At 40.6% G+C, this 72,089-nt stretch overlaps 2 protein-coding genes and 1 long non-coding RNA gene across 4 annotated transcripts; 2 read left to right on the forward strand and 1 right to left on the reverse strand.

Annotated features, from left to right (window-relative positions):
- The first annotated feature begins 1,401 nt into the window (after positions 1 to 1,401).
- Positions 1,402 to 3,595, forward strand: LOC104671081. Its single transcript, XR_749238.2, has 3 exons — positions 1,402 to 1,572; positions 2,087 to 2,410; positions 3,331 to 3,595. It is a non-coding gene; the product is annotated as an uncharacterized LOC104671081 (long non-coding RNA).
- A 5,998-nt stretch (positions 3,596 to 9,593) lies between these two features.
- LOC104671082 (RNA-binding motif protein, X chromosome-like) lies at positions 9,594 to 11,573 on the forward strand. The gene has a single exon (XM_030922399.1). The coding sequence runs from the start codon at positions 9,756 to 9,758 to the stop codon at positions 10,461 to 10,463; it is 708 nt and encodes a 235-aa protein (XP_030778259.1). The 5' UTR covers positions 9,594 to 9,755; the 3' UTR covers positions 10,464 to 11,573.
- Positions 11,574 to 27,909: 16,336 nt separating this feature from the next.
- FAM216B (family with sequence similarity 216 member B) lies at positions 27,910 to 35,579 on the reverse strand. 2 transcript variants are annotated; one of them, XM_010374490.2, is made up of 4 exons: positions 35,468 to 35,579; positions 32,964 to 33,076; positions 29,917 to 30,037; positions 27,910 to 28,208 (listed from the first exon to the last, which is right to left on the reverse strand). In XM_010374490.2, the coding sequence occupies exons 2-4, from the start codon at positions 33,066 to 33,068 to the stop codon at positions 28,009 to 28,011; spliced, it is 426 nt and encodes a 141-aa protein (XP_010372792.2). In that variant the 5' UTR covers positions 33,069 to 33,076; positions 35,468 to 35,579; the 3' UTR covers positions 27,910 to 28,008. The 2 variants fall into 2 exon arrangements, with proteins under 2 accessions (XP_010372792.2, XP_010372791.2); XM_010374489.2 differs by having other exon boundaries at positions 32,964 to 33,082; positions 35,468 to 35,576.
- Positions 35,580 to 72,089: the final 36,510 nt, after the last annotated feature.

Here is a 72,089-nt window from a genome sequence, read left to right on the forward strand (position 1 = left end):
GACTTTCCAGATAACCTTGTTGTTTTAGCATTAAGGGGAGTTTCCTGACTTTTCTGACCTCTGATATTCAGTATTTTTCCACTCCTCAGCTGTGCTTGCACTTCTTAATGAGCTGATTTGTTTCCAAAATTTGTTTTAGGTAATGTATTAGTCTGTTCTCACGCTGCTATAAAGAACTACCCAAGACTGGGTAATTTATAAAGAAAAGAGGTTTGATTGACTCACAGTTCCACAGGCTGTACAGGAGGCATGGCTGGGGAAGCCTCAAGAAATTTACAATCATGGCGGAAGGCAAAGGGGAAGCCAGCACGCCTTCCCAGTTCCTCCTGGCAGGAGCAGGAGGAAGAGAGAGCAGGAGGAGGTGCTGCACATTTCAAAATGCCAGATCTCATGAGAACTCACTCATTCTCATGAGAACAGCAAAGGGGAAGTCCACCCCCATGATCCAGTCACCTCCCACAGGCCCCTCCTCCAACACTGGGATTACAATTTGACATGTGATTTGGGTGGGGACACAGGGTCAAGCCATATCAGGTAACAAAACTTCCAGTCTCAAATTGATAAGTCAATTTTACTGGTATTATAATTCTTAAAACTGTTGTTGATGATGACGATTGTCAGGCCTCTGAGCCCAAGCCAAGCCATTGCATCCCCTGTGACTTGCACGTATACGCCCAGATGGCCTGAAGTAACTGAAGAATCACAAAAGAAGTGCAAATGCCCTGCCCCGCCTTAACTGATGACATTCCACCGCAAAAGAAGTGAAAATGGCCGGTCCTTGCCTTAAGCAATGACATTATCTTATGAAATTCCTTTTCCTGGCTCATCCCGGCTCAAAAAGCCCCCCCACTGAGCATCTTGTGAACTCCCACTCCTGCCCGCCAGAGAACAACCCCCCTTTGATTGTAATTTTCCTTTACCTACCCAAATCCTATCAAACAGCCCCACCCTTATGCCCCTTCGCTGACTCTCTTTTCGGACTCAGCCTGCCTGCACCCAGGTGATTAAAAAGCTTTATTGCTCACACAAAGCCTGTTTGGTGGTCTCTTCACACGGATGCACATGTCATTTTCGCATGTCAATGATGATGATAGCAGTTATTTGTACAGTAACACGCCCAAGGCAAATCCAAGAGAGGAACACAAACAAAATCAAATGGAGAGATTTGACTTTGCCCAAGTTCTTCTCAACTAGAAATTTCTAAAGGTGTTTTGTGTGGAATGCCATGCTATGTGCACTTTTCAGCTATTCAACCACAAGGACATCAAACTGTTGGAAGAGATTCAAAGAAGGATAATCAAACTTGGATGGAGCTGACTTACAGAAATGGGCTAACCTCCAGAAAGAATGCCATTGAATCCAGAGAGAGGTGTGTTGGATCAGCCCTTGCTGACGAAGCCTCTTCACTGTACTGCTCAGACCTCTCCATCCTGGTGGCAAGGGCTTAGGCCATTATTCATGGTCTGACTGGTCTTGACGTGGCCATCTTGCCTTTGAAAAAGGGCAGACACAGAGCATGTTCAGAGCATGGAGCCATACTGTGTGATTTCTTCAAAGAGAGCTTAACCGTAGGTTTGTCAAGGATTCCTCTTGCTCCTTCCTTCCAATTTAGTCCTTAAATGTGGTCCAGTTACAACAGGAGGAAAGTCTCACAATCTAGAATATTGGGAGTTTTATCACTATTCATTTTATTCCAAATTTGTTATACTTGAAATTGCTAATAAAAAAAATGAATTTAGGGCTGAGGTGGGGGGATCATTTGAGGCCAGGAGTTCAAGACCAGTCTGGACATCATAGTGAGACCCTGTCCCTAAAAACACTGAAAAAACAGTTAGCTGGGTATGGTGGCAGGTGTAGTCCCAGCTACTCAGGAGGCTGAGGCAGGAGGATCACTTGAGCCCAGGAGTTGGAGACTGCAGTGAGCTATAATTGTGCCTCTGCACTCCAGCTTGGGTGACAGAGCAAGACCCTGTGTCTAAAACAAATATATTTAATTGAAAATAATCATGTGATAATCCTGCTTTGACTAAGACAATGGAACTATGACTTTTTAAAAAAAGTATTTTAGCACCATATTGTCTTTCAGAATTTGGATTAATAAATGACGTAACTGCTTCAGGGCAACAGACCCTCACTGCAGCTGCTTAGCCCAGGAAGCAGCAAGGTCAGTACAAGGAGAGCCACAGGCCTGGGGAGATGCATGCCTTCCTTCCTGGCCAGCTGGATCGCACTACATAGCCCAGATCGCCTGCAAGAAGGACAAAGTCAAGCACTTCACAACCCTGTCAGTTGTAGTCCTGAAGAAGGTGGCCAGGAGCTCTAGAAGGATTCAAAGCCCCAGGGATTTTTGGTTTTCATGTACACACTTCTCTTTACATATTTGTTCTTCGACATCCAATCAGCCTTGCAGGTTTGTTGCTGCTCCTAGCATTCAGAAACACTTAAGAGCAGGGTGGGTCAAAACTGCCCACCACATACACACACAGCAGGGGGAAAGAAACTGCCCTGTAGGACAGCTCCAGGCTCACGGCCATCCCTCCTCACATGCATGCCTCCTCCTCTTCCACCAAACCACAACAAACTCCTTCATGTAGCATTTACACCCTCCTCTTGTGGCCTCCAGCTGCCATCCCACACCGATCCCTCTTTATGTCCCCACAGGTACCCAGGAGTCTCCCCTAACTAAATTCCCCACTGCTTCTCCAAATCACTCCAATCCTACTTCCCACTGAAACTAACAAGAAGGGAAGGGAGGTGTTAACAAATGAAGTCTTTGAAGGAAGTCACCCCAAGAATCTGGGCCTACTAGTCATTCCCTAAGGCTCAGCTCTTGGCATTTGCTTCGTTCCCTGGGCCATTATTTTCAGACTGTCAAGAAATTTCACCCTAGTCCCATTTTGGAGAGCAAGTGTAGGTACAGTGCTGGGTAAAGATCAGCACTGTCCTGGTAAAGACCAGCACTGGTAAAGACCAGCACTGTCCTGGTCCCTGGCCCAGAGCAGGGGATATGAAGGGAACCCCCACTCACTGTGTGCTCCCTCATTGACACCTCAAAGGAATTCCAGGAAGGGTGCTTTAGTGACCCTTTGGCTCACGGAGTTTGACCCACCCAAGGCCACCCAGAGAATGAAGGGTGGGGCTGAGATCACACCTGGGCCGACCTGGCTTCCAGGCCTTTTGCTGTTTTCATTATTCCACATTTCTTTCCAAGGATACAGAAAGTAGGGATAGGGAGTGCTATGGAAACAAGCAAAAGCCTTATCCGTACTTAGTATCCAAAAAGTACTGTACCTTCTCTGACCCCTGCTTTATTTATTTGTTTATTTTTAGGGAGGATATAATAGCCAGAAAAATAAGCAAACAGAAGATTCCAGGTTCTACTTTATGCCAATTTTGCTCAAATATCTCAGTCACTAGAAAAAGATCTATTTGAAAATCTTTCTCTGAGCAGTTTCTGTCTTGAGCCCCATTGTTTGAGGAGCCTGTTGGATTTTTAAATTTATTAGTGTTTCCATACTTCATTCCTTGACATATATGTATATTCTCTATACTTTACAATTACAAGTAAACTCTTGATAATAAAAAGTAACTGTCATTCCGTGGAGCTCTTTAGCGCACCCAACGATAATTTCAGGGGGCAATTGGCAGTCTAAGTCCTTGCTTTGTCTCATTTTAAAGGGGAACCAAGTCAAGTTAGAGTGAATTTGTTCAAATGTGGGTAAGATTCAACAGACACTTCAGCTGCCCAGGGTACTTTTCCATGTCTCTCCAACGAACCCCACCCAAATACTTAGGATTGGCATTTTCTGTGAGCACAGGGATAGAGAATGAGGACTGAGTCAGGTCCTCAGATATTTGAGGTTAGAATTCCATCTTAACCTTGCCCATGATGCCCTATGTGGAGAGGTGCTACAGCAGAGATCACTTGAGAATTATCCTGCGGCTCACACTGCCATAATCAGTTATCTGTTCAGCACCTCTTAACTAATCAGAACAATGGCACATACAGAAGTAAAAGGAGATGAGACAAGACAAGAATACAGCAATTGAATAATAAAATGGGTGAATCAGTTAGCAGAGCAAAAGACAGCACAGTCATAGGCTGGCAAAGGTTATAATTTTTGCTTTTTATTTTTTAAATGGAGCAAGACAGTCTTGCTCTGTCACCCAGGCATAAGTGCAGTGGCATGATTTCTGCTCACTGCAACCTCCACCTCCTGGGTTCGAGCAATTCTCATGCTTCAACCTCCTCAGTAGTTGGGATTACAGGTGCATGCACAACCACGCCTGGCTAATTTTTGAATTTTTAGTAGAGACAGGGTTTCACCATGTTGACCGGCCTGGTCTCGAACTTCTGACCTCAAGTGATCCACCCACCTCGACCTCCGAAAGTGCTGGGATTACAGGCATGAGCCACCACACCTGGCTACTTTATTATTAAGCCCTGTCAGCACACACAAAGAAAAGTACTGGGATGGCACAGACAGTGGAGACAGTGACAAAGAGCAAGGTTAAGGCTGGAGTTATGTGGACAAAGACAATGGAATGAGGCCAAGCAATTGGGGATGAAGAATAAAAAGCAGAACCAGTGACAGCAGGGAGCAGAGATCAGAAGGAACAAGAAGATACTCTGGAAGAATGCAACCAAACAAGAAAAAGAATGAATTGTATGTGAACATTGAGTTTAGGGGCAAGCTGACTGTCTTAGCCAGTTCAGGCTGCTGTAAAAAAACACCATAAACTGGGTAGCTTTTAAAACAGAAATGTATTGCTCACAGTTCTGGGGGCTGGGAAGTTTAAGATGAAGCTACCAGCACATTCAGCATCTGTTGAAACCTGGTTCACTGATGGCGCCTTCTAACTGTGTCCTCCCATAGTGAAAGGGGGTGAATGAACTCCACTGGACCTCTTTTATAAGGACAGTAATCCCACTCATGAGGGCTCATAACCTCATCACCTCCCCCAAAGCCCTATCTCCTAATACCATCGCTTGGGGATTGAGGATTTCAACATGTGAATTTTGGGAAGGACACAAACATTTAGACCGTAGCACCAGCTTACAAATCTCCATGGCTCCTGAGGTTGGCATCACGGGATTATAGAAGAGTACCATAAACGAGGCTTAGCATGATGAGGCTGAGTCATAAAGAGCATTTTAAGTCATGAATGTATTATATATGGAAGACCACAGAGATGTGTCATAAGTTTTAGATGGATTTTGATACAGTATAGTTGAAATTTAGATTTTATCAGTAAAAGTCTAAGCATTGAGCTATTTGCAAGGATAGCCAGTTTCCAACCATCCCAGATAACTAAAGGATAGTCAAAAGATCGCTATCCAAAGTCTATTGTTGTTTCCAAAGGCACAGAGATGTAAAAGTGGGACCACCTTAAGAGAAAGACATGGATTCCTATTACTGGATCAGAGGGTCCATGAGGAGGGGTGGAGGTGGTGTGGAATTGCAAAGCTCTGGAGACACTGAATGCATTGAAACAAAGGTGTGTCATGAGCTACTTACATTTTAGAAATACAATACTGACGGGATACTATAGGAGATTGCATTGGGAGAAAAATTGGTAGCAGGGCCAAGACTAAATTAAGGCAAGTGAGGTACTCATCTCTGATGTAAAATTTAAGGAAGTGCCAAAACCCCAAGTTATTAATATTAAATACTCTTTTAATGCAATATTTTTAGAAATAAAAATGTGTGCACAAAATACATGATGAACAAAATATCAAAAAAAAATTTTTTAGTAAAATATCAAAAATTTAAATCAAGACAGACTCAGCAGTGACAAAGGCAATATCCAGGAGAGGGTGGATGCCTCAGAGAGATGTTTAGGAGGAAGGATTAAGTAACTGATCAAATGTTGCCGAAACAGTGAAACCAGGGAGTCATGGGAATCCAGGACAAAGCCCAAGTTTATGACTCAGGGGGACCTGCCAGTCACAAGCGTAGGGCAGTCAGAGAAGAGGTAGATTTAGAGAAGGATGCAGGTGAGATCTGCCGTGAGTTTTGTCACATTTGAGATGTGCATGGGATATCAAAGGGGAGGCAATCTAGCCAGTGACTGGGAATATGGACCTAGCACTCAGTAGAGAAGTCTGGGCTGGCTATGGAGGGTGGGACTTTCTCACATGTAGGTGCTGCTGGGAGCCGTGTGTGTAGGTGAGCCTGACCGAAGAGCAGGTGTATACAGAGAAAAGACAGCGCTACCAAACATAATAACAAGTAGTAATAACATTGATTGAGGCTTACGCTGCAGTAGCCATTCTGACCAAACATAATAACAAGTAGTAATAACATTGATTGAGGCTTACTCTGCAGTAGCCATTCTGCTGAGTAGTTTATAAACTTTATCTAGTGATCCTCACAACAACTTAAAAGGTCTGTGTTATCATTAGCCTCATTTTCCAGATGAGGAAATGGGCAGTTAGAGAGGTTAAGTAAGCCAGGATTTGAGCTCAGCAAATAAATGACAAAACCAAGCTACACACTCGAAGCCTGAAGACAGGAGGGAGGCAGCCGGGCTCTGGAGAGTGAGACCCAGGGTGTGGATTGTAGCTTCGTGGTTTATGGGGTATGTGGTCTTGGCCAGCACTCGTGTTCTCCTGGAGCCTCTGTGTCTTCATCTGTAAGATGAGGAGAAGATACAAATCTTACAGGATTGTTGTGAGGGTGAGATGGGGAAGGTGAAGTGTCTGATGCATGGTAGGTGCTCAAGATGAGCTGGTACCTAGCGCAATCATTAGGAACACCCCAGCGTCATACAGACGTTTAAAGGGCCTGAGTGAAGAGGACACTGGGAAAGAGAATATGATGGAGAGGTAAGAGGAGACCCTCTCTGAGAGATGGAATCAAAGGAAGGAAGGGGGGGTGGGCACAACAGTTTGGTTTCGTTGCCAGCTAGTGATGTCCTTAGCAGAAGCACAGGAAGTGCAGTGGAGCAGTGGGGCATGAACTGATGGTTACGAAGGAGAGCTAATGAATGCTAACAATGCTTCCCAAAAGCTTGACTCAGAAGGGAAAGAAAGAGAGGGATATTGCTTGAGGGAGACACAAAGGTCAGGCAGAGCTCTCTCTTCACCCACAAATGCTCCAAGATGGGAGAACTTAAAACACTTTTTCTCCCTGAGAGAAGTTCATGGAGTGTGAAAAAAAAAAAAAAAAAAACCACACCTGATTTAAAAATAATGACTTGTGCTTAAAATAATTTAACATATTTAAAAGTACTTTTGCATCTAATGTGACATGGAGCCTTCAGAACAATCATAGAGTAGACTAGGCAGGTAGCATCCCCAATTCATAGATATTGAAATGAAGACTCAGGAGAAGATTAGAGATTCAAAGATGATCAATGTGGAAAGATTAAGAGTTCCCTCCTCACTGCAGCTGGCGTGCAGAGTCGAGGTAATGGGCAGATTTCAGAATAGCCATGAAGGGGCTGTGTCTGCAAGAAAGAGTTACTAGCGGAGGAAACGGCAGGCTGCCTGTAGGTTAGAATGTGTGGGAGGAAGTGAGTGGGACAGAGAAGAGACTTTGACTCCTCCCTGCCAAAGTCTAAACCATGACAGAGATGTCTGAAAAGGGTTTTAAAGTTTAACTTTGTATTATGAATATATGAAGACTTTTGAAATTTCTTAAAACATTGAGATAAGAGTGGGAATGCTTGCAGTGTTTTGGCTTTTCAGAAGCCCTGGGCATATGGGTGTATTAGCATTCTACAAAGAGACAGAACCAATAGGATATATAGAGAGACACATGAGAGGGGATTTGTTAGGGGAATTGGCTCACATAATTATGGAGGCTGAGAAGTCCCATGGCAAGCCATCTGCAAGCTGGAGACTCTGGGATGCCGATAGCATGGTCAGTCCATGTTCAAAATCCTCAGAACTGTGGAGGCCGGTGGTGTAATTCTCAGGCTGAGTTCACAGACCTGAGAAGCTGAGAAAGCAAAGGTGGGGAGGGGGACAACTGTGTAAGTCCTGGATTCCCACAGCCATAAAGCCTGAAGTCTTGATGTCAGGAAGAGAAGAATGTACATTTCCCAGTTCCAGTAGAAAGTGAAGGGAAATCCTTTTCTCTCCTTTGTAATTCTCTCTGGGACCTCAGCCTGACTACATTGAAGGCAGATCTTTCCCCACTTAGTCCACTCAGGCTCACACACTAATTGCCTCTGGAAACAGCCTCATAGACCCACCCCAAAATAATGCTTTACCGGTTCTCTCGGTATTCTTTAATCCAGTCAAATTGACGTCTAAAATTAGCCATCACATGGGCATGGTGATATTTGGATTATATGTGGCTGGCAGTTGGGTAGCACCAGATATATCCGAGGTCTTCGGATGCAGAATCATCACCCTATCCACCAACCACCTTGCTTTTGTCTGCAAGTAGAACTTTTGCTTTCCAGAAGTGGAGTAAAAAAGAAATTTTTTTTGGTTTTCATTGTGAGGATTCCAATCTTAACTCCACTGAGGTTCATGAACAATGCTTCCAGAGAGACAAAAGATTAGGGATAATTTGCATAATGCTAGTTAGTTCAGTTTCATTAGATATATTTAATAATCATTGAAGGCTGGATGTCATGCAGAACGTAGAGGGGATTGTGCAGAGAAATTAAAAGCAGGCTAAACTTAAATTGTTCATCAAGGTCCCAAACCTGAAGCTATTAATGCTAGAACAGAATTAGATTCACCAGCATGTACCTGACATGCCCTTTGGAAAACATGTTAACAATTTTATGTAAGAAGTGGCATTTCATCCAGGTTTACTCATTTGCATACTTGTGATTTCATTTGCATATATTTTACTGTGCAGTGCTCTGGAAATATATTCACTTATTTTATTCCCTCCTTTAAATTCCTTACACCCTCTACAGTACCAAAGGACTTACATGACCAAATATTGAGGAAAATATTATTGTTAGAAAGGATGACAACTATGGAGCTTCCCTATCCAATCTGCCATCAAAACTCTCTTTTATTCTTTTAAGTATCTAGTGGGTATGTTTCCCTGTTTTCTATTTCCACTGCATCATCCTAGAACAGGACTTACTTACCTCCTAAATGGCTTTCTGGCTTCCAGCCAAAACCATCCAATTCAATCTGTCTCCTGCTTTCTGCATACTTTCCCTAAAACACCACTTACCTAATACTCAGTGGCCTTCATAACAATCTAATGGCATTTTTATATTAGGTTCATCACATTTCAAATTCTTAACTTCTGCCATGGTCACACTTTCAACAATTTATAGCTGTTAGTATTTATGGCCATCTTCACTTTACCATTAAAGAGGAGTAAGTCTTTTCTGACTTTGCTTTTCCCCTTCTTACATCCTCTAAGAAGGATTGTGTCCTTGCCAGCTCAGTTCTTCATTGGGGCAATGAGGAAAGAAAAGCAGAAAAGTATGAATAACTGCATCAGAAGGGCTGGAAATTTCCTTTTCTTTCCTTAGTTTTTGGAACAGAAGAAATAATAGAGGTGGAAAGAAAAGGGGAGGGACTGGAAAGATGAGGGCTTTAAGAAAGGGTGAGATTTCGAGGAAAGAGAGTTTACAAAGAGTGGTTGAAAGTGAAACTTCTGGTTCGCCCTCGTTGCGCAGTAGTGCTAGCGACTTCGCGGTTTGGTCCTCCGACCTGGCAGCCGCCACTGGTGCTGAGCTGCTAGGAGGCCTGTGTTGGCGAGCTCGTTGGAGCTTGAACCCATTGTCACCCCTCCGACTCACCGGCAAAAAAAAAAAAAAAAAAAAAAATGATTGAAGCAGATCGTCCAGGAAAGCTCTTCATTGGTGGGCTTAATACGGAAACAAATGGGAAAGCTCTTGAAGCAGTATTTGGCAAACATGGACGAATAGTGGAAGTACTCTTGATGAAAGACCGGGAAACCAACAAATCAAGAGGATTTGCTTTTGTCACCTTTGAAAGCCCAGCAGATGCTAAGGATGCAGCCAGAGACATGAATGGAAAGTCATTAGATGGAAAAGCCATCAAAGTGGAGCAAGCCACCAAACCATCATTTGAAAGTGGACCGCCTCCACCTCCAAGAGGTAGAGGCCCTCCAAGAGGTCTTAGAGGTGGAAGAGGAGGAAGTGGAGGAACCAGGGGACCTCCCTCACGGGGAGGACACATGGATGACGGTGGATATTCCATGAATTTTAACATGAGTTCTTCCAGGGGACCACTCCCAGTAAAAAGAGGACCACCACCAAGAAGTGGGGGTCCTCCTCCCAAGAGATCTGCACCTTCAGGACCAGTTCGCAGTAGCAGTGGAATGGGAGGGAGAGCTCCTGTATCACGTGGAAGAGATAGTTACGGAGGTCCACCTCGAAGGGAGCCACTGCCCTCTCCTAGAGATGTTTATTTGTCCCCAAGAGATGATGGGTATTCTACTAAAGACAGCTATTCAAGCAGAGATTACCCAAGTTCTCGTGATACTAGAGATTATGCACCACCACCATGAGATTATACTTACCGTGATTATGGTCATTCCAGTTCACGTGATGACTATCCATCAAGAGGCTATAGCGATAGAGATGGATATGGTCGTGATCGTGACTATTCAGATCATCCAAGTGGAGGTTCCTACAGAGATTCATATGAGAGTTATGGTAACTCACGTAGTGCTCCACCTACACAAGGGCCCCCGCCATCTTATGGTGGAAGCAGTCGCTATGATGATTACAGCAGCTCACGTGACGGATATGCTGGAAGTCGAGACAGTTACTCAAGCAGCCGAAGTGATCTCTACTCAAGTGGTCGTGATCGGGTTGGCAGACAAGAAAGAGGGCTTCCCCCTTCTATGGAAAGGGGGTACCCTCCTCCACGTGATTCCTACAGCAGTTCAAGCCGCGGAGCACCAAGAGGTGGTGGCCGTGGAGGAAGCCGATCTGATAGAGGGGGAGGCAGAAGCAGATACTAGAAACAAACAAAAGTTTGGACCAAAATCCCAGTTCAAAGAAACAAAAAGTGGAAACTATTCTGTCATAACTACCCAAGGACTACTAAAAGGAAAAATTGTGTTACATTGTTTAAATTCCCTGTTAAGTTCCCCTCCATAATTTTTATGTTCTTGTGAGGCAAAAAGTAAAACATGTTTAATTTTATTTGACTTTATGACATTGCTTTTCAACAAGCAAATGTTAAATGTGTTAAGACATGTACTAGTGTTGCAACTTTCCAAGTAAAAGTATCCCTAAAGGCCACTTCCTATCTTGATTTTTCCCAGTAAATGAGGCAAGCAATTCTAAGATCTTCCACAAAACATCTAGCCATCTAAAATGGAGAGATGAATCATTCTACCTATACAAACAAGATAGCTACTAGAGGGTGGTTGGGGTGTGCTACTTATAAGATTTCAGGGTGTCTTCCAACTGAAATCTCAATGTTCTCAGTATGAAAAACCTGAAATCACATGCCTATGTAAGGAAAGTGCTATTCACCCAGTAAACCCAAAAAAGCAAATGGATAATGCTGGCCATTTTGCCTTTCTCACATTTCCTTGGGAATCTGCAAGAACCTCCCCTTTCCCCTCCCCCAGTAAGACCATTTAAGTGTGTGTTAAACAACTACAGAATACTAAATAAAAAGTTTGGCTAAAAAAAAAAAAAAAAAAAAAAAAAAGTGAAACTTCTGCGTAGCTCTCTAACTTGAGATAAGACAAAAAGTAGAGCTCTGCTGAGGTCAGATACAGGGAGAGGACATCTGAATATTAAAGGAAAAACAAGACATGGAGAGAGAAGTTACGGAAAAGTTAGAATATTGGTTTGGCCATTGTAACAATTATTGAAATCCTAGTAGTATAAAAGAGATAAAAGTTTTATTTCTCTTACAAAAACGTCTGGGTTGAGGGTAGTCCAGGAGGTTAAGAGTGCTCTGTGAAACTGAAAAAGGTGCCCAGGTTTCTTCTATCTTGTTGCTCTTGAAGGCATTGTCCTTGTCTATATGATCAGAGTTGGTCATCCCCTCCACATCCATATTCCAACCCAAAGAGGGAGGAGAGCGGAAGTAGAGCACATTCTTCTTTTAAGGGCAGAAACTCTGAATTGCACACATCACTCTGTTGATGTTCTGTTTGCCTGAACATCCTCAGATGGTGAAACCTACTTGCAAGGGAGGCAGGGCAGGATATTCTCTGGGTGGGCAGTTCAGTGCCAGGCAAAACTCAGGGGAGTACATTACTAAAAGAAATCAGGGAAGACTAAACAGAGGAACAATTAGCAGCCTCTGCACTTATAGTTAGATAAACAAAAGAGCCTAAATCTCAATAAGCTTGAGTTGGCTGCAGGGAGTTTGAAAGCTAATCTGGGTTCAGATTGCAGAGGGGTGTGTGTGTGTTGGTTTTACAGGGGAGCAAGGCAGTAGAAAAGGAAAGCTTATAGAGTAAATCTGTATACTTAGTGTAATTGACATTGTACTATAGCAGGACACACTCAGGTCCATGACTCTAGCTCGTAAGTATGTCTTCAGGGGTGAGTCAACATTTTCTGTGAAGGGACAAATAATGAATATTTCAGCATTTGTGCGCCATGCAATCTCTGTTAAATATATTCAAGTTTGCCATTGAATTACAAAGGCAGCCTAAACAATATGGAAGCAAATAGGCATGGTTATTTTCCAAGAAAGTATTATTTATGAAAACAGGCAGTGGTTCAGATTTGACCTGTGGGCCTTAGTTTGCTGCCCCCTGCTTTAGTCTATTGCTTCTGAATCTAGTATCTGTCCCCATCTAATATAAACCTGCCATCTACTATTTACTTATCAATTTATTTAACTGAGGTTGCATTCTATGCTAGGCCCTGAGATACAAAAGTGAGACATAGTACCTGAAAACAGGGAGGTTATTGTCCAGAAAGGAGATATACAAGGAAGTAAATTCAAAGCACCCTGGTAATTTCTACAGTAGACGTATGGGCCAGAATTTGTAGGAACATGAGGGAAAGTATGCCAAAGCTTGCCTGAGTGTCAGGGAATGCTTCTCAGAGATAAGGTACACAGGGACCTGAAGACAAATGGAAGTAGCCCTTGGTGACCAAGCAGGAAAGAAATTTAAGGGGAAGAAATGGCATGTGTGTGAAAATGAAGAGTTTGGCATGTTTCTAGCACCACAAGCTTTCAAGGAGCAGAGGTGAAGGCCTAGGAGTTCAGACTATAAAGGTCATTTACGATCATTCTAAAGAATTTTGTTTTTTATTGTAGATAATGGGGATTATTGAGAAAACATTCAATCAGGCAGTAATGGTTTCACATCTGAGTGTTAGAGAGATGCCTCCTGAAGGAGTGTGTGCCATGGATGGAAGGGGAGGAAGACTAGAGCAGGGATGCCATTGAGGGTTAGCATGTGTTTAGGAGAAAGAGGGCAGGGGGCTGAAACTAGTGGCCAGCAATAGGCAGGTATATTAGTCCATTCTCACATTGCTATAAAGAGCTACCTGAGACTGGGTAATTTATAAAGAAATTATAAAGAAATTTATAAAGAAAATAGGTTTAATTGACTCACAGTTCTACAGGTTGTACAGGAGGCATGGCTAGGGAGGCCTTAGGAAACTTAATCATGGTGGAAGGGCAAAGGGGAAGCAGGCATGTCTTCACATGGTGGCAGGAGAGAGAGAGTGAAGGGGGAAGTGCTACACACTTTCTAACGACCCGGTCTTGTGAGAATTCACTCACTATCACGAGAACAGCAAGGGGGAAACCACCACCATCATGTAATCACCTCCCATCAAGTCCCTCCCCCAACATTGAGAATTACAATTCAACATAAGATTTGGTGGGGACACAGAGCCAAACCCTATCAGCAGGGAAATTTAAAAAATTGATTCAAGAGATTTTTGGGAGTTTGAGGTGATATAAACTCTTGCAAATTGTAAAGGGAGAAGAAAAATCAAGAATGACACCCAGAATACTGACTTGAGTAACCAAGTGCATGGTGGCACTTATCAAGACAGAGTAGGGGACACAGGAAGACTACGTTTTGGGAATTTGATATGTATTTAATATGCTTATGCAAAATCCAGGTGGAGTCTATCATGCAGTTGTCAGTTCCTTGGGAGACTAGAACTACAGACTTAATCAACTAAGATGCTTCAGTTTGGAGGTGGGGAAATGTAATTACTTACACTCCATTACATTCTGGAAAATGCAACTTAAACAATCAAAATGAGCAAATACAGAAGTCCAGGGAAAATCAAAATGTGGTTATAAGATATAAAATCAAACCAAAGTCTGCCTATGCTTATAATAGACTTCAAATTTTGCACTAAAATTCCTTATAGCCAATGCAAAAAATGAGGCAGTTGCTTGAATCACTGTATCTGTAGGACAAACACCAGTTATTTAGGGGAAGCCAGTTGGTCTTGGTACTGAGACTTTCCAACGTGATGTGGCGAGAAAATTCTCCAACCATATCCTCATAGAAAATAAAATGTTTCATTGGACTTTATCTTCGGTTCTCAAAAGGGAACAACTAAAGCAAAGCTGTAGCAGGTCAGTTTTATAGGGGTTCAGTCATTCTCAATTCATTCATCTTCATAAAGTGCCTAGGTCAATAACCCTTCCAGGGTGTTGTGACAGAGGGAGAACAGAACCAGGTGGAATCCATATGACCTTCTGGTTCCCAGCATGGCAATATCAAGAAAACAATATAGTCTTACAGACCATTGTCTTAAAGAGGACAGTTTTATTCTCTCATCTTAGGGATTTTGCTTAACTGTATTTCTTTATATTTATACATTTAAATTGTTTATCTGAAGAAGATCAACATTACAGGGCAGATATTTTCAAAGTCACTAGTTTTAGGTCAGAATAACTTTTCTTGTTTAAAATGTTACAAATGGATCAGTAGAATAACTATTGCTATGAGCCATTATCTGGAACATGGGAATGGACCGGTACTGAATCACTATTATCCAGCACTTTTTCCTGTTTCTGTAAAAAGGTTAGCTGGGTAAACTTAGAGTCTGAAATAGAAGGGGAGCAGATTATCTAAATTAGAACATGTGTTCATCACTTTTCTCCTCAAAAAAGAGCATCTCTCAACAATATGATTCATCATCTCTACTATCCAGGTTTTGTTCTTTCCATCTAAACAGAATCAGATCCCTCATGTACACTATGAGAATATCCTTAGTGCTTGTTGCAGTAATCTCCATTTATTTATAATTATCCTTCAACCTTTTATGATCGGAAGATGTTGGGAATTGAGTTGAAGACATACAGAGAAATATGTGGAAAAATGGGGCATATGGATATAACAAAGAGATTTACTCCACTTACTTCTAGCTTAGATTTCTGATACCTTTCCTCATAAACTGTTTATTCTCATTTTAAAAATTATAAACTTACATCTGGAATTAAAGACTTTTTGTAAACTACAATATATGAAAAGAAAATGATCAAAGTGTAAATACACAGCATTAAAAATTGTTATGTGTAAATACTCAGGTAGCTATCATACAGACCAAGAAATATGATTTTGGCAGAATTCCAGAAATATCTCCCGCCACACCCACATGTCTCTTCCCATCATCAGTTCCTCCATTCCACAGTAATCATGACTCACTTTTATGATCATCACTATGCATGCCTAAATACTGGCTTTTTGAACTTTCTGTAAATGGAATCATTGAATATATATCTTTTGTGTCTGATTTCTTTTATTCAGTCTTATGTTTTTAGAATTTATCCATGGTGTGGTGTGCTATGATGCATTCATTTTCCATTCATTTTCATTGCTGTGTTAAATTTCACTGTTTGAATAAATCCCAATTACTTATTCATTTTATTATTTATGGACATTTGAGTAGTTTCCAGTTTGGATCTCCCCTGCCCCTCACTTCTTCAGTCAGTCTTGTTGCTCTTTGGTAATGCAATTTCCACAATAAAAAAGGGTTGGAAAGAGGACATGAGGAGTTTTAGTTACTGTCAGCCATTATAAACGTTTTCTGGAAAACTATCTTCTATGAAGTCATTTGACCACGCTTACCTTTTAAAAAATATATAATTTTAACTTTTATTTTAGATTCAAAGGGTACATGTGCAGGTTTGTTACATGAGTATATTGTGTAATGGTTTAGAGTACGATTGATCCTGTCACCCAAATAGTGAGTATGGTATTCAATAGTCAGCTTTTCAACCCTTGTCCCCCTCCTACTCTCCATCCATCTCCCCTCTAGGACTCCTCAGTGTCTGTTGTTCCCATCTTTATGTCCATGTGTACCCAATGTTTAGCTCCCACTTATAAGTCAGAACATGCAGTATTTGGTTTTCTGTTCCTGTGTTAATTTGCTTAGGATAAAGGCCTCCAGCGGCATTCATGTCGCTGCAAAAGACATGACTTAATTCTTTTTAATGGCCATATAGTATTCCATGGTATATATGTACCACGTTTTCTTTATCCAGGCCTTACCTTTTGATCATATGTGATACATAAAAAAGTGTCATGCAAAATGGCGAAACACTGAACATACTGAGTATCAGTTATTCTGTTATCACAATTTTTACACTTTTAAAACTAAGATTAATTAGTTAGTGAGCATTAATGAATGTGTACAATATCAGGTATTGTGTGCTAATCCTCCCAAAGCTCTACAAAGTAGAAACTATAATTATCCCCATTTTACAGATGAGAAACTGAGGCACAGAGGTGGAATCACTTACATGCAATCACACAGCTATTAAATACAGCATTTACTGCATCTAGAATTCAGCCTAATCAGATTTCATATTGTTTTCTTTTTTTTATTATTATTATACTTTAAGTTCTAGGGTACATGTGCATAACGTGCAGGTTTGTTACATATGTATACTTGTGCCATGTTGGTGTGCTGCACCCATCAACTCATCAGCACCCATCAACTCGTCATTTACATCAGGTATAACTCCCAATGCAATCCCTTCCCCCTCCCCGCTCCCCATAATAGGCCCCGGTGTGTGATGTTCCCCTTCCCGAGTCCAAGTGATCTCATTGTTCAGTTCCCACCTATGAGTGAGAACATGCGGTGTTTGGTTTTCTGTTCTTGCGATAGTTTGCTGAGAATGATGGTTTCCAGCTGCATCTATGTCCCTACAAAGGACACAAACTCATCCTTTTTTATGGCTGCATAGTATTCCATGGTGTATATGTGCCACAATTTACTACTGCACTAAGTACCCTAACTAAGAACAAGCATGAGGAGAAAAGGTAGAACTTATACTTCTGATCAGCTTACATTTGTAAGATCATATGATACTTAGTTCTTTCTTTTTTTTTTCTTTCTTTCTTTTTTTTTTTTTTGAGACGGTCTCGCTCTGTTGCCCAGGCTGGAGTGCAGTGGTACAGTCTCAGCTCACTGCAAACTCTGCCTCTCAGGTTCAAGTGATCCTCCCACCTCAGCCTCCTGAGTAGCTGGGATTACAGGTGTGCACCACCACGCCCAGATAATTTGTGTATTTTTATTAGGGATAGGGTTTTGCTATGTTGGCCGGGCTGATCTTGAACTCTTGGGCTCAAGTGATCCACCAGCCTTGGCCTCCTAAAGTGCTGGGATTACAGGTGTGAGCCACTGTGCCCAGCCAGATGCTTAGTTCTGATTTAGAAACAAAACAATACAAAACAAATCAACTTCACAACTATACAACCACAATGACCTATGTTAGGGCAGAAGAAGGATTTGTAGGTTGGGTCCCCTGCAGCTTGTTAGGACTTCATTTTTCTCTCCCACCAGATCGAGTCCTGCAAACATAGAAGGTCTCAAGAGAACCACCTCATTAGTACTCACACAGGAGCAGATCCTATCATCTACAGCCATAGCTTCCCAGCACTGGTGGAAAAGGTCAGCTTGCAATCAGTCGCAGCCCATAGTCAGGTAGTCTGGGCCACAATATTATAAGGTAAACAGCAATGACAACCTAAGCAGAGGCATTTCATTCCACACAAAATCTGCAATGCCTTCCATAGGACCTGCCTGCTCATCAGCACTCAATAAATGTCTGGTGAATAAGCTAGAATTAAAAGATATAAAACTGGCTTGACTGATTTTATGAAACTGAATCCTTTTGCTGTTATTGAGAATCATTAGAATGTCATTCTGAGCAAAGCTCTGAGCTCCATCTTTCCTCCTCTTTGAAAATCAGTTATTCTTTGGGACCTGCTGTGGGCGTGCTCATAAACAGTGCCGTACATAGTGCTTTCTGGCAAAGCGTTTGTTTGCGGGTGTGTAGACACAGCCATAAATGTGTGGCATTGTCTTCTGGCATCCAAAAGCAAAAGCAGTGAATTAAAATCCCAATTTATTTATATATCTCCTCTCTTCAGTTGAATATCTTGTTCAGAAGAGTTATATTAATATGATTTATCACAATAAACAGCATGGTTCCTGCTTTAATTGATTTATCTTTTTCTTCATATAAAAATTCCCTATATCTCTGTTCTGCACCAACTTTAAATGTCTTTTTCACCTCATAGATCTTTGTTGGCACTGATAATTTCTACAGAGATCAGATTTTTTTAAAATACACTCTGCATCTTAAATCATTCATTTTCTCATTTTCTAAGTGCTGACTATAGTCATCCTTACATTTACTGAAATTAGCATGAGTTTTAAACAATTAATCACAAAAGAAGTGGAGTGGGTTTTTGCTTTTTAAAAAAGCCTTTGCTGTTCTTTATGGATGAAACAGTTGATATTTTGTTAAGAGATTTTTATCTGAGTTCAATTCCCTAGCTTTAATGTATTCTTAACTGTTCTAAATGAAATGGTTTGTCTTATATGAAAGTGTATCTATGGTAGCATAGCTATATCTAGTCTTTAAAATGGATCATTTCATTTCATACATGCTATAGAATCTTGAATTTCACCTTTACTCAGCTCAATTTCTTTACTAAAAATGACTCTGTTGCTCCAAATTCCTATATCAATAGATTGGCTATATCAAATCCAAGCAGTAATTGTTCATAAGCACATATTTTATAACATGTGCTAATAGAGTAATAAAATATATTGCAATAACAATATGCTCTGCCTGATAGAATTTCATCATGAGACTCCATTAACACATTCAGCTGGTATCAGCTTGTGAAAATGCCTTCCATTGTGGTGGAAAGGAAATACTCTGTATGAGTGAATGGAGAAAATGGGCTTGAGAGAGGAATTTCTAGAAAGCCTAGGTAGAATGAAAGAATCAGAACCATGAATGGATGCTGAGCAAACATCTTGGACATGCATTGTGCTGCGCCTGCACTTTCCTACCCCTTAATCCTCACCCTTCACAGTCCAGAGGCTGCCCTCAAACCTGAATAGAGCTGCTCTCCTAAGCTCACTAACCAAGCTCCTACCCACAATGGCCTTAACTTACTCTATCCTATTTTCCGCATGCAAGCATGAACCCTTCCTTCTTTCATTTTCCTCTTCCCTTGACCTCTGTGAGGGTAGCTCTCCTCCTACTTTTCTAAACCTTCACTCTGGCTCCTCTTGGGCTCCATGCTGCAACCCTGCCTGTACCCAGGTCCTGTCCCTGGTTCTGTTCTCCCCGCTATCTGCTCTCCTTCCCTAGTTTGTTTCCCTCCGTTCACCGCAACACCACTCCCAGGCCTTACCTCTCTCCTGTGTTGTGGCACCCATGTCAGTGCCTGTGAAATGCAGGAACCTTCAACTCAACTTGCCCCAAACCAGATGATGTTTCACTGTCCTCCACATCAGCCTTTCTTCTGAGGGCCGTTTTCCCTGTGCTTTTTACTCTGGTCTCCTGTGATCCGCTTGGTCTGTTTTAGTAGGAGTTTGGCCTCAGAACATGTCAGGGTGTTTCACCTACTCGAGTTGGGTTCTTCTGGCACCAGGCCTTTGGCTTGTTTTCCCTGTATTTCATTTCCAAGTTCAGTCCTCCTCATCTCAGCGCCTGGAATGTTGGGGTACACCCCTGAAATGTTTCCCTGATTTCTTTCTTCTTTTAAAATCTGACTTATCCTGCCCAGTATTGGAAATCAGTCCTCATAACATGTTCTCAGGCCAACCTCCTACTAAAAACAACTCCAGTGACTCCCTATTTTCTGCCAACTAAAGTTAGTGCAGTATCTCCATGACCAAGCCATAATGTCTTCCTAGACTTGTTTCCCACTACTTTCGTATGTATGTTCTCTGTACTTCAGCAAAACTTAATCGCTTGTAAACATCATAGTTAATGAACATTATTCCTGCTGTCTCTCAGGTTTTGCAAATATTTAAACATATAAATGACCAAACAACATAAGAAGAACCACATAATATATACCATTTCGCCATGAGATACTTAATCATAAACTTATAATTTTGAAAAAAAATTAACTTTTGTATTTGTTACTTTTTTTAATTACGTAGATTCTTTCAAGAATTATGCTAAATTCTAAAATGACTTTCTTGTTCTGCGTATTCTCTTCTTTTTGTGGAAAAGAACTTGATGGCTTGAACCTTGAAGCCTAACTCTTCCATGAATTAAAAGCTGTTTAATTTGCATGGATTATACACATATTCTTTTGATCTTAATTCCTTGACTGCATTTTCAGCTCTCTAGTCCTTCAGTTAGAAAATGAAGTCACATTTGACACCTGCTCAATGCCTTTTACACACCATCTGACCCCTCAGCATGCCTCCAAGCCCTCAAACAGCCCCAGCCCCTTCCTCCCTCCCTGACCTTACCTTTTGTGTTTCAAAGACACCTCCTGAAACATGGAGCTTTGCCTTCTGATCTTTACTTTCTTACATAAATGCACAATGCAACACATATTGGCTTACTGAATTCAAATAAGTTATATATTTACAAGAATGTGATTTTTTTCTTAAAGAGCGCTAGACTTCTGAAATAGCACTGACTTTCAATGACACCTCGTCAAGTCATTTTGATTGTCCTTCTAGAAAATCAAATATCCAAATATCCTTCATTACATTATTATTATTATTATTAATTATTATTGTGAGATGCAGTCTCACTCTGTTGCCTGGGCTGGAGTGCAGTGGCATAATCATGACCTCAGCTCAGTACAACTTCCACCTCCCGGGTTCAAGCAGTTCTTGTGCCTCAGCCTCCCAAGTAGCTGGAACTACAGGTGTGAGTCACCACGCCCAGCTAATTTTTGCATATTTAGTAGAGATGGGGTTTCACCATGTTGGCCAGACTGGTCTCAAACTCCTGACCTTTTCCCACCTCGACTTTACAAAGTGTTGGGATTACAAGCTTGAGCCACCACACCCAGCTCATTACATTATTCTTAAAGTGGGAGATTTCTTTCTCTAGGACTCTTCATTTACAACCAGGTACTTGGCTGCCCTCAGGTCTCCCATGATCTATGAGCCAGGAGGATGCTAAGGAGCTCACACCACATAACATCTGAGTTTTTGATTCCATTGCAAATGGGTAATTGCCTCTGACCCTGCACCTAATCTGTGGTTTTCAATAGCCACAGGCATTGCTTCTACTTCTGGCTTGGCTGAATCCATTGTGTAACTGGCGTGGTGTGATAGCTCTAATACGGAGAAAAATGAGCGACAATTCTCTAGAGGCAGACACAGGATTGATTTTCAATACAGGAATTGATTACATTTCAGGCAACTGACTGTAATTTAGTGGGGAAAAGCAGAGTCAATGAGGCTGATATAATGGTTTCCTCTGTAAGCACTGATGCAATTAGCAACTCATTTTAATTGAAAAGGTACAGCAACTCTTGCACACATTCCTATGGCCTTCATCACAAAACACAGACTGCCAGGAAAAGCCAAGGATTCATTTGGTAACACTGTAATGCATATTTAGTAATCCCAAGGAAAAGGAAACCATTTGAGTAGGTTCAGGTATGCTTTAAAATATATCATCAGTTCAACCAGCTTTTAAGTGAGAATAATAAGTAGTTTATCTCATGAGATATTGAGGGTTATCAAGGAGATATTTCCCCTACCCAAAAAAGACTCTCTAATCACACAGCTCTTGTCCCTAAATTTTTGCCAGATTTTCCAAATAGAAATTCAGTTTTTTAGGGTTAAGGCATATGACTAACGAAGTCACTCCGTAATGCAAATGGCCATTATGTTTTAATAAACTTAAGTCACCAGTGATGCTATCTCTCAGATTCCGATCCTGATTCACTGGGTCTAGAATGGGACCCAGGAGTGGAATTTGCATTTTCATTAAGTATCCTCAGTGAGTTGGGTATGTAGAAGGTATTCTAATAAATACTGCTCTAAATATATAGATTATGTAGGAATTAGGTATTAATTATTAAATATTTAGACTTATTTCATATCGTTTTTCCCCAAGAGCATACTGGAAAATTGGAACAAAAAACAACTAAGATTCAGGAGAGGGTCATGGAGAAAAGAAAATGCACACCATGGAACAGTTGCCTGAGAAGACAGGCTCAGGCTAGTGTCTCTGCAGGGAGCACAAATTGGGTAGGCAGAAAACAGAATAGGTGTGTTAGGTGCATGTGGCAGGCAGCAGGGTCAGGACCAGGGTGAGGCGAATGAGGTATCTGGTGGGATTCATTCTCAGGGCTGTGCTAGAATAAGTGTTACCTTCAATTTTATACCCCTGGCATGTCACTCACTTCACCCTAGTCCTGGCTTTGGTAGACACTTCTGAAATGGCTCCCAGTAAGCCCACCTTCTGTATTCATACCTTTGACTACCTTCCTTTGTGTGGGACTGGACCTAGTGACTTGTTTCTATTGAAAAGAACTTAGTGAAACTGATAGGTTAAGTTATAAAAGATCGTGACTTCCACATTACACAGACTCTCTGGTTTTCTAACTCTGATGAAGCAAGTTGCCATTGATGAGATGCCCTGTTCAGTGGCCTATGTGGCAGGGCCTATGAGAGCAGCCTCCAGCCAACAGCCAGTAAGGAACTGAGGCCCTGAGTCCACCAGGCCCCAGGGAACTGAATTCTGCCAACAATTACCAGAGTGAGCTTGGAAGTAGAGCCTTTGCTGTTTGAATCTTCAAATGAGACCACAGCCTCAGTGGACACTTTGATTTCAGCCTTGTGTAGGACCATGAGCCAGCAGCCTCAGCTAAGCCATGCCTAGAAGCCTGACTACAGAAACTGCGAGGTAGTAAATATTGTTGTTTTAAGACATGAAACTTTGGAGTAATTTATTATGCAGCAATCAATAACTAATACAGTGCATAAGGATTTTGGTAGTGGTGATAGGGTGTTGATTTCTGAACCTGAAGAACAATACAAACAAGGAAAGGTAAGAAGTTAATGAGTACACACTGAATTCATACCACAGTTTTTTCCAGGGATGGTCCTTCCCGCAGGGGTTACTTCTTTTACCTTTTCCTCACTTCCTCTAATCCCTGTCTTTCTTCCCTAAAAATAAACTGAAGAGTTATCTTATCAGGGTTCACTGCTAAACTTAGAAATTTCTTCTGTTAAATCTCTAAGATTATCAGTATTATCACCCCCATATCTATCATGATCCTCTTTCCTGAAATTTATCACAGTTACCAGTAAGAGGGTAACTGTAACTAGTAGCTGCAATGCTTGTATTTTCCACATACACAAATTCTCCTCTACCCAGCAGCCACAGTCACTAGAACACAAAAATTAAAATGTTGGACATTGTAAGAATGTGGTGCAATTAGGGCTTTTATTCATTGCTAGTGAGAGTGCAAAATGGTGCAACCACTTTGGAAAGCACTATGGCAGTATCTTGTAAAATTAAGCCTAAATCTGCCATGTGACTTAGTAATTATGCTCCTAGGAAACCATCCAGGAGAAATAAAAACTTATGTTCATGCAAAGGCCTACATTTAAAATTTATAGAAGTTTTATGCCTAATAGTCCAAAAACTCCAAATGCTCATCAACCAGTGACTGGATAAGCAAATTGTGGTGTATCCATACAATGGAATGTAACTCAGCAAAGAAAAGGAACAAACCGCTGACAAATGCAACATGAGGACCCTCAATAGCGTCATGCTAGTGAGAGAAACCAGGTGTAAAACACTATACTCTGACTCCAATTATGCAAAATTCTAGAGAAGGCAAAACTAGAGTGATAGAGAATAGCTCAGTGGTTTCCATGGGGCCAGACTTTAGGGGAGGAGATTGATTGCAAAAGGATAGGGTAACATTTGGGTAGTGAAAACGTTCTATGTCAATTGTGGTGGTTACGTGAGTGTATGCATTTGTCAAGATTCATTTAACTTTTAACCTCTATGGAAAACAGTATGGAGATTTCTCAAAGAAATAAAAATAGAGCTACTAGTCCACCTAGCAATGCTACAGTTGGGCATCTACCCAAAGGAAAAGAAATTGTTTTCTCAAAAGGACATCTGCATTCATATGTTTATCATACCACTATTCACAATAGCAAAGTCATAGTATCAACCTAAGTGTCCATCAACAGTGGATTGGATTTTTAAAATGTAATGCATACACACACACACACACACACACACACACACACACACACACACCCCATGGAATACTACGCAGCCATAAAAAGGAATAAAACATGTCCTTTGCAGCAACATGAATGCAGCTGGAGGCCATTATCCAAAATCAATTAATGCAGAAACAGAAAATCAAATACCACATATTCCCACTTATAAGTGAAAAGTAAACAAAGGGTACATTTGGATATAAAAATGGAAACAGTAGATACTGATGACTCCAACAGAGAGAGAGGGATGGGGGCAAGGGTCAAAAAGTGACCTATTGGGTACTATGTTTACTATTTGGGTGATGGGTTCTATAGAAATCCAAACCCCAGCATTATGAAAAATACCCATGTAACACACCTGCATGTGTACCCACTGAATCTATTTTTTTTTTAAAGAGGGAATACATATACAAGCAAAAATAGACTATAAAAGCTGATTACAAAAAAGATATAACAAAATTACATAGATCTTGAAATTAAAATATAGTAATTGAAATGAAGAAAAATTCATTGAACTTCGAGTGCATTTATTGTATATAAATGATGCATAAAAATTGTTTTAGAAACTCTAAACTGCCACATAGAATCAAAAATTGAAGTATTTCAGGTTATGTTTCTTGTCTTTACAATCATGGCACAATCATTGTTCATTTCAAATCTATCATTTAAATGCAAGAGTGTATAGTACTACAGGGGCTAGAGACACATGAGCTGATACTGTGTGTACTGAGAGCTGACCATATAGCAGGAAGTTCTCTGAATTACTTTCCATGTGGAGTAAAATGGTTATTGAAGAAAAGCAATACAAATGTACTACTTTGAAGCTTACATATATGTATTATTTAAAACTCAACAGTAACCTCAGAAATTGTTTAGAACCTAGTCCAATAAAAGATTTTGGGGGATGAATATTTTATCACTGATATTATTTAGAAATGCTGGCTCATGGTGGTAATAACAAATAGTTCAACTTGTAGTCAGCTTTATTATTGTTTTAAAATTCTTTCCAGTGTACCCTCTATTGCCTGCCCCTTGTGGGGCAGACTTGTTGTCTCACACCTGTCCTTGATATTCTACTGCTACTCCTCATTAACAATTGTGAGTTCCTGGGACCCTAGAACAATATCGCAAAGCCAGAGGCCAGTCTGACTTGCAGAATCTTTGAAAACCTCATTATTATTCAAAGAGTATTATAGATTGCCTACCGCAACCAGGGGCCATTCTAGGTGCTAGCAATTTCAGGTAAAACAGTCTCTGATCTCCAGGACTTAAGTTCTGATAATGTATATTGACATTGTGAGTTCTAGCAATAGCATTTTCTCAAACAGTTAAAAGTAGTAGCCTTTTCTAAAAGTTACAGGTTGTCCTCTCTTCCTTCCCCTTTGTTTATCTTTCTCGGTGTCCTCCCAGGTGCACCCCTTTCTCCCAGCACCATAACCAATCACATTTCTTTAAGTTTCAAGTAAGGTACTCAAGTGCAGGGGCACATTATCTTCTTAGAAGGGAGAACCAACAAATGGAAACTTTTGTACCAACTTAGATCTATTTGTCCTTCTTATGGACCTGTGACATTCACCTGTCACTCTGCTCTTAAAAGCCTCTATCGGATGCAAGGTGCTTCTGAGATTTTTGATACAGGGATGCAGCTTAGAATTGTAAGTGGCCTCCTTGATATTCTGCACCACTAGGTACGGCTTACACAGCAAATACCTATGCCCATCAAAAAGTAGTCTAAGATAAAAGTGCAGGCAAACAGATCAGAGGGTATAAAAGGCCCATTGTCAAAACAATGGGAAGGTTAGCATAGGCCAAGTTAGGTCTCCCACCAACCTCTCTGCTTTATGAGGCTATCATGCAGCTCATCCCAGTCCCACTGGAGTCTTTTCTTCTTTTAAGTCTATGTAACAGTTTCTAACTTAGAACTGTAAAGGTATTTAGAATACATGTCAGGGCCAGAATTTGCAGAGGTCAAGAAGCGTCTTTATGATTAAGTGAATGATCCCAGCAAGGTCAGTATTAGTTTCCTCAAGACTTCTTATCAGACTAGTGGGCCAACCACGCTTTCCATTCCCCCCAAAGAAAAGTCAGACAGGAGCTCAGAAGTAGTGCTGGACCTCAATACTAGTTTTCAGAATCTCATGACAAATTTTATATGTTATATGTTCATGATTGCAAAGAGAAGATAATTTTTTTCTGATAATAATGCAGCATATTCCTTTCAGATCAATGTTAGCACATCTCTTGTCAATCAAGTTTGTATTCCACCTCAACCAATTCCTTTCATAGGCATTAGCTGATTTGAATGGGGTGATGTATTTTAAAATGATGAGGAAGAAGCATTTTTTTTTTGTTTGTTTTGACTTTACTTGAGAACTGGTGACTGATTTTTAACACACACACACAGACACACACACACAAATACATACACACACACATACACAAAATCTCTGGTGATGAAAATAACCATTAAATATAACTAATGCAACACTATGCCATTTATATGATGAACTGACTCACTGCTATCTCACTTTTTGCTTAGTATAGTTTTGTGTACTTTGCTTAAAATATTTGAGGCCACAGAAAGGTTGGACTTGAAATCAAGTCTTCAGGGCTATTTCACATTCTTTTAAGAGTGTTTCTTCAGCTGCCAGGGAAAGATGTGTGCATGAATTCTCTTATCCATGTCAAGGCCAGTTACAGCTGCGTAAAATCAATTCAGCTGTGGTAGACTGATAAGTGCACGTTTCAAGATGACACAAAGTGATCAAACCAGGTGAGAACTAAAAGAGCTTTGGGACCATATTAAATGCCATTGCGTGATGGGGAAGAGGAGAAGAAGGAAATGTACAGGCCAGTTGTTGCTGGGATGACATATTTTGGAGGCCCTCTATGATCAGTGTTAACCCCGTGTTCTTATGTATATTTTCAAAATGTATACACGATAGTTTGCAAGAAATGGTCACCCAGTGACAGAGGACCTGGCTCCTTCTGGTCACTTGTCCCCTTTCACTGTTTTGAGGACTTCTCTGGGAGGTTCTAATTCAAAGGAAACTTTTACTTTGAAAGGTTTAAAAGTCCTTTTACTCTACAGATGTTATGTGGAAAGGCTTGCTTACTCTCGGCTCCATTGCTCTTAAACCTCTTGGTCTTGCTGGCAACATTTTTATGAATCAGAGATTATTTTTAGGTCTGGGGTTTATATTAGAAATTATTCACTGTCAGCTGGGCGTGGTGGCTCAAGCCTGTAATCCCAGCACTTTGGGAGGCCGAGACGGGCGGATCACGAGGTCAGGAGATCGAGACCATCCTGGCGAACACGGTGAAACCCCGTTTCTACTAAAAAAATACAAAAAACTAGCCAGGCGAGGTGGTGGGCGCCTGTAGTCCCAGCTACTGGGGAGGCTGAGGCAGGAGAATGGCGTGAACCCGGGAGGCGGAGCTTGCAGTGAGCTGAGATCCGGCCACTGCACTCCAGCCTGGGCCACAGAGCGAGACTCCGTCTCAAAAAAAAGAAAAAGAAATTATTCACTGTCATTCAACAAATATGCACTAAGCACCCACTAGATACCAGGGATACATGGGCAAACTTCCTATCTCGGAAAATGCTGCCAAGTCTCAGTTCCTGAGCGTTTGGCCCTTTTTACTTTGGGCCCTAGGTAGAACCACAGATACAGGTAGTATTGATGGACATCTTCTTGTCATGGCTGAAGTTTTCTGGGAAATGGTTCTTTGAGGAGCTACCTTGGCTGAGGCTCTCTTGGTTGAATCTCTAAGCACAAGAGCATAAGACAAGGCTTCCCATTGAGTAATATAGCCTAAGGGAAAGAAATGAGAGAAACTTCAAAATCAACAATTTTACAAAGCAAATGAGAAAACAAAACAGCAAATATTTACTTATGTGTACACAACTTTTTCTACTCTTGTGGTGAGCATGCCCAGATTATATGATCTTTGAAGACTGGAAGTGTATTTTTCTTCTTTTGCATTTCTCATTCAATAAGTTAATAAACAGTCATTGATTAACACGTCAAATTATTTGGAAAGGGACTTGAGCCATGATATCTTCGATATCAAAACTTTCTTCAAACCAGAAGGATAGATTTGATCTCTCTCGGTGTTTCTCAACATGTAGTCTGCAGACCACCAACTGGTGAATCACTGGGCTGAGGCCACATGCTTTTTCAAAATGCTAATTAAAAATGCAGATTTATGACTCTACTCTAAAGACCTTCTGAATCAGAAACTCTGAGGGTTAAGCTTGGAAATCTGCATTTTGATAAGGTACCTGGTGGATTTTATATACACTAAGCATTGAATACTTCTGCTTCTGGATTCATGGGCTTCTATGCAATTTTGCTATAAAAACAAAGCTACTAGATGATGCTTCTAGTGACACTTCAGACAATCATGGGGACCAGACTGAATCCCGGCTTCTCTGTTTACTATTCAATAGTTGCATGACCCTGGTCAAGCTATTTAACTTGTCCATGTTTTAGTTTTCTCTTCTGTAAACTGTAGGTCATAAAGACACCTACCACATAGAGGTGTTTGAGTGTTAAATACAATACGTGCAAGGTTCTTAGAAGAGCACCTGACACATAGGAAGCCCTCAATAAAAGGTACCTATTGTTATTATTTTTATTAAATCAATTGCAAAAACCATGCCTTCCGTTTGTGTAAATACAAAAACAACAGCATAAAGTAGATGTGCTAAAGCCAAGTGAGTAGATTTTTGTTTAAAAAGCACTCTAGTGGAGTTAGGAGAACAGTATGATGAAGGGCAGCCAGCAACTGAAAGCATTTCCTGCCAAGAAAAGGGACTTTACAACAATTATGCCTTTTGGTAAGTTGATACTTACAATTTGTGAAGGTCTTTCACAACCATTATTTCATTTGTGCTTCATAAAATCTAAAGAGGTTGAAAGAAGAAGAGAGATGGCAGAGGATGGGGCTGAAAATGTATAAACTTCGGGAGGTGACAGCTCTGGCTTGAAGTCCTAACTAACATTTATTACCTGTGTGTGATCCTGATCAAGTTACATGACATGCCTGAGCTTCCATTTTCTATGCCATAAATTGGAGATAAAATGAGATATCGTATGTAAAGCTCTTGGCACAATGTCTGGAACGTGGTCAATGAGCAATAAATGTAACTATTACTGTCGTGAGTAAACCAAGCCTCTGAGTTTGCACACAGCAAGGAGCTGAGCTGTGCTTTGAGCCTCCCCTGGTTTTCTAAGCCCAGACCCATTGATTTACTTAAGTTCCCACAAATCTCAGAGAGTTGACATTTTATCACAATCCATACTTGAATTTCTTTAAGCCCTAGTAATTTACCCATAAAACCTTGCTTTCCATTGTCAAGAATAAGCACTTTGAAACTTGGTTAACCAACTACTATGTTGATAAAATAGCACGCCAGTAGATGCCATTGTACTTGAATTATTTATCTGGAAACGACTTCTGGCTACAGCACAAGTTGATTCCTTAGGTGCTTAGTTTGGATCACGTAGTTAAACTTACCAAGCAGCTGTTGGTGCTGAAGGCTGTGAATGTAGCGGGTCTGCAGGGCCTCCCACTGGGGCCTGGAGTTGTAAATCCTCATAATGCTGTAAAAGTAGCGCTGTTGCCCTTGGTTGAGGGCCTGTCGGAACAGAACAGGTGATTTTGATGAGTCTGTGGCGTTCCACAGCTTTCAAATTGTGATGTATTCAAAGCTAACTTTTATGGAAATAAGAGGCTTCTCTTGCTAAACATATATTATTTTTTTAATGTGCAACAATTGGAAAATAACAATTGGGGCGTTTTCTCTCTTCATTTGCTTAAACAGCCTTCTGCTAATCTGTATGATCATGAAAATATGTGAGTAAAAAATTCTAGGTAATTGTCTTGAACTGAGGGACATCTAAGGATTTACAGGATCTTATAATTTCATTAATCTTTACTGAGGAAAGTAGGTTGTGATAAACTACACAGGGCTGAAGTATGCTAGGCCTCTGGACTGGTAGAAAATTTCCCACTGAAAGTTCTCAATAAGCAAGGGAAATAGATGGATGAATAATGTGGTAAGGGTTCATTATATCATTAGTAAAAAGGTGCCGTGAAAACAAAGAATGTAAACAAGCTCCCTAAACAGTCAAGGAAGGTTTCCTAAATGAGATGATCATCTTATCTGAGTCTTAGATGAGGAGTTTCCTTAAGGGACTAGAATACTGGTTCTCAAATGGCATGCACAGCACCTGGAAACCTGTTAGAAAGTCTAACTTTTTTTTTTTTTTTTTTTTTAGTTCAAAGGGAACATAGAGTCTGATTGTGAAAAGACTGTTAGCAGAAGATGATGGAAACCTTTTAGCTATGTTAAGAGTTTAAGGTTTAACTATCCTATGAGGAGCCATCAAAGATCTTTAAGGCAGTGGCTTTCAGCAGGGATGATTTTGACCCCCAGGGGACATTTGGCAATGCCTGCAAAATGTTTTTGATTGTCCTAATTGGTGGGAGGAGGAGGGGGTGCTCCTTACATTCAGTGAGTAGAGGCCTGGGATTTGCTCAGCATCTTGCAAAGCACAGGACAGCTTCCCACGCCTTTCCAACAAATGATCCCACCCAAAACACCATACTCTCAACTGACCAGATTTGCATTTAAAAAAATGGCCCTGCATTGGAGAATGGGCTCAAGGAAAGAGATCATTGGTAGAGAGACCATTTAGAAGGCTACTTTCTTAAAGGTAGAAAGAAATAAGAAGGGTCAAGACTTCAATTACTATTACATACCTAAGATATCTTAAGTGTTCATTATATACTGTGCTCAGCATTTTGTCTTCACATTTGCATGTATTTTGCATGCATAATCTCTTAATTTTCAATAATCTGAGGAGATGAACAATTTATTCTGTTCACTTTACAGATAGGGAAACAGATAGTGGCATCAACATTCTAGAAAAATCAAGATAAAATAAGTTCACCATAGGCCAAAAAATTCAAAACAATAATAGAGTTTTCAAAATGAGTTAATGGCCGGGCGCGGTGGCTCAAGCCTGTAATCCCAGCACTTTGGGAGGCCGAGACGGGCGGATCATGAGGTCAGGAGATCGAGACCATCCTGGCTAACACGGTGAAACCCCGTCTCTACTAAAACATACAAAAAAATTAGCCGGGCGAGGTGGTGGGCGCCTGTAGTCCCAGCTACTCGGGAGGCTGAGGCAGGAGAATGGCGTGAACCCGGGAGGCGGAGCTTGCAGTGAGCTGAGATCCGGCCACAGCACTCCAGCCTGGGCGGCAGAGCGAGACTCCGTCTCAAAAAAACAAACAAACAAACAAACAAACAAACAAAAAACAAACAAAAAACAAAATGAGTTAGTAACTATGCAATAAAAACTAAACTTAAGATAATTATATGTAAAGGTAGAGTAAGGTGACTTTTACCTGTTAGACATTTTGTGTGGGCCTGAAATTTGTGAGTTAGCATTTTGTTTTGTTTTTATTTTTTTGGCCTTAAACTTAATATCAAAAATCTATCTGGAGTGAAAGTAGCAAAGCCAAGTGCCTCATAATTTGAGACACTATTTCAGCTTTAGTTTCTGAAGTAGATATTTTAAAGGATAATATATTTGAAGAGAATGAATTCCACTCCTGAATAACTAATTTTGCCTTTTAAAATGATTGAGAACAAGATAATATGAAAATTGGAAGCCAATTTCAAGAGCAGAACTCCAAAGTGCAATGGGAGTTCACATAGAAGATAAAAATCTTAAAAGTGATGATTTTATTTTACAAAGCAAAAAATGTCTACTTCTTTTCCTTAGTAAAACCCTAAACTTCCTAAATGAGAAGTAGCAGGTAACATTACTAATATTTTTATCCTGTTGTTGATCCTTCCTTGAGGTTTTAGGAGAGAACTGAAATTTTTACAGCCTATTTATGAGAATGGCTTTAACTAACTTTGACTAAAAGGAGCTCTTCAAAAGGCAGCCACAGTGTGGCCAATTAGTAAGTTTCCCATCGCTGACAGTGGGTCAGCCATGAAGAGGTGACCATCTACCAGAGCTCCTGAAATGGGGCGGGTGTAGGAGGTTACCCAAGTGCTCATTCATTCACTCATACATGACCTTCAACATTCAGCAAGGGCTTATTTTGGGACAAATATTCTTCCTAATGCTAGGTAAACAAAGACAGCAGAAAAAGTCCTGAGACCTTGAAGGACAGACAGGCCACTATCTGAGAAGAAAAGAAAAGAAAAGAAAAGAGAAGAGAAGGGGAAGAGAGGGAAGAGAAAGGGAAGGGAAGAGAAAGGGAAGGGAAGAGAAAGGGAAGGGAAGAGAAAGGGAAGGGAAGAGAAAGGGAAGGGAAGGGAAGGGAAGGGAAGGGAGGGGGGAAGGGAAGGGAAGGGAGGGGGGGAGGGGAGGGGAGGGGAGGGGAGGGGAGGGGAGGAGGGAGGGAGGGAGGGGAGGGAAGGGGGAAGGGAAGGGAAGGGAAGGGAAGGGAAGGGAAGGGAAGGGAAGAAGGAAGGAAGGAAAGAAAGAAAGGAAAGAAAGGAAGAAAGAAAGAAAAACAGAAAGGAAGGCAGGCCATACCTTTAGTAAGGAAGTGTCATAGATGGAGTGAGGAACTCGAACTCGAATGAAAGGAAGCTGTGGAACATTCCAGAGCTTTTGTTGTCTATTCCACTTTTGTCCCATCGTTTATCCTGTACCTCCAAGAAACAACAAAGCATAGCATAAAATTTCTTTTAGCTCAACCATTTTTGGGGACATACTTAAGTAAATAAGTAGCAAGTGAATGAATTTTTAAAAATGTAATTTGTTTTAAGGGATAGGAACATTTGCTCACATTTCCAAGTAATTGGACATCACCACACTACTTAATTCCACACCTTTTCTTAGTCTCACCCTTTATTTATGAAAATAATTATTAATTATTTATGAAGTTAAGGAATAATTCAGAGTCCTTGTCTTTCTGTTTAACTGTTTGGAACAGGTGGGTTGTAGAGCATACTATTTTTATAATAGTAATGTTTTTGATAATTTTATATACTATCGATTATCATATCTGATTCTAAAAGTAATATATATTGTTTTGGAAGATTTGGAAGAATTTAAAAATTGAAGAAGAAAATAAGATTACTCATACAAGTTGAGCATCCCAAATCTAAAAGTCCAACATCTGAAATGCTCCAAATCCAAAACTTTTAGTGCCCACATGATGCTCAAAGGAAATGCTCATTGGAGCATATTGGATTTTGGATTTTTGGATTTGGGAGGCTCAACTAGCAAAGATAATGCAAATTCTCCAGAATCAAAAAAAAAAAAAAAAAATCTGAAATTCAAAACACTTCTGGTCCCAAGCATTTTGGATAAGGCATACTCAACTTGTATCTAACTATCTACAATTATTGTTAGTATTTGGTTGATTTCCTTTTACTTATTTATTTATATATATTTTGTGAGACAGAGTCTCACTCTATCACCCAGGCTGGAGCACAGTGGTGTGATTATAGCTCATGCAGTCTTGAACTCCTGGGCTCAAGCCATCCTCCCACCTCAGCCTCCTAAGTAGCTGGGACTATAGGTACACACCCCACACCCAGTTATTTTTTAAATTGTTAGTAGAGATAATGTTCCCCAGACAATGTTCTCCCTATGTTCCCCAGGCTAGTCTCCAACTCCTGGGCTCAAGTTATCCTCCACCTCAGGCTCCCAAAGTGCTGGGATTACAGGTATGAGGCACCACGCTGAGTTTCACTTTCCTCTTATTTATTTATTTTTTCTGTGTACATTGTGTGTAATTTTAGAAAAGGGAGATGATAATTTATGTTTTGTGCGCTTTCTCAGATCATTAAGTATTCTTTAAAAATATGATTTTTAATGGTAGTATAGTATGCCTTTACATCATTCTCCACTTCTTGCAAATTTAGATGTGCAATTTTATAGCATTGCACTATAAAATAAACTATTAAACTTGTCATGTTTCTACTTGCATGACAAAGACACAGAATAAAGGAGTCACATTTACTATGATTAAGTCTCCTTTCCTGGTGATTTAGGGTTTAGAGTCTGAAGGGTGTATAATAATATGAATTTAACAATCCAGCAAGAGTAGACATATTAGAATCAGTTGCCAAGTCACAGAGTGCAAACCCAGAGTATTTTCCCCTCTGCTTACTCCTTTGTCTTTGTTAGCAGTGTGAATTACTGAATGATACAAAGTAAGACCACAGCAAATCAAGCATAGTAACAATCTGCTAAACATAGATCATTATCAATACCTGCACCATGTACTCACTGAAGAAAATAAACTATAATAGAGGCTGTATGGCCTTTAGAACTAGAAAGACTTGAATTTCTTTCCTTCCATAAGCCTCAGCCCTCTCATCCTTACGACAGCAGTTACAATGCCTACCCCATTGGGTATTTGATTCACTGAAATCGTGAATATAGAATGCTCTCACTTTATGCCAGTTTCTTGTCTCTCTACCCAACCTTCATGCATGTTCAGACACACAAACACATACGCACACATAGGTTCACAAACACACACATGCTTAAGGAGTATTGTAATACATGTAGAGACTCATTTGAGTTCACACATCAAAGGTTCCATTCTTCCAGAAGAGAAATTTATTAGGAAAACATTAGTCAACATCTCTGTGTGTACTGTTTCTGCTATATAAACGTATAAATTAAACTATAAATATTTTAAATGTGTGCACTCCAGAAACCATACCAACCAAGATATACTCTTTTAATAATCTCTGTGATTGACGCTTATACTCTCTCCTGTACTCAAATCATTTCAATAACCCTCCTCCCATTTTCCAGATCTGTAGAACAGAGAATAAATATGCTTCAAGCTGAAAAGATTTCTTGTCTCCTCAAATAGCATAAGGAAATGACTGATGCTCTTTCTTATGGCAACAATTCATGTATGCTTTTCTGGGGCTACTGCTGAATAAATTTACCTATTCAAGTGGCCTATACCTGATACAATTTGATTAAAATACTCATGGAATTCAGAGAGAAAAACATCTATAAAATAATATATCTGAAACAAAACACAGATTTGCCTAAAAAGAACATACCCTATACTGTAGTTCCCCCACTTTTAAAAGCTGGCATTCATATTCAGTGTAGTTTTCTTACGCGGACTCTGTTCATATGGTGGTGGTGGTGGAAGCCTGTTGATAAGCTGATATCCAAGCAACATCATGTGATGAAACAAAGAGCTGGGGAAATCTGGCTGCATGCCTTTCTTCACTTCTGGGTAACATTCAGCTACACAGTTTGATATTTTTTCTTCCAAATTTTGTGCCTAATCAAGTGTCATCTTCTAAATCTACCATTATCTGTGTTCTATGCACATTTGGTGGAGTAACACGCATACAGGCTGAGATTCTAAATATTAAAGGTCAAGAAATCCATCAGGGCAATGGGCCATGACATAAATATTTCCAAAATTTGGAGTCAGTAGTCCCCTTCCCCATTGCTCAGGATGATGAAGGAAGAATTCCTGAATATAGAGGTATGGGCATGATTTTGACTGTGGTAACATATGAAATTATTCCATACTTTAAGCTAAGTTTCTTTTCATTTTGTGGGGAGTAAGATATTCTCCATATGTTGTCTTAATTAGAGGCTACATATGATGATAATGAACCTGTGGCATAAGACTAGAGTCCACACTGACCTCATCCCTTCTTCTGTGACAGCATTATTCTACTGGCTTCCTTTATTTCTCAAGTGTCCTCCTTCTGAATGCCAGCTTATCTGCAAAGATGAAGAGTTCCTAGAGGAAAGGGAAGAAGAAATATCAAAAGAAAACACATTCAAAATTCTTAGGAGACTAAGGGGAAGAAAAAAGCAGGGAGATGAGAGTGATGAATCATATGCCTTAAAGAAGAAAGGGCTCAACAGATGCAAAAGTCTTGCATTTTTTCCCCAATAATTTGAATGCAGACCTCCTGGGAAATAAGCACAGCACAAACAAGTGTCTATAAATGCCAGTGAATAACATGAAATCTTTCACTGGATCTGAGAGGTTGATGATTCTTTACCAAGAGATAAAGAACAGTTGTGTGCAGAGTTGACATTGTCAATCGAGTCTTCCTCAAATGTTTTTCCAGGATATGATGAAATTCATTCTGGGTGCACTGCATCTGCTGATGTTGCACACACATGCTGAAATTCCTACCAGCTTGCATTGGACCCTACTCAATCAGGAGAACAGTAACAGATCTGGGTATTTGACAGAGGGCATTTAATGTAAGGAATCTGTTATGAAAATATAGAAATGGGTTAGAGGAGTAAAACAAGGAGGGTTAGGTTGTCCAAGCGTTGGCAATTGCACTAAACTATGATTGCACGTAGAGCTGGAGGACAAAAAGGAAAATGATTTTACCCACAGCCCATGGACACTGTGCTATAGAGGCTGCTTCCTTTGGAGAACTGCTCCCTGAGCAGCACCTCAGGAACCTGCACTCACCAGGCACCCTTGCTTCTATGTTCTTGCCCAAACTGCTAATCCTACTGTTGCTGTGACTACTGTTGCTGTCCATGTGGCTGCTGCTGCTGGCATTGCCATAGGTGCAAGCAGAAAATAATTTTTTAAAATGGCTTCTTCCCTCCAGGCTTCATGTCCTGCCCTCCATTGGATGCCAGCTGGCAAGGGATTTTGGGAAATGTATTTTGCAGTCTTCCTACTACTCTGATAAAGAGAAGGATATGGAAGAATCAACATGAGGCTGACAGATGGTGGACACTCTCTAACACAAACACAAATCTAAGAGGTACCTTTGGGACCTATGAAGTCAGGCAGGAGACTGAAGGACTTAGACATACAGTCAGTGTTTACCTCACATCACTGAAAGTTGTCATTTTATAAGAAAGGAGGAAATAAGATAAAACTAGCTATGTAGATGGTATCAAATAATGAGATATAAATTTGTAGACATATTTTAAAATTTAAGAATGAGGAAGTAATGTATATCCTAAGTTTGGGACAAAAAATGTTTTCCCAAAGACTAGTTTAACATTTCAAAAAGAATTTAAACTGATTACAAAAAAAGGAATAGAAATACCCATAATCTAATTACTATAGAGAATATGATGTCAACTATTAGTAGAAAAGATGTACTATTTCACAGTTAAAATATTGATACAGCAATGAGACTCAATGCTTAAGACATTGGCTATTTAGAAGGTGGGTGATAGTGTTTTCATGGAATACCAGGGTAAATGTGACCTCATGGGTGATACCAAGTGAGGAAGAGGAACACCTGATTGGAATCCAAGATGAAGTTAAACTCTAATTCAAAGAAACCCACCTGCTAGAGGGAGAGTGTCACTGTCCATCATGGTGGTACACACTTTCCCGAAAAACTATGAACCCAGAAGGAAATGCTCTGCTCACATCCTTTTGCCAGGATCCTCTTAGCTGCAGAGATGCCCGTGAGGATGTCTCTGGTAGGCGCTGACAAGCTCCCTTGACTACCCAAGCCCTCAGAGGACCTCCATGCTCCTTAAGGAAGAGAAGGCAGTGTCCCTCTCCCAACTCTACTGCTGTTTATCCCCTGGACTCTACTTAGTCTTCTAGAGTCTTGGTTGAATTTCATTTCCCATTGAGCTATGTAGTCCCTTGAACTTAAACTCTTTTGGTTGTGGGGCGGGGGGGGGAGTTAGTTATTCCTTATTATCTTGTTTTTACTTTGACCTCTTCATAGAAAACCCTTACTTTTCTGAGATTCCAAAACAAAAGCTGTCATGTACACCAAACCTATCAGAGCCACTGGTCACAAAAACAGGGTTATTTAGAGTCAGTCTTAGTTTGGATTATAAGAACCACTTTTAGTGAGTGAAAACTACTTGGGACACTTAGAAGCAGTGATTATCGGCAAAGGAAAAACTGGATGTGGTCACATATGTGCTAAGACTTTGGAAAAACAGATTTCAAACAATTCAGGAAAAAAGTCTAAAGTGGACTTGAGAAGGGAATATCCAGAGATTTAGTTTCAACCCTATAATCTCAAATAAAATCCATAGAAGAAAGAGATAATATATCAAAAGAAACCAGAGTAAGTCCACTGGGAACTCACAGAGAATTCTAGACTCGAGGTCAGGTTATTTTTAAAAATCATAATTTACCAAAAAAGATTTTTCATTAGAGACTAGCAATGGTTCTCTAAAAACAGATCCCAATAAGCACAACTGTTAAGTAGGAGAGTCAGTACTCAAATCCATGATTGCCTGAAATCTATGATTTCTTACCTTGATCTCTGGAATGAAAAGGGAATTCAAGCAGCCTACACTATGCTATAATAGAACATTATCCCTTTTATTCAGTCATTACCTACAGATGAAATTCATGCCTCACAATTCTTCCTGTCCTTGGGTATGTTCCATTCCCACCTGGAATACTGCTTGCTGAATAAGGGGAGGCTTCAGTTTCACAAAGACGTATGGTCATAATTCTGGAGCAGGATATTAGTCTTACTATGCCAAGTCATTGGCCTTCTAATAAAACTCCTGGAAAGTCTTCATGTAAATAGGCATCCAGTAAGCCAGTCCAGTCAGCCCTTGAATATACCCAGTCATATTCAAATTCATAGTGAATATCGAATTCTTTTTTATGTCCCTGGCTATAAAAACATTCTCCAAGTGTGTTCTGATTTTTTTAAAAGTGAATTGGATAATAAATACCATGCAGCACTCCACAATGGATTATCAATGCAACTTTGTAAACATTTAAAAGATCAATACTGATTCCTGGCAAGATGGCTGAATAGGAACAGCTCTGGTCTGCAGCTCCCAGCCAGACCAATGCAGAAGAGGGGTGATTTCTGCATTTCCAACTGAGGTACCTGGTTCATCTCAGTGGGACTGGTTAGACAGTGGGTGCAGCCCACAAAGGGTAAGCAGAAGAAGGGTGGGGCTTCACCTCACCCAGGAAGTGTGAGGAGTCAGGGAACTCCTTCCCCTAGCCAAGGGAAGCCACGAGAAACTGTGCCATGAGGGACTGTGCTATCCAGTTTTGATACTATGCTTTTCCCGTGGTCTTCGCCACCCACAGACCAGGAGATTCCCTCGGGTGCTTACACCACAAGGGTCCTGGGTTTCAAACACAAAACTAGGGGGCATTTGGGCAGACACAAAGCTAGCTGCAGGAGTTTCTTTTCATATCCCAGTGGTGCCTGGAATGACAGCAAGACAGAACTGTTCACTCCCCTGGAAGGGGGGATGAAGCCAGGGAGCCAAGTGGTCTTGCTCAGTGGATCCCACCCCCATGGAGGCCAGCAAGCTAAGATCCATGGCTTGAAATTCTTGCTGCCAGCATAGCAGTTTGAAGTTGACCTGGGAAGCTCGAGCTTGGTGGGGGGAGGGGCGTCCGCCATTACTGAGGCTTGAGTAGGCAGTTTTCTGCTCACAGTGTAAACAAAGCTGTCTGGAAGTTCGGATTGGGTAGAGCAAACCGCAGCACCACAAAGCCGCTGTAACCAGACTGCCTCTCTAGATTCCTTCTCTCTGGGCAGGGTATCTCTGAAGGAAAAGCAGCAGCCCCAGTCAGGGGCTTATAGATAAAACTCCCATCTCCCTGGGACAGAGCACCTGGGAAAAGGGGCAGCTGTGGGCATAGCTTCAGCAGACTTAAACGTTTCTATCTGCTGACTCTGAAGAGAGCAGTGGATCTCCCAGCACAGCTCTGCTAAGGGACAGACTGCCTCCTCAAGTGGGTCCCTGACCCCTGTGCCTCCTGATAGGAAGACACCTCCCAGCAGGGGTCAACAGACGCCTCATATAGGAGAGCTCCAGCTGGCATCTGGTGGGTGCCCCTCTGGGACGAAGCTTCCAGAGGAAGGAACAGGCAGCAATCTCTGCTGTTCTGCAGCCTTCGCTGGTGATACCCAGGCAAACAGAGTCTGGAGTGAATCCCCAGCAAACTCCAGCAGACCTGCAGAAGAGAACCCTGACTATTAGAAGGAGAACTAACAAACAGAAAGCAATAGCATCAACATCAACAAAAAGGACAATCACGCAAAAATTCCATCTGTAGGTCACTAACAGCAAAGACCAAAGGTAGATAAATCCATGAAGATGAGGAAAAACTAGCGCAAAAAGGCTGAAAATTCCAAAAACCAGAATGCCTCTTCTCCTCCAAAGGATCACAACTCCTTGCCAGGAAGGGAACAAAACTGGATGGAGAGTGAGTGTGATGAATTGACAGAAGTACGCTTCAGAAGTGGGATAATAACAAACTCCTTCAAGCTAAAGGAGCATGTTCTAACCCAATGTATGGAAGCTAAGAACCTTGAAAAAAAGGTTAGAGGAATTGCTAACTAGAATAACCAGTTTAGAGAAGAATATAAATGACCTGATGCAGCTGAAAAACACAGCATGAGAACATTGTGAAGCATATGTAAGTGTCAATAGCTGAATAGATCAAGCAGAAGAAAGGATATCAGAGATTGAAGATCAACTTAATGAAATAAAGCATGAAGACAAGATTAGAGAAAAAAGAATGAAAAGGAACGAACAAAGCCTTCAAGAAATATGGGACTATGTGAAAAGACCAAACCTACATTTGATTGGTGTACCTGAAAGTGACGGGGAGAATAGAAGCAAGCTGGGAAACATACTTCAGGGTATTATCCAGGAGAACTTGCCCAACCTAGCAAGACAAGCCAGCATTCAAATTCAGGAAATACAGAGAATATCACAAAGATACTCCTTGAGAAGAGCAATCCCAAGACACATAACCATCAGATTCACCAAGGTTGAAATGAAGGAAAAAATGTTAAGGGCATCCAGAGAGAAAGGTCTGGTTACCCACAAAGTGAAGCCCATCAGACTAACAGTGGATCTCTCTGCAGAAACCCTACAAGCCAGAAGAGAATGGGGGCCAATATTCAACATTCTTACAGAAAAGAATGTTCAACCCAGAATTTCATATCCAGCCAAACTAAGCTTCATAAGTGAAGGAGAAATAAAATCCTTTACAGACAAGCAAATGCTGAGGGATTTTTGTCATCACCAGGCCTGCCTTACAAGAGTTCCTGAAGAAAGCACTAAATATGGAAAGGAAAAACCAGTACCAGCCACTGCAAAAACAAATCAAAATGTAAAGGTCATTGACACTATGAAGAAACTGCATCAACTAATGGGAAAAATAGCCATCTCGCATCATAATGACAGGATCAAATTCACACATAACAATATTAACCTTAAATGTAAATGGGCTAAGTGACCCAATTAAAAGGCACAGACTGACAAATTGGATAAAGAGTCAAGACCCATCAGTGTGCTGTTTTCAGGAGACCCATCTCACATGCAAAGACACTTATTGGCTCAAAATAAAGGGATGGAGGAAAATTTATCAAGCAAATTGAAAGCAAAAAAAGCAGGAGTTGCAATCCTAGTCTCTGATAAAACAGACTTTAAACCAACAAAAATCAAAAAAGACAAAGAAGGGCATTACATAACGGTAAAGGGATTAATGGAACAAGAAGAGCTAATTATCCTAAATATATATGCACCTAATATAGGAGCACCCAGATTCATAAAGCAAGTTCTTAGAGACCTACAAAGAGACTTAGACTCCCACACAATAATAGTGGGAGACTTTAACACTCCACTGTCAATATTAGACAGATCAACAAGACAGAAAATTAACAAGGATATTCAGGACTTGAACTCAGCTCTGTACCAAGTGGACCTAATGGACATCTACAGAACTCTTCACTCCAAATCAACAGAATCTACATTCTTCTCAGCACCACATTTTACTTATTCTAAAATCAACCATATAACTGGAAGTAAAACACTCCTCAGCAAATGCAAAAGAACAGAAATCATAAGAAACCGTCCCTCAGACCACAGTGCAAACAAATTAGAACTCAGAATTGAGAAACTCACTCAAAACTACACAACTACACGGAAACTGAACAACCTGCTCCTGAATGACTACTGGGTTAAGGCAGAAATAAATAAGTTATTTGAAACCAATGAGAACAAAGACACAACATACCAGAATCTCTGGGACACAGCTAAAACAGTGTTTAGAGGGACATTTAAAGCATTAAATGCCCACAGAAGAAAGTGGAAAGATCTAAAATTGACACCCTAATATCACAATTAAAAGAACTAGAGAAGCAAGAGCAAACAAATTCAAAAGCTAGTAGAATACTAAAAATAACTAAGATCAGAGCAGAACTGAAGGAGAGAGAGACACGAAAAACCCTTCAAAAAATCAATGAATCCAGCAGTTGGTTTTTTGAAAAGATGAACAAAATAGATGGATCACTAGTCAGACTAATAAAGAATAAAGAGAGAAAAATCAAATAGACACAATAAAAAATGATAAAGGGGATATCACCACTGATCCCACAGAAATACAAACTATCATCAGAGAGTACTATAAACACTTCTATGCAAATAAACTAGAAAATCTAGAAGAAATGGATAAATTTCTGGTCACACACACCCTCCTAAGACTAAACTAGGAAGAAGTAGAATCCTCGAACACACCAATAACAAGTTCAAAAAAAGTTCAGAAAAAGCCCAGGACCAGGCAGATTCACAGCCGAATTATACCAGAGGTACAAAGAGGAGCTGGTCCCATTCCTTCTGAAACTATTCCAAACAATAGAAAAAGATGAAATCCTCCCTAACTCATTTTATGAGGCCAACATCATCCTGATACCAAAACCTGGCAGAGACACATCAAAAAAAAGAAAATTTCAGGCCAATATGCCTGATGAACATTGATGCGAAAATCCTCAATAACATACTGGCAAACTGAATCCAGCAGCACATCAGAAAGCTTATCCACCACGATCAAGTCAGCTTCACCCCTGGGATGCAAGGCTGGTTCAACATATGCAAATCAATAAATGTAATCCATCATATAAACAGAATCAATGACAAAAACCACATGATTATCTCAATAGATACAGAAAAGGCCTTTGATAAAATTCAACACTCCTTCATGCTCAAATCTCTCAATAAACTAGGTATTGATGGAACGTGTCTCAAAATAGTAAGAACTATTTATGACAAACCCACAGCCAATATCATACAGAATAAGCAAAAGCTGGAAGCATTCCCTTTGAAAAGTAGCACAAGACAAGGATGCCCTCTCTCACCACTCCTATCCAACATAGTATTGGAAGTTCTGGCCAGGGCAATCAGGCAAGAGAAAGAAATAAACGTATTCATATAGGAAGAGAGGAAGTCAAATTATCTCTGTTTGCAGATGACATGATTGTATATTTAGAAAACCCCATTATTTCAGCCCAAAAACTCCTTAAGCTGATAAGCAACTTCAGCCAGTCTCAGGATACAAAATCAATGTGCAGAAGTCACAAGCATTCCTATACACCAGTAACAGACAAACAGAGAGCCAAATCATGAGCAAACTCCCATTCACAATTGCTACAAGGAGAATGAAATACCTAGGAACCCAACTTACAAGGGATGTGAAGGACCTCTTCAAGGAGGACTATAAACCACTGCTCAAGGAAATAAGAGAGGACACAAACAAATGGAAAACATTCCATGCTCATGGATAGGAAGAATCAATATCGTGAAAATGGCCATACTGTCCAAAGTAATTTATAGATTTAATGCCATCCCCATCAAGCCACCATTGACTTTCTTCACAGAATTTGAAGAAACTACTTTAAATTTCGTATGGAATCAAAAAAGAACCCATATAGCCAAGACAATGCTAAGCAAAAAGAACAAAGCTGGAGGCATCATGCTATGTGACTTCAGACTATACTCTGAGACTATAGTAAGCAAAACAGCATGGTACTAGTACTAAAACAGAGATATAGACCAATGGAACAGAATGATGACCTCAGAAATAACACCACACATCTGCAACTACTTGATCTTTGACAAACCTGACAATAACAAGCAATGGGGAAAGGATTCCCTATTTAATCAATGGTGTTGGGAAAACTGGCTAGCCATATGCAGAAAACTGAAACTGGACCCCCTCCTTACACCTTATACAAAAATTAACTCAAGATGGATTAAAGATTTAAACGTAAGACCTAAAACCATAAAAACCCTAGAAGAAAACCTAGGAAATACCATTCAGGACATAGGCATGGTCGAAGACTTCACGACTAAAACACCAAAAGCAATTCCAACAAAAGCCAAAATTGACAAATGGGATCTAAGTAAACTAAAGAGCTTCTGCACAGCAAAAGAAACTATCATCAGACTGAACAGGCAACCTACAGAATGGGAGAAAATTTTTGCAATGTATCCATCTGACGAATGGCTAATATCAAGAATCTACAAGGGACTTAAACAAATTTACAAGAAAAAAACCAAACAACCGCATCAAACAGTGGATGAAGGAGATGAACAGACACTTTTCAAAAGAAGACATTTATGCGGCCAACAAACATATGAAAAAAGCTCATCATCACTGGTCATTAGAGAAATGCAAATCAAAACCACAATGAGACACCATCTCATGCCAGTTAGATGGCAATCACTAAAGTCAGGAAACAGCAGCTATGGAACAACATTCCAAAAAAATAGGAATGTTTTTACATTGTTGGTGGGAGTGTAAATTAGTTCAACCACTGTGGAAGACAGTGTGGCAATTCCTCAAGGATCTAGAACTAGAAATACCATTTGACCCAGCAATCCCATTACTGGGTATATACCCAAAAGATTATATATCATTGTACTATAAAAATACATGCTCATGTATGTTTATTGCAGCACTATTCACAATAGCAAAGACTTGGAACCAACTCAAATGCCCATCAATGTTAGATTGGATAAAGAAAATGTGGCACATATGGAATACTATGCAGCCATTAGAAAGAATGAGTTCATGTCCTTTGCAGGGACATGGATGAAGCTGGAAACCATCATTCTCAACAAACTAACACAGGAACAGAAAACCAAACGCCACATGTTCTCACTCATAAGTGGGAGTTGAACAATGAGAACATATGGGCACAGGAAGGGGAATATCACACACTGGAGCCTTTCAGGGGGTAGGGGGCAAGGGGAGGGAGAGCGTTAGGAGAAATACTTAACGCAGATAATGGGTTGATGGATGCAGCAAACCACCATGGCACATGTATACCTATGTAACAAACCTGCATGTTCTGCACATGTATCCCAGAACTTAAAGTATAATAATAATAATAAAAATAAGGATGAATACTAGAAACTATGTTTTCACACAGTGTCATTTCCTTTTGTTATTGTTGCCATTAATAAGGATAGAGTTCTGGGACTTTTAGATGTAGATCTGGTGTTTCAGCATTTGACAAAGTGCCTTGTGAAATCCTCACGTACAGATAAGTGCAATTTGAAACTTGTTAAAATTTTATACAAAGGGGTGTTGGCTAAAGGATCAATGACAATTTGGACAGGTTTTTGGTGGCATACCCTGATCTATTTCATCATTTTTTTCAAGGACTTTAATGAAAACACAGTAGTCAAGCCTATCAGATTTTCAGATGACAGAGATCTAAATGGGATGGAAAACACAGTGGGTTACAGAATCGGGATACAGAAAGACCTTGACAAGTTAAAGTGATGGGCTGCATCTAACAGGATGAAATATAATAACAATAAAAACAAGAATCTGCGTCAGAGTTTCATTACTAGTTGGATGAATACAGAAAGGGAATGTGGGGTTTAGGGGCTGTTCAGGCACAAGGGAAGTGAATGCAAGATGAGTTAATGTGGCTGCTAGAGGGATTCACAGGCTTCATCAACAGAAATATAGTTTCTAAAACAAGGGAGAGGCTGGGATGGCCCTGACGTGCCTTGTGCTGCAGTGCTGTGTCCACACAAGGGACATAGGGAAACTTGGATGTGTAGATAAAATAAAGGTGCCATGCTATAGGATGTGCTGGCATATGTGTTAGACCTACCAACCCTGGAAAAGACCTATGGCAGAAGGGGCTAGAGATGGACCATAATGTCACAAGAAATATTCAAAGGACTGGCACATTTAAGAGAGAATAGATTTGCTCTGTATATTTCTAAAAAATAAAACTTAGGATCAATAAGTAGAAGCTATAGGGATACAAATTTCTAATGGAATGAACAAACATAGGAAGGAATGAGCTTCATATTGCCAGAAGTCTTAAGAAAAATAGGCTCACTTGACGAGGACACTGTACCAGGTATTTAAGCATTACACTGGGTCACCAACTCTATAATCCTGTTATTCTTAAAGCCATATATTACTCACTCATCCATCTCACGAGCACCCCCACCATGCCATCCTGCCCCTTCCTGATATTACCCATCCTTCTATCCATAAGTTTCAGCATTCTAAGTTGATAAAAATAAGAAAATTGGTCAATTCTTACATAACTGTTCTAGGCTATACACTCATTTAAGCCTCTCAACAATACTATGAGGTATATACTGTTAATATTGCCATTCTTTCCTACGAGCAAATGGAGGTAAATGAAGGTTAAATAACCCATATGTTATGGACTGAATGTTTGTGTGCCCCAAATGTGTAGGTTGAAGCCCTAGCCCCCTACATGATGGTATTCAGTTGTAGGTCTTTGGGAGGTGATTAGGTTTAGATGAACTTACGAGTGTGGAGCTCCCGTGATAGGATTAGTGTCCATACAAGAAGACGGAGAGAGACCAGAGCTGTTTCTCTCTCTACCATGTGAGGACACAGTGAAGAGGCAGCCATCTGCAAGCCAAGAAGAGAGACCTCACCAGGAACTGAATCTGCTGGCATTTTGGTCTTAAACTTTCCAACCTTCATAATGGTGGAAAATAAATGTCTCTTAAGCCACCCAGTCTGTGGCATTTTTTTCCAGCAGCCCCAGCTAAGGTGCAGCACATATCCATGCAGTTGGGAAGGAGGAGATTTGGGACCTACACTTGGGCAATCTCGCTCCATGCTGCAGCATCTGTGCCCTTTGTTTGTGGCATGAGTTTAGCTCTAAAATGAGGAGTCACTGGAAAGGTGCTTGTTTCAGTTCTTCTTACCATTTGTGTAGGAATCTCACTTTTTTTTATTTTTATTTTTTGGGCCCAGATATATTAAGGAGACAGAGAGAACCATGAAAGTCATGGAAGATGGTCAAACTAAAAAGATTCAAGATGAAACCTCCATTATACATGGAATATTGCGATATGGGGAGATGGCGCACCTAAAAGTAAAGGAAGATTCTTTGAAGCAAATGAAGCTATGGGGAACACGGTTTTGTGGAGGGACATCCTAAACACTTGGGTATCTGGTGAATTAGCAGGCAATGCTGACTGAATAAACCAACAATGTCATAAATAAAAATATAATATGCAACATCTGCTTACAAACCAGAAGTAATTCTGGGAATTGTCAAATATGTTAGCTTACGTCATAAAAACAGAAAATTCTTAGAGTTAATTAGTTCTAGGTTTCTATATTGACATGTATTACCGAGAATACATTCAACTGCTGGTGCCTAACAAATTGCAGCTTAAACAAATAAAAACGTATTCTTGTCACTTTATAAGAAATGAAGGAAAATGGTTGGTAGTATTGGTTCATTGATTTGGGGGCTGGTATCTGTGATTCCCTTGGCCTTCTTCTCATCATGAAAAGCTGGCTACTTCATTCAATATCAGGATGTGGCACTGAGCAGGGAGTTTATCTTCATGTACCTTTCTCCTACCAGAGAGTAAAACTATCTCCCAGAAGCTTCCCAGGGAATTTTACCTAATATCTCACAGGCAGGTGTATCAGTCAGCTGAACAAACAACCACAAAATTATCTCAGGGACACGCAACAATACATGTTTATTTCTTTCTCATATTTCTGTAGGTCGGCTGAGATTTCTCTACTTTAGGCTGTAAGTTTTGGCAGATCAGCCAGGGAAGCTGCCCTACTCCATGTGTCTCTTATTCTTGTGTGACGTGAGCTACCCAGGGCATGCATTCTCATGGTGAAAGTCAGAAGCTCCCTGAAGGGCAAGCCTAGGCTTGGAATTGACACACTAATCCTGCTGCCCATATTCCAAGGTCAAAATCAATGTTGCAGGAAAGTATACTCTTCTCACGGGAGGAGGTCACAGGAAGGGGGTAAATATTTGCTGAAGGATAATCTATTCTGCCACAAAAGGACTGGATTGAGGCCAATTCCTAGGCCGGAGGTGACCTTGACCATCCCAGAAGCTAAAGGATATTTATCCAAAACACACCAAACATTTATCCAAAACTACTGATATAGTTTGGATATTTGTCCCCTCCAAATCTCATGTTGAACTGTGATCCCCAGTGTTGGAGGTGGAGCCTGGTGGGAGGTGTTTGGGTCATTGGGATGGATCCCTTGTCAATGGCTTGGTGCCCTCCCCACAGTAATGAGTGAGTTCTCACTCTATTAATTCACATGAGAGTTGATTATTTAAAAGAGCCTGGCATCTCTCTTGCTCTCTTTCTTGTCATGTGACATACCTGCCCCTGCTTCGCCTTCCATGGTGATTGTAAGCTTCCTAAGGCTTCACCAGAAGCAGATGCCAGCACTGTGCTTCTTGTGCAGTCTGCAGAACCATGAGCCAAACTAAACCTGTTTTCTTTATAAATTACCCAGTCTTGGGGTATTTCTTTGTAACAATGCAAAATGGACTAACACAGATGCTAACAAGGAAGAAAGAGGTAAATGGCTTTTAGATAGGCAAGGAACAATGGGGTTGTGATCAAGAAGGAATTTTTATAGTTTTATCCACATTTTTAAATACAAAAGCACTAACATGCAGTGTGTTTAAGCAAATAATTTTCTTTTTCTGCTTTGTACTATGGGAGAAGATGAGGAAGAGAACTACCATTTATTATGTGCCTAGTATATGCCAGAAACTGTGCTAGGAACTTAAGATAGGCTATTTTATTTATTCTTCATAACCCTTTGAGATAAATATTATTTTTATAGTTTTTATGGAGGAAAAATAGTGGAGACTTTGAGAAGTAACTTGACAATGTATATGTATCATACAAAATAGAGCCAGGATTTATCCCAGGTTTGTTGGCACTAAGGCTTTTATTCTTTCTATTATACCATGTTGTCTTTATTGAATTTAATCGTTATTTCTAGAACATTCTATGTAGAGTCTCATAGAATAAACTTAATTCCCCTCACAGCGGATAGTTCCTTCTCTGTGTGAAATGAGTAATTTTCTCTAAGTTATTGCCTCTGAAGGTGAAAAATAGTTCCTTCAACAATCCCTTGTATCATGTGTGTAACTTCCGTGATATTGACATTTTTTAGAAAGTCTCTGTGTAGTCAGATGTAGAAGAAGATTCCTTAACCAAAACAATCAAGACTAGTAGCTGGCTGGGTAATCACTGGAAGGCAACTGAAGCAGGAATTATTTTAAAAATAGTGGCTGGCTATGTTGGTGCAAGCCTGTGATCCCAGCATATTGGGAGGCCCAGGGAGTATGATTGCTTGAGACCAGGAGTTTGAGAACAGCCTGGACAACAATGTCTCTATAAAAAACAGAAATAAAAAATTAGTTGGGTGCAATGCTGTGTGCTTGTAGTCCCAGCTACTAGGGAGGCTGAAGCAGGAGGATCACTTGAGCCTAGGACATCAAGACCGAAGTGACCTATGATGGCACCACTGCATTCCAGGCAGAGGGAGATTCTGTTGTTAAAAACAATAGTAATAACAATAATGTTAATGATGCTTACATGTTTTAAACATATTATTTTAATTTAAAACAGATATTAATACTTTCATTTTGTAATCTTTGAGTTAGGGCCAGGGCCTTTTATTTGAGCACAAGCAGCACTCAGTATTTGGCAGGATGCACTAGAACTACTGTATTAATTACAAGGAGCATTTGGAACTGTGCCAAGATGGATCTTTGATTGTCCCAATGGCTGGGGGCTACACTACCATAGTGTTTAGTGGGTATAGACCAAAGAGGCTAAATGTCTCAGTCCTGCTAAATGAACCAACTTATCCACACTGTCAATAGGGCTCTCATTGAGAAGCCTTGGATTGTTTGGCTAATGGGATTTCACATTAACTAACATAAAACATATTATTGCACACTCTTAATGCATCATCCATGATTTCCAGTTTTGTTTCCTTAAAATGGAAGGAGATATTGTAAGACATTCGTGAAACAAATGGGATACAGGATCCTCCTAGCTTTTAATTACTTTTTCCTTCTTTTGCAAATATCTTATCCACATCTTACTGGGAAGCACTTTTTTCGTGACTGATTTATTAATTCTTCCAAGTCTTTTAACTTAGTTTTTGTAGAAACTACTTTTGTAATCAGTAGTTTTTATAGTATTTAAAGTGTTTATATAGTATTTAATTAAAGCATGTATTTACAATAACAAGTGCAATAACATAAACAGGTTTGGGAGCTCACCCACCTTGGTAAGTACACAAAATAACTGGGACCACCATTAACTAATCAGAAGATTTCACACCAAAAATATTGATTCAGAGAACTTCCACTAAAATATGCTTCCTGGAATTGCCATTAATGATCTAAGGAAAGTCCCTGGCAGCCCAAATTGCAGATGTGGTAGATTGAAATCTTCTGTGGTTGAATTCCCCATCAGGCTTGTTGCTTATTTTCCTCTTTTTTTTTTTTTTTTTTTTCCAGTTTTGCTGGATCTTCTGCTTTTGTATCCTTTGTTTTAGTTTTTAAACCATTTATTGGTTATTCAGTATACAACATGAAACCCAGAGAACAGTAACCTAAGGAAACACAGCTTTATTTTCCTTGCAGATAATGAGAAATGGCTTTTCATCCTGGCGTATCCTTCGCATTTTACTGCATTTGGTTCTAGTGCTCCAGTTGCAAATTGGTCACCTTGGTGAAGCTGACCTGAAAATATTTTAAAACTCTGCTCCTTAACTAATGGCACAAGTGTCAAAACTCCAGCCTTCTACTCCATCTAATGTTGGAGATTAGCCCTTATGGGCATCATCTTCAGCCCTTCCAAAACCTATAGGTAATTACATTATCTCTAGTTTGGCAGTTTGTCCACAGGTGCAAGCTTGGCTCCCTAGTTATTCTGACATCAAGTTAGAGACAGTAAAGCCCAGAGATTAAGATCTCAGATGTTTGAATCAGAATAATCCAAGTCCATATTATTTTATCTGAATACTTTTTGGCAGATTTCTTAACCTCTCAAATGGTTTTATCTTCCTCATCTGTAAGAAGATTATTTCAACAATTCCCATATATATCAGGCTTGTTCTGAGCATTAACTGTGATAATGTAAGGATAGAGCGAGTGCTCAATCTGTGGTAAACTTGCACAGTGCTTATGTGTCAAGCATGAGTCTAATAACTTTACATATATCATGTTTAAGCCTCACATCAACTCCATAAGCTAAGTACTGTGAGTCCTATTTGATCGATGAAAAATCTGCAGCACAATTGGGTTTAATGACATACTCAAAGTCATAGAGCTAAGTGATAATCCCAGGGTTTAAGCCCAGGCAGGCCGGTTCGAGAGTATGCCCCGCTGACCGCCACACTAGGCTGCCTCTATATTGGTAGTTCTTACCATTGACGTTATTGTCCCTCCCTACATGATCTCGGTAAAGGGAAAAATGAAAAAAGATTGAAGCTTCCTTTTCTGCATGAGGTCATTCTTCCTCCTTTCTTTTACCACTGACTTATGCTCCCCTTTCACCTTTCCTGTGCAGGAGGTAAATTTATAGCCTCTTCTCTCTGTCTTGTCACTCAAGCCCAGCTCTCCTCCTTATTCCCACCTCGCTAGAAACTTCCTATGCCACTCCATGCCTCTAATCTAGCTTTAGCACCCGACAAGGCATAAACTGACAACAAGTTTCTTGTTTGAGGCAATTAGAGCCAGTCTCCATGTGGTTTCTAAACTCCTAAATCTCACTGTGCTCTTAGAGACTGCCTTAGATTGTCAGCAGCCTTTCAAAACATGTCTCCCATAGCTACACACCACATGAGTGACCAAATTAGATGCTTATGAACCCAGTCACTTCCTATGACTTGGATATTGTACTTTTTTTTTCTTTTTCTTTTTTTTTTTTGAGACGGAGTCTTGCTCTGTCAACCAGGCTGGAGTACAGTGGTGGGATCTCAGTTCACTGCAAGCTCTGCCTCCCAAGTTCAAGCGATTCTCCTGCCACAGCCTCCCGCGTAGCTAGAATTACAGGCCCACACCACCACGTCTGGCTAATTTTTGTATTTTTAGTAGAGATGGGATTTTGCCATGTTGGCCAGGCTGGTCTTGAACTCCTGACCTCAGCTGATCCACCCACCTCGGCCTCCCAAAGTGTTGGGATTACAGGCGTGAGCCACTGTGCCCAGCCTATTGTACTCCTTTTTATACCGTCTTTGACCATGTTGGCTCTCTTAGAAGCCATATCTGGATAAGCCAAGTTAAATTATATTAAATTTATGCTCAACTAAAGCATCACAAGAAAATCTTCCAGGGATGATCATCTCATCCTGTAATAGTAAAATAGATATTTTGTTACTTTTAGCCTTACTAAATTTTATCTTATTGATTTTACACTTGCATCCAACACTGTCAAAGTATTTGGTTGGTTCAAAAGTAATTGCAGTTTTCGCCACTTGCGGGTTTTGCCATTATTTTTAATGGCAAAAATCGCAATTATTTTTGCACCAACCCTAATAATTTTGATTGTGAATTATGTTATCTTTTATATTAGCTACTTCCAAATGGTCTGCATGATCTGAAAATCTTACATGTGCTATGTTGATTTTTAGAAAAAATCCACTTTCATGGCAAACAGATATCTCTTGAAAAACAGTCATCACTTAGAGTCAGCATGAGCTCACCAAGACCAAGTTATGTCATGCTTCCCTCATTTCCTTTTCAGTAGGGTCATTATTCGGTTACAGGAACGCTATGCATAACTTGTACTTAACAAAATCTCTGATTATGTTGTTGGGAATAAGAATGTGAACTATAATCTTGAAGATGGTGCGTGCTAGGAGAAAGCTTATTCAACATCCCTACTAAAAAAATACTGATCAATGACTTCACATCAAACTAGATGATGTCTGTATAGGAGCATACAGCAGTTCAGCACTGGAGCTTGTCTTGTTCAACTTTTGCATCAAAAAATTGCAGTGTACTGTGCATGAATAATATATAACAGTATAATCTTACTCCCGCTAGAAAATCGGGATACTGTAAAAATCGCTCGCACCCTTGCTTTTGTTCAGGAGTTGCCTACAGTGGTTTTGATGTTGATCAAAAGCACCCTTACTACCTGAGATACCATTCAGCTGGTCTGAAGATGTGAATACATGCAAAGTGTATGCTCTGAATTGCAATTCCTTCTTTGTGTTATTTACTCTGCCTGGTGCTTTCAAGTTCCCATTTTGTTTTTCTTCTTGGAGAAGACAGAAGCAAAATAAGAGTTGAGTGATTCTGCTCTCTGTCATTTGTTAAAGTGTATTCAACATTCCTCAACCCTCTGTGTGTTTATCTGTTTCTTCTTACTTTTCACAGTTTAAAAAAAAATCCTTTTCTGTTGTTCTGACATTTTGTTCAAGTTTCAGCTCATTCTGGAATTTTGCATGTCTGACGTCATTTTACAGGTCTGAGCCACTTACTCAACCAGTTTATGGAGCACACATTCTAATGGAGGAAGGTAGACAATAAACACCATAAAAAGGTGAGTTATATTGTATATGATAAGGCAAGCATAGTGGAAAAAATACAGGAGCACAGAGATTTGGAGTTTCGAGTTGGGGGTGAGTTGCAGGTTTAAACAGGTGGTCAAGGTCTCCTGGGTGGCCCAGCATCCTCAGTGAATGAGGAGACTTGAAGGAGGTGAGCAGTGGGCGATTCCTTTGTGACCGATATTAATTACATGTCTTTTTCTCCTTTTTATGCATAGGCACTTATGTTCTGAATCAATTGTAGAAAACAAGAGGCTGTCACATTTATTACCCCTTCAATTTTCCACTAACAACACTCTCTCTCTCCCATCTTCTTTCTGTTAGGGACTAAGATCCACAGACTAAACCTGTGTCCAGTTCTTAATTTCAGCTGTCAAATAATCTTCTCTTAGCACATTGCATGCACTTAGCAAATAGTTATTAAATGAATAGAAAAATGAACAAAGGCCACTAGCTATTATTGACTCTCACTAGCTAATAATAAAATTATAAATAATAATTGATATTAAAGCTTCTGGGAATATAATCCCTTGATTGGGATTCTTTGAAGAAATACAATGCAAGACAGAAAGTAGACAAAGACAGTGGGTGAGGGGTTTATGGTTTGGTGCTGAACCCCACCCTCCATGCAGTACTTTGAGGAACACCTTGAGATAGGTGGGCATTGAAGTCCAGCCCCTGAAGCTGCCCCTGAACTTGGGAACTGTACACGCAGACAAGGATTCTGTGAGAATAGGGAATGGGAAAATCACCCATGAAGTATTTTCCGTGTAGCTTTTCATTTTTCAAGCGAGCTTTGCTGTCAGTCACCACAAAACAAACAGCAAGCAGTTTTTCCCAGGGTCCCACATCTTGGGCGGGCTGAACGCAAAAGGCCCTTGCCAAGAATTCCTGAACTGACTATGCTGTTAGTAGGGAAACAAAACAGCAATTCACAAATCATGGGGTTCTAACATACCGTGTAAAAACTCTGGAACACACTTTTTTCCTTGGCTTGAAATAGGCAAATGGTGGAAATCTAATGCATTCTGTATTCCGTGGACACAGATAAGGAGAAAAAATAACTTAGAAGATAAGTGACCATATCATTTTTTGATGTGAAAGGATCTCTACGATTAATCAGAATGGGAAACAGGCATAAGCCAAGACTTTCTTAGGCAAATTAGAATATGTGGTGATCCCATGTAGAGGAAAATACTACAGGCAAAAGTGTACGGAGAAGTATAGGTAAAATTTAGTATTTTTTTCCTACAGCCCATTTTATACACCTTTGACACTGCCATCTCCAATCATAGAATCACCGCATCACAGAGTCATAAAGCTCAAAGTGGGCTTAGACATTATCTATGCCCATCTACTCAAAAGAAAATCCAGGCACTCAGTAGTGTAGGCAAGCAACTGGAAGCTGGTTAGAAATACAGAACCTCAACACTCACACCTGTAATCCCAGCACTTTGGGAGGCTGAGGCAGGCAGATCACCTAAGGTCAGGAGTTCAAGACTAGCCTGACCAACATGGAGAAACCCTGTCTCTACCAATAATACAAAAATTAGCCAGATGTGGTGGCGCATGCCTGTAATCTCAGCTACTTGGGAGGCTGAGGCATGATAACTGCTTAAATCTAGGAGGCAGAGGCTGTGGTGAGCCAAGATTGCACCATTGGACTCCAGCCAGGGCAGCAAGAGTGAAACTCCATCTCGAAAAAAAAATAAAAATTAAAAAAAGGGAAATGCAGAACCTCAGGCCCCAACCCATACCTGTTGAAATGGAGTCTGTTTTGACAAGATTCCAGGCGATCCATATGCCTATCAATGTTTGAGAAGCACTGATTTAAGCCTTTTAACAAATTAAGAAACTGACATTCCAGGAGATTAAAAATCTTGGTCAAGGTCTACTAGTTATATCCAGGGCAGAATCTCATCTATTCCATCAGGCTAGTTTTATTTCCAGTAGGCAGTGGTTCTCTCCTGCCTACCCCATCTATAAAAACCTGAGGCTAGCAGAGAATAGACCTGAATTCTAGGCCTGCTTTCACCTCAAATTCAGGAGAGTCATTGCATCCAGTTTCCTTAGAGGTAAAAAGAGGAACTTTGACTATATTGGCTACTAAGTATCCTCCCTTCATGTTCTAAAGTTCTATAGCTCTATGAGTTGTGGAGCATCTAGGAAGCCTGCAGCTAGATGAGAGGCATCATGGAAAATGTCATGGAGGACAAGTGTCTTGATTAATGCCTTTCATGAGGAAGAGGAGGGGCGTTCCAGAAGGTGAAATGGCAGATGCAATCATTTGTTCAGAGAAGGGAGTATTTGGGCACAATGGAAGGAGGTGGTATGGGTTATTTGCAAATTAGAAGACAAAATAAAAAAGGCATATTTAAGCACATTCTTAGTAAATTTAGACAGTGCATACAAAATAGCCTGTAAGTTAACAATATTTTTCCTCAGTTGGAGATAACATTTTTATTCACTGCTTCTGAAATTTTTCCTTCCCAACTTTGTGCACCTGTGCCTTATGGGCAGTATGATGGTTGATTTCAAGTGTCAACTTGGCTAGACTAGGATGCCCAGTTGTTTGGTCAAACACTAGTCCAGATGTTGTTATAAAGGTAGTTTTTAGCCATGTGGAACTGTGAATCAATTAAACCTCTTTCTTCATAAATTACCCAGTCTCAGGTGGTTCTTCATAGTAGTGTGAAAATGGACTAATACAGACAGCATTTCAAGAATGAAGAAATGCAAATGCACTTTGTGTCTCTATGGATTTGCATTTCATATAAATGGATCATAAAATATGTGGCCTTTTGTGTCTGGCTTCTTTTGCTTAGCATAGGTTCATCCATGTTGTGGTCTGTATCAGTGCAGATAATCCTTGATTTATGACAGGGTTATGTCCCAAGGAAACCATCATAAATGGAAAATATTATTGAGTCAAAAATGCTTTAAAACACCTAGCCTACTGAACATCATAGCTTAGCCTAGCCTGCCTTCAATGTGCTCAGAACACTTACATTGGTCTACAGTTGGGCAAAACCATCTAACGCAAAGCCTATTTTATAATAAAGTGTGGAATATCTCATGTAAGTCAAGCCATTGAACACTGTACTGAGAGTGAAAAGCAGAGTGGTTGTATGGGTGCTTGAAGTATGGTTCCTATTGAATGCATATCATTTTTGCACCTCCGTAGAGTCAAAAAGTCTTATCATCGTGAGTCAGGGACTGTTTGTACTTCTTTTCTTTTTATTGGCAAACAATACTGCATCATATAGACATACCACATTTTATTTATCCATTCATCAGTTGATGGTTATTAGTGTTGCTTCTGCTGTTTGGCTGTTATGAAAATGCTGTCATGAATATTCATATATGAGTTTTTGTGTGAACATATGTTTTTAATTCTCTTACAATTAGAGATTAGCTAAACAATGTAATAAAACACTATGGAACCATCAAAAAGAATAATATAGAGTTGTATATGCTCATATGGTCAGAGTGTTAAATGAAAATGTGAGGTACATTAAAATGTGTATTGAACAAACTCCGTGTATAATTGAAAACAAACAAACAAGTGGATAAATATGGAAAAAAGAATGAAAGAACTGGACGTAGGAGGAAAGTGGTTGTTCCATTTTTTCTCCCCAAATGCAAGCTCTAATATGCAGATACCTGTAGAACATTCAAAAGGGGACCTACCAGTGTGCTTGTGTTAAAAGAAAAAGAAAACAACAGCAAAAAAACATACAAAACCCACCAATTACATCCCTTAAAGGTAATCTTATTTCACCTCTGGTGAGTTTTTCATGAATGTACAATTAAGGTAATTGCCAGTAACTAGGTGAGTTTAGTCAAATTAGGAAGTATTTGCTATTCTAGAACTTGTGTAGGCACAATTAAAAAATAAAAAAGGAAAAATCATTAATGTTCTTGAAAAGCTTCCAGTGTTTCCAGTCCTACAGTGCCACTCAAAAAATTACCACTAATCTTAGTTTTGTCCCTGTGAAGCCATCTATTTATTCTCTGGGGGAGCTCTCTTCTTTCTTTTGTTTTCCTTTTGTTTTCTGGAAATCCTTCCCAGACAAACCCCTCTCTAGTCTGTTACACTGGGGTCTTGCCTCTCAGTGTTTATACCTGTGTGGTTGTGTCCCCTGGAATCTGGATTAGCCAACCACTTTAAGCCCCAAAAGTGTTACTGTGCCAGTTCTGTCCCTAAACCTTAAAAAGGCCTGTCAGCTTCTGCTTTTGTGCATCTGGGAGCCCTAAACCATTATGTAAAAAGTCTGGCTGTCCTGTTGGAAAGACACGTGGAGAGGCCCCATAACAAGGGGGAGGCCCTGAGATCCCGGATATGCCAGCGTCCCTCCTAACCCAGTGGCTAAATGTAGTGGCCTCTGACAAGACCAGCAGGGCTGCTCCCAAGGTGAACCCATCCAGCTACAGAATCCTGAACAACAGCAACAACAATAACAAAAAACAGTTATTGTGTCTTAAGTCACAAAGTTTGGAATGGTTTGCTATGTAGCAAAAGATAAACCAAACAAATAACTGACTCCTTTGCCTAAAGGGAGAGAAGTAATAAAGTTTGAATTAAAACACCCTTACCCCAAAGGGTTAAGAACTAAATTCTTCATTTTCAACCTAGTACTTTGATAAGCTACTCTTTCAAGTCCCACTTAGAGGGAGTGAGAAAGTTAAAAGCCAAGTGACCTTGAGTAGTGAACTTAAAAGGAATTTGTTTTTTTTCAGCCCACACGTTTTAATCAAAGAACTGTCTTCTTTCCATTAAAGCTCCAAATCTTTCATTTTCCTCTCTGTCTGCTGTTTCCATGTGCATGTTTGCTGAATACACTCAAACACGTGTTTATTCCCTTGAGCATTTCTTTACCTACCTTTCCATATTTATTATTCCTCAGAAATCCCTTCCCCTCAGCATCTCCTCTCATTTTCCTTTTGCTCTCCTTATCCAGTGAGTCATCACAGTTTCTGGTTCTCTTGAACACTGGTTCTCAAAGTGTGGCCACTGTCCCAGCAGCATCCACATCACCTGGGAATTTATTAGTAATGCAAATTTCGGACTCTACTTCAGACCTACTGAAGCAGAAACTCAGAATGGGGCTTACAATCTGGTTTAACAAGCCCTGCAAGGGATTGCAGATGCACACTGAAGTCTGAACACCACTGCCCTAGAAGAGGGGTCAGCAAATCCTTCCTTTAGAGGGCCACATTGTAACTATTTTAGGTTGTGTGAGCCACATGGCCTCTGTTGCAACTCTTCAACTCTGTTGTATGAGGAACAGCCACAGACAGCTGTGTTCTAACAAAAACGTTACTTATGAGCATTAATATTTGAATTTCATATAATTTTCATGTGTTACAAAATATTGTTATTCTTTTGCTTTTTTCCCCCAACCATTAAAAAATGTGAAAACGAATCTTAGCTCACCAGCTGCATAAAAGCAGGCAGTGGGTTGGGTGTGAACCACAGGCCTCAGTTTGCAGACCCCTGCCCTAGAACATCTCTGGTTTGCTCTTACTGAGGACACATTTTGCTGAAGAATTCATCTTTAATTCAACAGCCTTTTCTTTCTGAGGCCCCCACATGATCTATACTCTCCAGGCCATTGGTTTTCCTTAAAGCTTTATCTTGAGGAAATGGCTCAGCTGGGATATTGGATCTGACCTAGGGAGGCCTGTATGTGTCCCTTCAGCCAGGGTCTACCTTCCCCAGCAGGAGAACTGACTATGGCTCAGATCAACCTTGATGGGAGGAGATTCCAGCTTTTCTACTCCCAAGACCAGTAGTGTAGTCCATGCTGAGCCAGACTTCTGGTGCTGACCCCAAATAAACCAAAAGTGTGGAGTTGAGGTGGCCCCTCCAGAGTCATCCCAGGGAGGGATGATATTGGACTAGATTACATCCCCACAGCCACTGCCATTTGGAGTCATTCTCCCAGGATTGGTGCTCCCTGAAGTCTGGATGAGGTGTCATTTGTTTAGTGCCGTTCCAAATCAGACCTTGTGGGTGGTCCAAGGGAACAAGGATTATGGGTCTTGGCATAGTTGGGAGAGATTGCACAGGGAGTGGTGGGCGGGAACGCAGCAAGCATTAGTCTTATAATTTTAAAAGAAGAAAACAACATGAATCCTGTACTCTCTGAGATGCTGACATCATTTCTCCCTCTTCCCTTCTCTTCCCAGGGGAACATGCAGACACCTTAATGGTGGCTGGTGTTTATTTTCCCATGCTGTATACAGTCAAAAAACCCTTAAAGCCATTAAACTGCTATCTCTGCCACTGCTCTGAGAATTGCTATGCTTCCAGGCTCTGGAGGTAAATGGCAAGCAGATGGATTTTTGTGTGTGTGTGCTATTAAAAGAAGCAAAACATTTTGGGGTTTCTTGTTTCTGGCAGAGCTGAAGATTTTGTTATTGTTGTCGTCAAGTAAGTAAAGGAGAAAGGTGTTAAATTGGCGAACTTCTTTTCCTGCCTCAGAATCAGAGCATATCCTTCTCCTGAAAAAGATCAACAGCACAGTACATCTATCATTGTACTTAAGCTTCCCCATATGGATCTCAGCGATAGCTCTTTAGTGTGGTCCAGGGGTAGAGCTCAGCCTGAGCAAAGGGGTGGCTTCCTAACCTGCAACTGCATCACACTGTGCAGGAAAAAAAAAAAAAAAAAAAAAAAAAAAAAAGGTAGAATGATTAGGACAATAGTCATCATCAGCGATTACCAGGAACCAGGCATTTGACACAAAAGATAATGAAATAGAGGCACAGAGAAATCAGGTAACTTGCTCAAGGTCACCCAGTTAAGTGGCCAACACTGATTGCAGTTCTAGATGTACTTGGCTCCGTGTTCCCTCAGCCACTTTATGCTGCCTCCCAGCATCAACTAGTAGGGCCCTTTTACTGATAATAGTCCTTCAGGTACTACATACCATGTGCTGTTCTAAGCACCTTACATAATTAACTAATTTAATTCTCATCATTACATGAGAAATACCATTATTTTCCAAATTTACATAAGAGGCAATTGAAATACCAAGAGGAAAGAACTCCTCATAGCTAGCAAGTGACTCAGTCAGAATCTGACCCCAAGCCTGCTTGCTCCAGGCCCCTTTCTCTCAACCACTGCTCTATAGGCTCTGGAATCAGATGACACGGCTGGAGTCCCAGCTCTGCCACTTACGAACTGTGTCACCTTTGACAAGTTGTATAATGCCATGGAGCCCTCAGCTTTCTTATTTGTGACATGGGCCTAGAATGGTTGATAGTGAGAAGTACACAAATTGTCTCCTGAAAGCTTACTGGCCAGGCAGGTAGCAGGCGTGTAGTAAATGGAGGCTACTATTATGGGTCTGGAGTCCAACCAGGCTAAAGGGTGGGAATGTGGGTGGAGGAGTAGACATGGATTTTCAAGACTTTTCAATCTTTTAAAAAATTTTTATATTTTAGAGACAGGGTTTCATCCTGTCACCCAGGCTGGAGTGCAGTGGTGCAATCATAGCTCACAGCAGCCTTGAACTTCTGGGCTAACGTGATCCTCCAACCTTGGCCTCCTAAAGTTCTGGGATTAGAGGCATGAGCCACTGGGTCTGACCCTAAATCATGTTTAGTAATTTACTTTCCTTACAAAAAAAGCATACATTATATAAAATGCAGAAAATGCAGATAAGGATGAAGACAATAGAGAGTCTCGTAACTCCAGGAGCAGGAGATTAACACTATTAACATTTTGATGCCTATTCTTTTGGTCTTTTTCCTGTGCATATGTACACCAATATTTTTATAAAGTTGAGATTATATTGTACATTCTGTTGTATGACCTTGTCTTTTTACTTATCTATTATGAACATATATCTACATCGTTAAATATTCTTCTACAATATCATTTAAAAATAAATATATGGTCTTTTTTGTATATACATATCTGTATAGTTACACTGTAATTTAAAAAATCAACTCACTATTATTGGATATTCAGGTTGTTTTCAATTATTCCCTATTAGATAAGTAAATCTTTGATAATTCTTACAGTAAGTAAGAATTACCTTTCTCTGCCTTGTGCTGTCTTCACTGAGTGTTTCCAGTGGACACAGACATTGGCATTATTTGAGATTTTAGTATCACATTTGAGATCTGTATTTGGGTCCCGTTCTGGCCATATATTTACTGTGTAACCTGGAATAAATTACCCTTTCTGAATTTTGGTGTTTTCATTAGTAAGTGAGTACCAGTAATAATAGTAACTACCTCATGAAATTATTCCGAGAGTTAAATTGAGAGACTTAGCATAGACCCTCAATGTGTGTAAATGCTGGGTCAAAGGATATGTACTATTTTCGAGACAGGATAAAATTGCTCTATTACCTTCCAGAAGGGTTGAGCTATTTATATCCTTGACAGCAGTGTAAGACAGTACCCATTTTCTCAGCAACTTGACAACATTAAGTATTATCATTTTTAAAAATTTACCAACTTGATGGGCAAAGAAATACAGCATCATTTTAATTTGCATTTCTGATCATGCAGATTTTTAATAAATGTTTACTTATGTGAGTCACATGGTCCTGCTGACCGTGGAAAGAGAAGACTGATAAGCGAACAAAAGTACCCAGAATGAAGGATGGCAGAGTTATAAAATACGCAGCTGATGGGGGAGACAGGGCTTGGAAGAACGACACTTTATAAGCACATAAACTGTCCCTCTAGAGATCTGAACTCAAAATTATAGGCAGCATTGTATATTGGGTTGTCTGGGAATTTGAAGCAGCCAAGATTCAAAGCTTGGAAAGGAAGTTTAAGTTGGAGGACAGACAAGGGAAATGAGCCTCTTTTTCACAGGATGGTTGGCCACATGCCTCTGAACACTTTCAAGCCTGGCCCCGCTCCCTATGTGGTGGGGGATCAGTTCCAACAGCCCCTGTGTCTGAGGTGCTCTGCCCCCCACTCTCACAGTCATGGAAGGAATAGAGCAGCAGGGCAAGACTGCCATCAGCTTGATGATGCAATTCCTCTGGCAGCTGACAACAAGGAAGGGCAAAACAACCTCTGCCGATGAAGGAGCATAAAACCCTGAGTGTTAGTCCTTGGCGCTTCTTCACGGCTTTATTCCACATCAGAGGAAAATAAGGAAGCAAGATGTGGAAACAGGGCTAAAGTTAGCCTTCCAGATTCTATTTTATAAGACTTCTAGAGTGTCGCCCCCACACACCCACACACAAACAGTAATGAAAGATATTTTCACTTTTGTCAAGCTCGTCTATTGACTGATCCCTTGCCTGAGGTCTTCTGAAATGCACTTGTTACTCTAACCTGGAACCAGGACTTCATTTATTCATTCAGTCATGCTCAACACTCTGAATGCAATGGTATAGAAAATACGCTCTTGTCCTGAAGATGCTCTTAGTGACCTGGGGAAATCCTCAGCCACTTGCAAGTTTTTCCAACTCAGTGCTTTAGAAAACTTGCAAATACAACTATATATTAAGCATGTGTGTGTGTATATATATATACACACACACACACACAAATATATTTAAATTATCATTGCTAGCAGGTATCAAGGAGCATTCAGTGACTCCTCTCCTCTTGAAGAACCAAAGCTGATGAAAAGAAGGCCAGGTAAGGTACCCCTGGGTAGAAAAGGAACTTTTCTACCACATACCACATACCATCCTGGGACCTTCCTCTGCCTTGTGCTGTCTTCACTGAGTGTTTCCGGTGGACAACTCTCAGATGCCCAGGAGCTGCTCTGCTGGGTGCCACACCACTCCTCAGAACTTCCAAACAGCTCTCGTTCCTCCTACTGGGGAACATGCCCAGATATTCTCACTGCTAGGCTCTTTTTTGGGCTCCCAGGTAGCACTTCCTCAGCACCCACCTCTTGGCAGAAGAAACCAATATATTCCCTTTAGATCTGGAGCCCATGAGAAAGAGATATTCATACTACAAAAGGAGAATCTTTAGAGGGTAACCCCAGACATGTAATTATTATCACAAGATGTTTGAAAGCTCTGGCAGAGATTTTGACTTGTAATCATCTGGAATCATTGCTTGGTAGACTGGGCAATTGTCTACCAAGATGCATTAGATGCATTAGTCCTGCATCTTTTAGGACTAACGATATTGGAAACGAGAGGGACACTGCTTGGCAGATGGGATTGTAAATAGCAGCAGGATGGACATGCTGATGGTCCAGCTTCTACAGGGCACGTAGCTGTTAACTGATGGAATCAACAGCCTAACCTTGCAAGGGAGAGCCCCCCACCCCTTACTTATCTCTGCTGACCCAAGGAAACATCTTGGGCCCCCTGCTTCTTCAAGATTTCCCCTGACTGTCCAGCCTCTCAGGTCACTGATCTTGCCTGTCCTATTTTTCTATCTTGATACCTTCTTGTGCACCTCCAATAACCAATCTGTCCCCATGTCTCTCTGATTTCAAATCCTAACTATCTCTCAAGTCTATTCACTTCTGATTATGTTCAGCACTATCACCCTCTTTGTAGCCACCATCATCACTCCCCATGACTCTTGACATTTTGGTCTCCATATTTTCAGTCTTGTTCCTCTTACATTTATTCTCCCCAGCAAGTCTGGGAGACCTTAAAATACTTCAATGGCTTCCTATTGCTCTTTAAAAAGTCCCAAATTTCTAACATAGCCTTATGGCTCAGGTCCTTGCACATACGTTCAGCTTTTTTCTGACCCTGTTCACTGGGCTTCCATTAAGTTGGTGCAAAAGCAATTGCAGTTTTTGCCTTGAAAGTAATGACAAAAACCACAATTGCTTTTGCGTCAACCTAATAACACCTTAGCCATAGCCATCTTTTAGTTTCTCAGACCACACTTACTCCCTTCTGTCTCAGGTCAATCATGTTTCCCTCAGTCTAAACCACTTATTCCCCATCTCCCATTTAATTCCCTGAATTGTTCAGATCTCTGCCCGCAACTCTCTTCCTTATAGATGTCCATCCTCACTTCCTTGACCAGATCAGATCCCATGCATATTCTTAGCTCTCTATGTAATGTATCCATCATGGCCCTTTTCACAATTCATAAATTTATATTTACATTATCATTTAATTGACATCTGCAGCCAATTAGACTCTAAAATACACAAGGGAAGAGACCAGAGTTTTCTTCTCACTATTCAATTTCTGGCACGTGTTTGTTATATAGCAGATAATCAATAAAGTACTTATTAAAAGAATGAATAAAGAAATGATTTAACAAGACCAGTTAGCTTTCTCAAGAAACCTTAAGATTTTTTTTTTCCCCCAGAAATAAAACACCATGTATGTATGATTTTTCCTGATTTTGTCACATTGGATACTTCAGGTAATAAAATCAAAGAGGCCAATTATCTCTGGGGTTCCAGGGACTGGGTAAACAACCTGAGTTTTCACCCTTTAATGTCAATTTCATAGGTTACTCTGGTGATTTAAGGTGTGCATAGAGTAAGGTAACATAGTGAATGGGTTTTATTATTAACTTCCTTTTCCCCAGCACCTCCTACCCTTGACCTTACTCATGAGTCCTTGTCAAAAGTTTACTCAAGGATCCCTTCAGCATCATAGGCTCATGGTCTTCTTCTTGCTGCCTCCAATCATTGGTCATTAGAAAGGTGTTTCTTGAGTGTACACACGTGTAAGAATGAACACATGTATGTGCAAAAACTGTGTATTATACTTTCATTTCCAGCTTGGAATATGATCCTCTTCACCATCCATCTATCCTAATCTTAGATTTCTAGGTCCAGCCAAAACTCTGTAAGAGTAATCGTTCCATTTGTTGAGTAATTACAATGTGCTAAACACTGCTGAGTGCATTACATAAGTTATTTCCTTTCATACTTAGGAGTGGTGGGGTGGGTATTATATTTTCTATTTGAAAAAAAAAAAAATGGGTAAGAGCATCAAAGCTCAGAGGCACTGATTAACTCATTGAGTGTCATCTGGCTGACTCTGAAAGCCACACACGTACTCGCTATGCCATGCTGCCTGTATTTATTCCACAAAGCATTTCTTGGTCATTTTCATTCTTACTGACTTCCTCTTCCTCTGAATTGTTACAGCTCCTTCTGGCTGTGACACCTGGGATTTCATTATGCTCTGTGCAAATTTAGGAGGTCCAATGTAGATTCCCTCTGTCTCCCCAGCTGTCGTTGTGCTGCAGGAGGGTAAGGGCTACCATATCTGCCCTTCCTCACATGGAGCCCAAGTTGGACTAAAGAACGTGGGGTCTGCATAGGCATATTTTGTAGTTAATTACACCCACACCATGGCATGAGGTAGTGGGAAGGAGGGGGCAGGAGTTCATCAGGGGAGCCATCCACAAGGGAAGGGTGGCACAGGGAACGTCCTGCAACAAGTAGGCTGCCCAGTGAGTCAGCCACGACTTTGGAAGTGTTGTGGTAGTTTTGTTTACATTTGCACATGTCCCAAGAGGCTAAGTAATCATAGAAGAAGTATTACTTCCATGGAAAGGGCAAGCACAGACCTCTTTGAAAACAAACTATATACATCTTGTCAATGGAATGGCATTCTGCAAAATAGAAAAGCATATGCTATGTGGTGGTGAGTGTTAGAACAACAAACCATAGCTTAGTGATGCCTTCTGAGCAGCTTGTTTTTGCTTAATTACAAGTTGCTATAGCTCTTTCCCTTACTCAATTGTGAGCCTCTCTCCTAATTGTGTCTCACAGATGCCTTGTGAGGAGGTTATTCCGCTTGTATTTACATCATTACCAATCCACCATCAGAGTGTATTGCTAACTGGTTCTCCTTACAAATGCTTGTTGGGTTTGTTTTGTGTTTTTAATTTTATGTTCCACTGCTTGACTACTTCTTCTTTGTTTTTAATCCAAACTTCTACTTCAGCCTCTGCTCGTGAAGTCTCCCTCTCCGGAGTCCTTGGGGTTGCAATAATCAGGTAGGTTACTTTCTCTTCCAGGCATTTAAATGAGACTCACTCCTTTGAGTCCATTTTTAGAAAAGTAGGTCAAAGTCATAAAGAACAGCCTTCCTGAGTGGTGACTTTCTGGCTCATCATTAATCACCTCCTTGTGAACAATTGGGAAAGTGAATCCCATGTGACTCCAGGCAGGTATCAGGCAAAATCCTCTGCTGAGTCCTGCGAGAATATAAGTAATTTTATGGAATGTGCGCAAAATAAGTTTTCCATTTTTCTAAACTGAGGTTTCTTTTTTTTCCTTTTAAAGTCTCAATAACTTTTGATTTTATCTTCTCAATCAATCATAGGAAATGATTCTGAGGAGTTTATATACTCAGTAGAGTAAGAGTGCTCCAGTGAGTAGGGGGCATAAAGAGGTACCCTAGTCCAGTGGGAGGTGGTCTCAGTCTTTTCTCAGAAATAAGTCCTACTTGATGAGTTGGATTTATGAAACCAGCAGTCAACCGCACAGAGGAAGGCAATGAGCCGAGTGGACTCTTCAGTTGTAAATTGCTCTTTCTTAGTTGTGACCTAGCTCCATATGATGAATTTATTATGGGTTCCAGCCCATAATAAAGAGATATTCACACTACAAAAGGAGAATCTTTAGAGAGTAACCCCAGAGTTGACATGTAATTATTATTGCAGGATGTTTGAAGGTTCTGGCAGAGATTTTGACTGCAATCGTCTGAAATCATTGCTTGGTAGACTGGGCAATTATCCTGCATCTTTCAGGAATAATGATCTTGGAAACAAGGTGGACACTGCCCTTGCTTTGGCATATTGGATTTCAAACAGCAGCAGGATGGACATGCTGAGGGTGCAGCTTCCACAGGGCACACAGTTATTAACTGATGGACTCAACAGCCTAACCTTGCACATTGCCATCAGAACCAGGCCTCTCATACTGAGCCACCAACAGAAGCAGCCTCCAAAGCAGTCAGCACAGTTACTGAGCACAGGAGCCTGCAGGAGTTCTCACTGTGGAGAGACCTCCATTCATAACCTGGCCTTTCCCATCCCAATCTTTTAGGTAGAAAATAGCATCTCCCAGTCCTGTAAGAACAAGCATGGAGCTGCTGAATGCAAGGACGGGACACTGTAGACAAACTCTGCCTATTTTATTGTACCTGAGAAGTCACCCCAGGAAGAAATCTTTAACTTAGTTATAACCTAGGCCAAAACCTAAAACTATGTGGAAGAAAAGGAGCTATGCCAATTATTTTTTCAGCATCTAATTTGAAAATACTATCTTACTTTCCAGCTCTGTACAGCTTACAGCATTCATTCATTCATTCATTTGCCATGAATCAGAGCCTGTGCTAGGCTTCAGAGATAGAGATACTCACAGACTGAAGAGGTGGGTGGGTGGGAGTCGGCTCATGATTGATTCTGCTTCCTCTTTAGGGTTTTCTTTTCTTTTTTCTTTCTTTCTTTCTTTTCTGTTTTTTTTTTTTTTTTTTCTTCTTCTTTTTTTTAAGATGCAGTCTTGCTCTCTTGCCTAGGCTGGAGTGCAGTGGCACTATCTTGGCTCACTGCAACCTCTGACTCCCAGATTCAAGCGATTCCCCTGTCTCAGCCTCCTGAGTAACGGGACTACAGGAGCACACCACCGCGCCCAGCAAATTTTTTTGTATTTTTAGTAGAGACAAGGTTTCATCCTGTTAGCCAGGATGGTCTCGATCTCCTGACCTTGTTATCCACCCGCCTCAGCCTCGCAAAGTGCTGAGATTACAGGCATGAACCACCACGCCTGGCCCAGGATTTTCTTTAAAATAACATCACTGGACTACCGAAGATGGCCGAATAGGAACAGCTCCAGTCTCCAACTCCCAGCGCGAGCGACACAGAAGACCGGTGATTTCTGCATTTTCAACTGAGGTACTGGGGTCACCTCACTAGGGAGTGCCAGACAATCGGTGCTGGTCAGCTGCTGCAGCCTGACCAGCGAGAGCTGAAGCAGGGCGAGGCATCGCCTCACCTGGAAGCCAAGGGGGAAGGGAATCCGTTTTCCTAGCCAGGGGAACTGAGACACACAACACCTGGAAAATCGGGTAACTCCCACCCCAATACTGCGCTTTAAGCAGACAGGCACACCAGGAGAATATATCCCACACCTAGCCGGGAGGGTCCCACGCCCACAGAGCCTCCCTCACTGCTAACACAGCAGTCTGCGGCGATCTATTCGCAAGGCAGCAGAGAGGCTGGGGGAGGGGCGCCCGCCATTGCTGAGGCTTAAGTAGGTAAACAAAGCCGCTGGGAAGCTGGAACTGGGTGGAGCTCACAGCAGCTCAAGGAAGCCTGCCTGTCTCTGTAGTCTCCAACTCTGGGGACAGCGCACAGCTGAAGACCAACAGGGGAAGCAGCGGGGGCCGGTGCAGACGCGAACGACTCTGTCTGACAGCTTTGGGGAGAGCCGTGGATCTCCCAACGCGGAGGTTGAGATCTGAGAATGGACAGACTGCCTACTCAGGTGGGTCCCTGACACCTGAGTAGCCTAGCTGGGAGACATCCCCCACTAGGGGCAGTCTGACACCCCACACCTCACAGGGTGGAGTACACCCCTGAGAGGAAACTTCCAAAGGAAGAATCAGACAGGTACACTCGCTGTTCAGCAATATTCTATCTTCGGCAACCTCTGCTGCTGATACCCAGGCAAACAGGGTCTGGAGTGGACCTCAAGCAATCTCCAACAGACCAACAGACAGTCCTTCTGACTGTCAGAAGGAAAACTATCAAACAGGAAGGACACCTATACCAAAACCCCATCAGTACGTCACCATCATCAAAGACCAGAGACAGATAAAACCACAAAGATGGGGAAGCAGGGCAGAAAAGCTGGAAATTCAAAAAATAAGACCGCATCTCCCCCTGCAAAGGAGCGCAGCCCATCGCCAGCAACAGATCAAAGCTGGTCAGAGAATGACTTTGACGAGATGAGAGAAGAAGGCTTCAGTCCATCAAACTTCTCAGAGCTAAAGGAGGAATTATGTACCCAGCGCAAAGAAACTAAAAATCTTGAAAAAAGAGTGGAAGAATTGACAGCTAGACTAATTAATGCAGAGAAGATCATAAACGAAATGACAGAGATGAAAACCATGACACGAGAAATACGTGACAGATGCACAAGCTTCAGTAACCGACTCGATCAACTGGAAGAAAGAGTATCAGCGATTGAGGATCAAATGAATGAAATGAAGCGAGAAGAGAAACCAAAAGAAAAAAGAAGAAAAAGAAATGAACAAAGCCTGCAAGAAGTATGGGATTATGTAAAAAGACCAAATCTACGTCTGATTGGGGTGCCTGAAAATGAGGGGGAAAATGGAACCAAGTTGGAAAACACTCTTCAGGATATCATCCAGGAGAACTTCCCCAACCTAGTAGGGCAGGCCAACATTCAAATTCAGGAAATACAGAGAACGCCACAAAGATACTCCTCCAGAAGAGCAACTCCAAGACACATAATTGCCAGATTCACCAAAGTTGAAATGAAGGAAAAAATCTTAAGGGCAGCCAGAGAGAAAGGTCGGGTTACCCACAAAGGGAAGCCCATCAGACTAACAGCAGATCTCTCGGCAGAAACTCTACAAGCCAGAAGAGAGTGGGGGCCAATATTCAACGTTCTTAAAGAAAAGAATTTTAAACTCAGAATTTCATATCCAGCCAAACTAAGTTTCATAAGTGAAGGAGAAATAAAATCCTTTACAGATAAGCAAATGCTTAGAGATTTTGTCACCACCAGGCCTGCCTTACAAGAGACCCTGAAGGAAGCCCTAAACATGGAAAGGAACAACTGGTACCAGCCATTGCAAAAACATGCCAAAATGTAAAGACCATCGAGGCTAGGAAGAAACTGCATCAACTAACGAGCAAAATAACCAGTTAATATCATAATGACAGGATCAAGTTCACACATAACAATATTAACCTTAAATGTGAATGGACTAAATGCTCCAATGAAAAGACACAGACTGGCAAACTGGATAAAGAGTCAAGACCCATCAGTCTGCTGTATTCAGGAGACCCATCTCACATGCAGAGACATACATAGGCTCAAAATAAAGGGATGGAGGAAGATCTACCAAGCAAATGGAGAACAAAAAAAAGCAGGGGTTGCAATCCTAGTCTCTGATAAAACAGACTTTAAACCATCAAAGATCAAAAGAGACAAAGAAGGCCATTACATAATGGTAAAGGGATCAATTCAACAGGAAGAGCTAACCCTCCTAAATATATATGCACCCAATACAGGAGCACCCAGATTCATAAAGCAAGTCCTTAGAGACTTACAAAGAGACTTAGACTCCCATACAATAATAATGGGAGACTTCAACACTCCACTGTCAACATTAGACAGATCAACGAGACAGAAAGTTAACAAGGATATCCAGGAATTGAACTCATCTCTGCACCAAGCAGGCCTAATAGACATCTATAGAACTCTCCACCGCAAATCAACAGAATATACATTCTTCTCAGCACCACATCGCACTTATTCCAAAATTGACCACATAATTGGAAGTAAAGCACTCCTCAGCAAATGTACAAGAACAGAAATTATAACAAACTGTCTCTCAGACCACAGTGCAATCAAACTAGAACTCAGGACTAAGAAACTCAATCAAAACCGCTCAACTACATGGAAACTGAACAACCTGCTCCTGAATGACTACTGGGTACATAACGAAATGAAAGCAGAAATAAAGATGTTCTTTGAAACCAGTGAGAACAAAGATACAACATACCAGAATCTCTGGGACACATTTAAAGCAGTGTGTAGAGGGAAATTTATAGCACTAAATGCCCACAAGAGAAAGCAGGAAAGATCTAAAATTGACACTCTAACATCACAATTAAAAGAACTAGAGAGGCAAGAGCAAACACATTCAAAAGCTAGCAGAAGGCAAGAAATAACTAAGATCAGAGCAGAACTGAAGGAGATAGAGACACAAAAAATCCTCCAAAAAATCAATGAATCTAGGAATTGGTTTTTTGAAAAGATCAACAAAATTGACAGACCACTAGCAAGACTAATAAAGAAGAAAAGAGAGAGGAATCAAATAGACGCAATAAAAAATGATAAAGGTGATATCACCACCGACCCC

The sequence above is a fragment of the Rhinopithecus roxellana genome, chromosome 18, assembly GCF_007565055.1.
Source record: "Rhinopithecus roxellana isolate Shanxi Qingling chromosome 18, ASM756505v1, whole genome shotgun sequence".
Taxonomy (NCBI): Eukaryota; Metazoa; Chordata; class Mammalia; order Primates; family Cercopithecidae; genus Rhinopithecus; species Rhinopithecus roxellana.

Excerpts from the sequence above, each read along its gene's own strand:
- LOC104671082 (XM_030922399.1), top strand. The coding sequence starts at position 9,756 with ATGATTGAAGCAGATCGTCCAGGAAAGCTCTTCATTGGTGGGCTTAAT.
- FAM216B (XM_010374490.2), bottom strand. The coding sequence starts at position 33,068 with ATGGGACAAAAGTGGAATAGACAACAAAAGCTCTGGAATGTTCCACAG. Across the intron at positions 30,038-32,963 it reads ATGACACTTCCTTACTAAAG|GCCCTCAACCAAGGGCAACA; the intron begins GTATGGCCTGCC and ends CTGTTCCGACAG. Across the intron at positions 28,209-29,916 it reads TCAGCACCAACAGCTGCTTG|GCTATATTACTCAATGGGAA; the intron begins GTAAGTTTAACT and ends TCTTTCCCTTAG.